The following is a 72,089-nucleotide window of genomic DNA, read 5'->3' on the forward strand; positions in this document are numbered from 1 at the left end:
CCTACTTCGTGGCACAGAGAGGTGATAAACAACAGAGGCAATACATTTATTGCAGTTCTTTGGGATGTTGGCAGGCCATGATGATGAGGTGAAGGAAGAGCCATTCTTTGTTTCTAATCACTCTTACCTAGGCCAACAAAAGATTTGTCAAGTTAACCTGCGGTACTTTAGGTTAGTACACACAGATAAGAGTTGTACATACCTGAACCTACATGTCTTTTTAAGGTTTGTGTAATAATAAATCTTTCTTCATTTTCATCATACACTATAACTCACAGAAAGAGAAAAATCCACAAACTACACAGGTTCCTATACACTTATAGAGGTCCTGAAAGAAAAGAAAAAGTATGAGAGATGCTTACACTTGCCAGCAGAATAAATTCTGGTCACTAGTACCGGGGATGGCAGAAAGAACATGCAGACAGAGAGCCAAATGAGTTGGCAGACTTTCTGCCAACATGTTGCCACTTACTGCAAGCTAATCTGAACCAGCCTGTGTTCAGTCCCAAATGGTGAAATGCTTTCTTCCCATCCTGCTGTCCCCCCATTTGCTGCTACTTAGCTACTATTTGTGCTTTGATCTTTTCTCCTTTACTAACAGTATTATGGATACAGCAAGAAAAAGCATGGAAGGAACAGGTCCATAAATAAGCAATTTGCTTCAGCTTCAGCTTTGCTGTCACATGTGCCTGTGTTCATTTGCCTTCTCTAAATGCTCATAGGCAAGAGAAGATTGACCAATATAGCTCCAATCAACCTTTATATTAATAAAATGGTCTGTGTTCATTCTCTTATCTGAGAATAAGACTGACTTAACTTTGATTCAGTTTAATCTGTGACTAAGTGATTTAAAGTCAATCCAAATAAATGTGGCTGGTCCTTTGAAATAAGGTGTGAAAAAGGATGCAGCTTACTGCATTGCTTTAATTTTGTTATGTAAATTCACACCTAAAGTTATACCAGTGTCACATTCTCAAGCAGCAAAGCCTTTTGTGACTTCCTGTCTCTCTTGCTTTGCCTTCTGTTTTCAAGGTTAATGACATGATTACCTAAACACAGTGATTTATTCATCTCTTATTATTCCAAGGAAGTTGTTAACAAGCCATGGATTGGGTGTTAGGTTATTTAAGGCTATTAACAAGACATGCAAATACTCAAGCATGTACTTGTGACTGACACAGAAACTGCACTAGTAAAATACATACATTTTAAAGCTTCCCCTGACTCGAACTGTGTGAGTAGCATGGCTTAGAGTAGTTGTCCTGATCCATTAAGGTCTTCATAGCATATAAACTCTGCTAACTCTTTCTGACTTTAATTACTCTTCAAAGGGTGCTGGCAGTGTGCTAGGCACATAAGGCAGACTCAGCACGAACCAGAGAAGGAGACCAGTTATCAAGCAAGTAACATTATTCCTCAGGAGAAAGCTAATGTCCTGACTGAAGAGGTCATGAAGGGAGGTTGTTTTGCTTGGAAACAGTGAACTCTTTGGCAAAAAGGAGAGAGAAGTCCAAAATAAATTCCCTGAGGCAGAAGCTGTGAAATTAAGAAAGAGGTGGCAGCATTTGCACAGGAGAGCTAAGAACGGGAGAACTTCAGAAACAGGATTTTCTTCACTCTCCTTTTTGCTCTAGGAAAGATACAGCAGAGCATCAGAAAGCCGTAGTATAGGAAATAGTAGAGAGAAAGAGAGGTCTAAAATCTTGTCATGGTGATCAAAAAGATTCATTTACCAAGGGAACTGAGGCTTGAGAAGGACCCACCATGAGTGAGGGGATTCGGAGACAGGAAGGGGATTCACAAAAGCCACTGCAACACCTCACACCTCACCCCCCACCTCCCCCGACCTTCTTGAATTACTAAGGTACACTGAGGTGTGTGCCTTGTACCCCCTTTCTGAGGGGAAGAGACACCAGTTGACTAACTTTGAGCTTACTAGTTCAGAAGACAGCAATCAGGCAGAGGCATTAGCTGAGACCTGAAGGAAGACTGCATTAAACTGGAGCAGCAGGAAGGGATCAGCACTTCTGGTAGCGGCTTGTGCAAGGCTTGCTTGGGGTATATCTCTTGCACTAGCCAGGCAGAGCTTGTACCTAGTGCTGGCAGCCTGGTACCCAACAGTACTGTCAGTGCAGTGCCCAGGTATGCATCTAGCAACATACAGATGGGCACCAGGAGACTTTTCTCAGGAGTATGTCTGTTTAATAGCCTCCGTCTTTCAAAAGCACCACTTCCTTCCAGGAAAAGACTTCAGGATAACCCTTGCCTCTGAGTCTCTAGCCAACGGCCAGATCATGAAACCAAACATATAAAACATGTAAATTCAGCCTGTCCGTACCTTGCTTTCAGATCCCAGCCAGACTGCTTTGTTCTGCTTTTCGCAGAAGGAAGCAAGCAGTGTTGCAACTGAAATACATGAGACCATATAATTTAACATAAGTTTATTCAGCCTTAGCTGAACATTGAGTACTAGTTCTAAGAGCACAAGACAAAGGTTTGTCTGCATCGAGTACGATGGCATATGTAAATCTTGTAACCGCCTGTTGATTTGGCCTAAACCTTGGAATTAATAATCCTCAAGTAGTGAGTTAAAAATGTATGATTCCGCTTTAGACTCCAACTTCCCTAACAGGGAAGTGGAGTACCTCATGGCATGCTTTGCCAGACCCAGGCCATATGCCTATAACAGAAGTCAGCATAAGGTCGCTAAGGGAACTCCATAGGACTGCACTGCTTGAGAACCTGGCCATAGCACATGTCATAATACATTTGTTTCCAAAATGGTAGCAGGGTGGTAGGCATCAAGCGGTCATTTATTTTACCTAGTGGTCCCAAGGCTGTATAAGACATACCTAAATTACTGACAGTTGTTTGCCTGAAAAAGTCTGCTCTTTTGCTGGGGTTAGGTACACTGCAGACTTCTTGTCTCAGAGGCAGCTGAACATGTAAAAATGAATTTTCAAACCAAAGCCATTACTAACATGTAAGAAATCAGAGCTGAGGGGGATAGCTATGCATAGAACCAATACCATAGCAGCACCAGAAATGCATGTAGATGTATAATGTAGTATATATGTTAGTTTTGTAATTCAAGAGGGAATGCCATGAAACCCAGAGCTCTGATCAAACAATACTTTCTGCATCGTATTCTTCTGCAAAAAAAGTTGCTGACACATTCAGCTAATCTAATCCATTGCTAACTGTATCCCCTTTTCCCAAGCAAACATCCTGCTGTGCATGAATAACAAGCACGCTGGTCTGAAGCCAGGGAGCTGAGCAGCCCCGCTCACCTCAGCGAGACTGCCCGGTTGCAGGTCCGACGGCAGTCATGGGGGACGTCTGCTTGTTACATCACCGTGGCAGCAAATGCACATTCAGCCATTCCATACATTACTGCAGATACAGATCAACTGCATTGCCTGCAAAGCAGCCTAATTCCTCTTCTCTGACTTCATAAGCTCTGTTTGGAAAAGACCTATTAGAGATCAATGTAAAACAGGCTAGTAGAGAAGCAGCACAGCGAGACAAGTTATTTTCTGAGATCAACTGTGACAAATATTTTGGAATACATTCAGCCCTGTGAAACTCTACAGATTTTGGCAAGATCCCTTGAAACTTGTGTCACAAATGCACTTCACACAACTATTTTGGTTTTCACAAGGGCTGCAAATACCCATGCACCACAACAACTTTTAGTCTCCTGCTCTTTATGACCAGTAAAGCACTTGTGTCCATGTTTAAAATTGAGCATAAATAGGAAAGGTCCTCAACCTTGGCCTTAAAGCTAGCACTGCTGCATATGTGCCCCTTTGAAGACTTGGCTTTAATCTTGGTGTTTGTTTCATTTGTAAGCTGAAAGGACAGTCCAAAGTCTGATCAATAGACTATGAATTATGAGAAAATAGATGTCAAGAATCTAGGGAAAGCAAAATAAAATTTTATTTATAAAAATATTCCAACGCTGCACACTAATTTTACAGGTAAATTTCATTCCTTATCACAGCTGGAAGAGTACCTGATTTAAAAATGTCAGATTGTCTTCATATTCTTTTATCATTACCTGCTGACGTACTGACTCATGAATTTCTGAATACATGATGTTCTGAATACTATTTAATAGAAAGTTTTGCAAATAACCTGCCTTATAATAATGAGCTATTTGAAAATGGCTGCTTTTTTATTATTTTTAATATTTGTGAATTTTGAAATCTGGAGAAAAATAAAATCACTTTAACATATCATACAAATTCTGATCTTATCTTTCAGTCATCTCCAGTAACTGGTCTAAGCAGCTCTACAAACAGACAATATGCACATTTCATTTTCCATAGTAATGAGGAAGCACATTTTCAAGTCTGAGTTTTTTGGGGAAAAAAAAAAAATTGGATTCCTACACAGTTTTCCATAGTATGAAGTTTACTAATTTACCAGCATACACTGAATCCAGAAATTAGTCATTCCAGTGTAGATGAAGACTGGCTTCTCACTCACTAAGGACATATCTTCATCAAGGTCAAGAGCACAAACCAGGACTCCTGCAGCAGAGGCACAGGCATTAGAAGAGCTAATGGTCAGCCACTGCATCTCAGCTAGACCTGTTATTCATGAAAGAATAAAAAGTCAGTGTTTGAACTACCTCTCAAATGATGGTGTGCATGCTCCTAATCCCTTTCAGGACAAAGTCACACAGGTGAGATAAAGTTACTTTTGATGTCAGTTTTAAGCTAAGCTGTTTGGCTTTATTCAGGAAGAAGAAATCACAGTGCTCATTCAGATCAGTTATAGCTAAGGAGCAATTTAAAAATTGCTCCTCAGCTCTTTGCTAATGCATCTTATCTGCAACACTATTGACAGCACCAATGTAGAAAGACTAATGCATCACGTGAGAATGAAATTTTGGTAAGTCAGCCTAACAGTGGGTCCAAATTTTACAGTAGTGTACCTCACATATGTTAACTAAACAGAGCTATGCCATTGGTAGATAAAGACATACTTTTCTACCTGTAGTAAACTACATGTTTCGCATGGTCATGTTGTCACAAAGGTCTGTATCATGTTACCTACCGGTATTTTTTCCAATTGTGAGACTTGTGATTCAGTAAGATCCTCCTGAGTAAACAGGTTGCATTCTCACATGGTGTGCTCTGAGTCAAAGGGCATTTTTGATGCATCAGACAGCAGAACTTTAAATTGCATTCACATTTGACTGTGATGCAAATCCTTTTCTGACAACAAATGACAAAGTAATATGGACTGAACTTCTAGCACTGCTTAAGTCACTGGGATTTTGTCACTGATGTTAATAAGCACAGAATTTAACCCAAATGCTGTATAAATCAGTAGCAGTCTCTCTTTGCAGTTCTTGGAGTTGTAAACCATCCTGTTTCATTTAACAGTGATATGTACATCTGTAACCGCTTTTATTGCAAGTCATATCTTGAAGTGCATAGTATAAGCCTAAAGGAAAGTTGTATTTCCCTCTAAGTAAATGATGCACATCTGGAGAATAAAAATTCAAAGCAAATGCCAGGTGAAGTCCAGTGAATTTTCCAGCCACCAAGATGAAATACACTGTTTTCTGTGTAAGCATTCTACACTTTTGAAAATAATCAAACAAACAATACAGAAAACTGGAAATGTTCCTGACTGGCCAGCTCCCACTATGCCCCTCCATTATATCAAGTCTTGCCCAGTGTTTGCTGTGCCTCATAAACATGGCTAAACACCAGAGCTGAGATTCTCAGCATGTTCCCTACTATATCTTTGACTGTTCTTGTGTGGAAAGCAGGGGAAAAAGGGACATTATGAAAGTCTGGTTTTCTGACCTTCCCCACTGTTACTTGCGGTTTGAATCTGTGGGAGACACAGTCCTTTTTTCTAGTAGTTATTTTGCTGAAATGTACTGGTCAGACTTAGAAAAAAAATCCTCAAGCAAATCCAACAACCTCAAACCTCAAAATGTAGAACTGCTGCTTTACTCCATAGCACAGTGGTTCTGTCCTTCAGAGAGGCTAATCACTCAGCTTTTGGTGGAGCCACTCCTCTAAACCAGGGGTGAGATTCATCTTCACCAACCTCAGAGTCTGAGACTTCATAAATAAAATTAATGTGATGAGGTGTGGATATTTATAATGTTGATGTCTACATATGAAAGTTAGTTGTCTAAATTTTCTTTACAGTCACTAGAGAAGCATTTCTAGGATATGAGTAATCTCATCCTACTGCAGATGTCCAAAATATGCCATAACAATTATGCCTGAGAGGTGCCTGTTTCTCACCAGTGTTTATAAAGGAAGTCTTGAGTGGCTAGCCTAGGTGTAGACATCTGCACGGTTGATGTTTAAATATACTGAGACAAATTTCACTCCATTTCGATTTATGACAAGGCATGTCCATAGTTGTGGAATGGGTGAAGGATCACACAAAAACCTGCAGGGCGCACATCTAGCAGGAGTCCTTGCTGCATTAGCCATGTTTGTCTCCAGCTGCAACACAGGGCCATGGCGTCAAGATCCCAAACAGCCAACACAACAGCAGACCTGTGGATTGTGGCTCAGGATGAGCACCACATGCAACAAGCACAAGGGGAAAGGTGCTGAGGCTTTGTCATGAATGCAAGAGCTATAGGCACAGTGCTGGGGAGTGGACATGTGAGTCAAAGAAAGGGTTATCATCATCAGTGCCTGAGACATGATTATCAGGGTACACAACAGATAGTAAAAGTAGTAAAAGATGGAAAATATGGTGTTGGCAAGATGACTAAATGGGGAAAAAACATAGACAGAAAAAGTGCTTTGTGAATCTCTACAGGTGGGTTCTGAGCAAAAGTAGCTATTATGAACAAGTGGACAAGAAGGATCTTAAACTGCAGGGGAAACAAAAAATGTCTAGATTGGTTAGAAAATGTAGAAACTGTAGAATGACAAAGCAATCCAAACTGTTTTGAGTGTAAGAAAGAAATAAATGTTGAAGATTACTTTTCAGCAGGACTAGGAAGAGCAAACAAATGCAAAGGAAGGTAAGAATCAGATTTGGTAAGTACGTATGTAGGTGATGCAAGGGTGAATTTCAGCACTGCTACTTAAAATGTTTTATTGAGGAATGGTGAGGAGCTTGCTTATCAATGAGGAGACTGAGAAGAGAGTGGTGATTTTTATACCACAGAGGCAGGAACACAAAAAAGGTATGGAGAGAAATTATGCCAAAGCATTCCAACAAATAGGGATTAAAAGAGGAGGATAATTCTATAAACAGAATGGAGTGAAGAGGTATTTAATGAATTAGACTCAAGTGAGAACATCACTGAAGACAAACATTGAAGTGAACCTCTTAGAGACAGGTACTGAGATCTTGTCTGGGTGAAGAATGCTGTGTTTGAAGGAAACACTACTGCCCTCCCTCCAGCATCTAAGATTTCTGATGTCAACAGAGAGAGGAGTTGTGAAGTGTGATGATGAAGTGGAAATATTCAGAATGTTTTTTAACATAAAATAAATTATTTGAAATTAAAACACCAGTGTCCTTAAAATGTCTTTTGTGCCTCTTGGCTCCTTGCCCTTGGAAATGTGTTCAGGAACAATTTCCTCATTGTATTGTTTTCTATAAACATAAAGCACAAACATTTAAGTAGTAAATTTCTTTGCCACTCACTGTACAAAGACAAAACAATAGGAGAGTTAGAAGCCACTACGTTTTGTGGGCGAAAGGTGAGTCACTGCCATGAGATAAAGTTAAATTAGCTCTTATATAAGTTCATAGTCTTCACTTCTTCAGTATCAAAGCTGATGACTCAGTACTTGTTTATATAATACTTGGCAGTCATCAAAGATGGCTTATATTATATCTAACTACATCTACTTTTTACATATCTTTGATAAGATTAGTGCATTTCCTTCAGGACCAGTTATATATAATGATACTGCCTGTGATTCTGTCTTTGAGCCATCACTTTTCACAGATTTGCAATAAGAATTTAAGTTTCTTCTAAATTCTTTAACAAATATCTCACAGTTTTTGAAGCAGAAATAAGGGGAACAATATGCAAACTGAGCTATCTAACAAGAATGTAGATCCTTATTTATCTTCCAAGAACAATAAATAATGGATCAGAAACATTTCTTTTCCATAGCTATGACTCAATGTGAAAAGTCGAACAATTAAGTGCAAATACTGAAGTCTTGATGAACAATTCCAGCAGGAGATAGTTTGATTTATTATGAATTGATTGTTCCCAATAAATTAATATATATGCAGCGTTACTTAGTCTCAAAGTAGTTTTATCATAAGGAAGTTACTTTGGAAGTCAGTAAATGCAGAGTTCAGCTCCCTCCTCCTGCTCAAAATGTAGCACTTCTGAAGTGTGTTGGATGGTGCCTTGAGTTTCCACTTCCACAAAAACTCTGGCCAAATCATCAGTACGGCAAAAACTTAGAGGCTGACCCCAACTGAAGCCTACAAAATTATTTCTCCAGAAATAAAGTACAACATCCAACAGAAGGTTTTTTTTTTTTGATTCCTAGGTCTGTACTCTTATCCTGCCTACCTGCTTGTGCATAATGGTTCTTGCTAGCAAGACGCTGACACCTGCCTACTCTTACCTCCTACCCTCCACACTGTGTCTCTGAGGTCTTCATTTCCACTTTGGATGTGCAATTGCATGTACTTGGACATTGCTCCACTGTTCTTTAAGCTCCCAAATTCTTCGTGATTTCAGTAGGACCACAAGTGCTGTCACTGGATCTGTGATAAAGCATCATCTTATGGAGAAAGGATGGACTGATACACACATAGGCATTTTGCTGAAGCAGCTGTGCAACCAGTCAGTGGCCAAGATCCCATCAAGCACCAGTTGGCACTACAGAAGACAGCCAGCCTGATGGCTGTTACGTAAGGGTTCCCTTAAAGTGTAGGCTTTTGCCATGTTTTCTTATTCGACTATTCACTGTTCGCAAGGCAGAAAGCCCATGGAGCATAAGATAAAAAACACAAACAAAGGACTGGTAAGAATACATTAAGAGACATCTTGAGGCTCTCCTGCTTAGTTTGATTGATCAGCATAACCAGAACTGATTAACTAACACTTGAGGAGGAAAAAAAGTATTAGTGATTCCCACCCCCACACACCCCCCACCCCCACCCCCACCCCCCACACCCGCCCTGTAATAGGATGTATGCACACTTAGCTCTTGAGGAGTACTAACAGTCCTCCTCAATGCATCTATGCTAAGTCAGCTTCTCTATGTAGGTTGGGCCCCCTGCATTTCTTCTGGCTTTTCTGGACTATGGTAAACTGACATTATTTTCTGAAAGCACCATGGAAGGAAAAGTGTATTCTGGAGGAATGTGACAATTGGTCCGAAGCCCACTAATGTCAGTGAAAGACTTTCCATTGATTTAAATGGGATTTGAATCAGACCCTAAATGAAGAAAGAAGGATCTTCGAGTTCAGGGGTAAGGAATTAATTCCATTGGGAGTATCATGGAAAAACACATGAAGGTAAGAGCACTTGAAGAAAACAAAGGGAGCTGAAAACTTGGTGTCGGCAGCTGCTTCAGTATTTTTGGAAGTCATAAAAATTGACAGCCTTTCTCTGATGGAAACACACCACCCTCAAAGCAGGATGGTTTATTCCTGTGTCAGAAACATATCAAGCACATATGAGACTAATCTCCTGAATTTCTTCCTTTATTTGTGCTTCACTTCAAAACTGACTATCACAATGGAAGTGACAAAATGTTGTCATCTCCTCCCAGAACGTAACCTAATTTATCACTGGCAATTTCAAATTAGTAGTTATCCAACTTTTCCATTTCTTTCAATTCCATAAGAAGTAAAAATTCCCCAGTGCCCCTAGTGTCCCCATATGGCCTCTCTGGACTGATCGTTATCCAAAACTGACTGTTTTATTAGCTGCTGAGTTTTCAGATCACATAATAAGTGCCTTAGAAATGCAAGTGGTACTTCTATGTAAGTGTGCAGGAGAAACAGCTGCCAGGTGAATTAAGAAATACATATTACAAGGAAACAATATTTTGGGGAAATGTAGGTATTTAAAATAACACTGATGCATTTTTGAAGCAGAAGGTAAATCAAAAACATCAGCTGAACATCATTAAAGCAGAGGGAAAAAAGTTTTTTATTTAGATTAATGCAGAACAGCTGCCGATTAAAAAAAAAAATGCAGCAGAAAAATGGAACCAAAAAGAGTTCAAAATTTAATTAGGCAAAGTCTGAATGCAAATGTGCAAACTTAAGCCAGATTAAGAAAAGACATCAAATCAGAAGTAAAGCTTTTGAAAGACAGATGTAGGTCATGTGCATTCTCGTCTTGGAGAAGCAATTACTAAAGAGCAGCCAATGTTATTGGCTCCTATGGGTACCCTGCAAAATTTTGCAATTGGTCTCTGAAGACAGTTCTGCTTTTCAAATAGCATTGCTGTAGCTGTACACTGTTGAAGAGATTTGGATACAGGAGCATTCACTGGTCTCCAGATTTTCTCTCCCAGTATAGATTAAGTGTGCTGCAAATACAGAGCGGACCTGCCAACTAGCAGTCCTTTAGAGTGTGCTTCATCTTCTAATTTAAGGAAGACTTGCTGCCTCAAAAGATTTAACTGTGAGGCAGGAGCAAGTGAAGAATTACTCCCTTCTGCCATCAGCATTGAGTAGTACAAAAACATCTTTTTTGCTTTTGCGGAATAGATTTATTTTATTTTTATATTTTGAAATATTCCCATTTAATATGTTAAATATTTTCAAAGGGAAGGGAACAGAAAGAAAATATTTACATTAGGTTCAAAATGCATAGTTTTGCTTCTGTTAATACAATGAAAGTAATATTGCTTTAAGCGCTTATTTTATCCAAAGGAACAGCACGTATCGGGCCACTGTGCTATTCTTCCCATGATGTCTCTCCAACATGCAGTACCTTTGAGTGCCATGGACTGCATAAAAAATGCAAGGAGAATCCTTGCCTATCCTGGGACCGAGCCGCTCCTTGATGGGCATTTTGAAGGAAAGGCAATGCATGTTTTTTCTTCCCCTATGTAATACAAACCTTATGTTTGTGCTCAACATGACAGGTGGGCTCCTATGCTAGTCTCCTTGTTTTACTGAGTACTGAGTTTTGGGATGACTCTTTTAAGGTGTCTCCCTTAAAAGCTGTTTCACTTCTGAAAGCTCCAAAATTAATCTGAAAATCTTTTCTGTTCCCCTGGCCTTCAAATTGTGAGTTTCTAAAATTCTTCAGTTACCCACCTCCACATGCAACTGAGAGAAAACTGAGCTTTTCAGCATCCACATGTCCTGTCACACATGTTGCTTTAGATGTGGAAGCTAAACTGGAGTAAGGAACTCCAGTTTAGAGCAATACAGTAAATTTTAAATAGTAAATAAAGTAAAAAAAAAAAAATACAGTAAAGAGTATTAGTGAAAGGACAGGATCACTGTATAAATAAATATCCTTGTGTGGTAAGTCCAGGCTTCAACCTTTCTCCCAGCTCAGTGGAGGAGTTGTAGGATAAAATTCTTCCTATTCCTTGTCCCTGACAATCTTCCAGGGCATGGGAAGACTGGTTACTTGTGCAGTGGTAAACCCCTATCTCTTGGACAGGTAAACTGTTCTGCTCCCAGATGAATTCTCCATGGACATTTCAATGCTCCATTGATTCCCCTTGAAATAGATTAACAATCATTATGACCAGTCAGTCTCCTGGGATCATTGCCTAAATTTAGGATTCTTCAGAGTGAAGCTTCCTTGTTTAGAGTTCCTGGAGAGGGGATACTACCTCCTGGAGTACAATTACCTCATCTTAAGGACACTGTTGAGACAGATCTGAACATGTTCTACTTCACTTCATGTGCCTATAAAAGAAGCCTAGATGGCTACACCACAGATGTTGCAAGATGGGTGAGAAGAGTTCTACCACAGGTGTTTACTGGGATGAAAATCATAGCTAGCACACAAGTCATTTAGGAAGTGGATCAGAAGTCATCATCTTGGCCATAATCTGCTGGATTTGTAAGTGCAACAGAAAGATGAAGGTCTGCAGGCTCCCTGAGATCTGTCTAGAAAATTTTCTTTCTTATCTTTATATTTCTTATTGAATTGTATCATAAGATAACAGTTCAATCTTCTTGTAGTATGACAAACATTCACAGCAAGCTTTCATTTAATAGATCATTGGTAATAACCATGCCTGAGAAGAAACTTTCAGTTTTTAAAAAAAACAGGAATTGAATTCCTTATGACTTAAATCTAGCTACCCAGCAATGAGTGCCATCCTAGATGATGTGTGTATGTGCATGCATATTTGTTTATTTATTTATTAGTCAGAGCCAAGCATTGACATTCTAAGATCTTGGCTGGTCAGATAAAAATCTCCTTCTTTGTAAAGACTGGCCGTTTCTCAAGCCACAGGAACTTTAAACAGTTTCCTGGCAGACACTGAGCAAGCAGGTTGAAGTGGGCAGTGTGATGAAAGGAGAGACCACCCGTTTAATCCTACAGGTTGCTGAAATCTACAGTAGTTTTTTGTTTTTCTCATTACTTGTTTGTTTATTTTATTTCGTTTTTCCAACCTGGTTAGATGTATTACAGAATCTGCAAAGAAAATGTCTCAAAAGCCCTATGTGCCACATATTAGGTTTTTGTTTGTTTTTTTTTTAAAAAAAAAAAAAAGAAAGCATTGCATATTCCTCATTCTGGTGGATACAATGTCTGCATTCACACCTGCTCCATGGTTACACCAGCTTCCAAGTGGAAACTGGTTCAGCCAGTAGCCTGTTACTGGACTTCCATGGAGACCTGCCTGTATAATGTTTGCAATCTTGGGCTAGGATCAGACCTGTAAAAACCTAGGCTTATGTGGAACGAGCCCTACAGAGACAGGCATCTGAAGGGAAGAAAACAGAAAGGTTTCTTGCACCTCCATAATGCGAGGACTCCTTAATGCTCATGCCAGCAATAGCAGTAGCTGCTGAGAAAGGACTTGGCGAGGACAGGGACAATGCTTCCTTTCAAAGGAAGGCCCAGTGCTCTGGCACAGCTTTTTCCTGCGTCTGTAGGTGCTGGGCATGCTTGCCTTTTTGCATAATGCATTAAAAGCACCACCATTAAGGTTCCATTACCAAAGGGCACATACTTCCCAGAACCTGATGTGAGATAGTATCTTTGAAATCTGGATGTATCTTCTAATCTGTACCCAGGCCATCAACACAATTTGCCTGTCAGATTAAAAGGTGCTTTTTTTGCCATGATCCTGAAGGGCCATGGTGGCATGGCTGGACAACAAAGGTAAACACACTCCTGTGCAGTGAGACACCGTGGTGGAAGTCACCAAGATGGAGCTGGACGAGAGGTTTGTCTACGCAACTTGAAGCAGATTGTGCAGAGGCCCAAGCTGGCTCAGAGCCCTGCAGAGCTGCAGTAGCAGAGCTGCCTCTAGGCTAATTAATACTGCTTTGTAGCATTTTCACTGGTAAAAATGAAAACTTGGAAAACATTTTGCTGAAAGTAACTAATTTCTACCTCATTAACTTCCACTTAGACTAAGTTTTTCTAAACAGGATCACTTTCCTATTAGTTTCACCTGGAAATCTGGGGACACCAAATCCATAGAAGATGACTTGGAGGAGTGGAGAAAACTGCAAGTAGTCAAAATTAATAGGCACTTTTTTCCTCTTCTTTTCCTAAGTTGTACTTTATTCACTATTTATTTGGCTTTCTTTTCCCCTAGGAATGTTCTTGTCTCTCTGTCATCAAGAATACAGTAGCAGGGTCACGTCATGGATCAAAGAAGCCCCAGAATTGCCTGGCACTAATTTTGTGATTATCAAAGGGACTGTCCTCAGGGCAAAATTTCCCCTTGCTTGTTCCCTTTGGGAACAGATCTGTTCAGATCCTTCAGGAGAGACCCTTGCCCAAAGACACAGTCCTCTAAATACACAACATATTGGAGGAAGCATAAGGACAGAAGGGTTTCACCAGTCACAAATACCCTAAAGAGCAAGTGAACGCGCTCTCAGGAATGACATGTCAGACTTCTGTTGTGCTTTGAGCTGGAAGGCTTGCAGAGCAGAAAGAAATCCACAAGTCAGTTTTAGGACACAGCACTGCCTGGTCTTACCTTCTACTCTAGGACAGCTTATGGCGCACGTTGGGCTGAGTCTCTGGTGCTGTACCTAATCCTGCAGATCACTTTCCCCCAGAGAAATGCACTGTGGCATGGGAGCTGTGGCTGCACTGCATGTGAGCTGCAATGATTTCACATGCCATAGGCCAGATACAACTACAAAAAAGACAACAGTTTGTGTACAGTGCCTAACTTATATACTTAGTATTTACTCCCACAGGAAGAGTAAAGAGGCAGTAAAAAACCACAGCCACGTTCAGCTTCTTGTTAGCTGACAGGATGCTAGTCAGCTTTTCATATTAAAATATGTTTTGCTAGAAGCATACTGAAATTCTGATTAAAGGAAGAAAAAAATGACACTAATCAGTGCAGCCCAGCACACTGAAAAGTGTGCTTTTTTGTTGGACTTGAAAACAATATTGGTGGTGAAAATTTGGTTGTTGATTTAAACCTTAAATCATTACACTCAATATTAATTATATTAATCACAGCCCTGTATTATGGGCAATGAGTACCAACTTTTTCTGAAGAACATGCTTCACATGTACAAGGCTTGTGCAAAGCTACTACCGCAGCAGCCAAATCCCTCTCCTGTGGCTCTGCATCAAAAATTATTTTCTGTTTCCATGACCCTGTGCTATTCAATGCCATGAAACCTAAACAAAGGCGATCCCAGATGAAAAGAAATGGAAGCTGAGGGTATTTCAGTTGCAGTACATATTGTGAGAATTAAGACTAATAAATGAGCTCTGAGGTGCATGACTGGTCAGTCTGTGCTCAGTGAGAACTTCAGGTGAAAACCTGGCTATGATGAAGTCAGTGAGAATTTTACCATTGAAAGAATGAGGTTTTCACCCAGTCTCCAATGTTCAGCTCGGAGGATGAAGCATGAGCACTTTTTGACTTACATGTGCCTCATCAGCTGTCACAGTGAAAATATTTTTCACAAACCTTCCTCCTAGAAACCAGTTTTGCTACAAAAGTAGTTGAGTACTGCTAAAACAGGAACTTCAGCAATGCAATTTCTATATTCTTTTTTATTTTCTTTCTTTTTCATTAATGTGTGATACTTATCTTCATTTCATGCAGGTGTTCCATATATTCTCCAAAGTTCTCACATCGATTTTACCAATTCCTGTATGTACACCAACATAATTTATCTCATGACTGATATAAGGCAGGAAGGATATACAACCTGGCATAGAAGGGTTAAACGTCTACTTCAGCTGTGACAATGTGAACTCTAGTTACCCTGAATAATCTTGCCAATAAAGTTACATCTAAAATATGCTAAATTCGGCTACTGGCAGGAAAATTCTGCAAACGATTTTTGTAGGTATACACATGACTTCTGTCTCGCATGAACCATCAGAAGTCAACAGAAATCCATGCTCCTAAATAGCTGAGATAGTTTAGAAAGATCCCATCCTTAATGAGCTTCACAGCTTGAGCTGGGTGATGGTTAGAAGGATCTGCCACCATCTGACAAATTTCTCCCCAGTCAACCTGCAGAAATAAAGGACAGGACAAATCAGTGCATGTCGTAATGGAAGAACAGGTAGTGGTCCTAACCTGACCACTCCCACAACAGCCAGGGAACAGGAAAGCTGCTAAGTGGATCCACAGTCCGGGTGAAATGTTTCACCACATTTCTAAGTTGAAAAAATAAACAAAACAAACCCAGGGACCCTCTTCCTTAACAGAGTTAAGATGTTCTTACAGTGGTATAGCCAACTATATTTCCCAAGGGAAATTCCACCTCTTTACTTCGTTGGCTCACAGATATACAGGGTTTGCTTATAAAACAGGAGCTGCAGGGAATTATGCTCTTTGCATGTGTCTGAAGTATTTGGGGTCATTAAGTTAAATGGTTTGCTTCTGCCAGATACCAGAATTCAAAGGAAGGAGAGAGAAGTATTTTCAATTTACCCTAGACAAAAAAAGGAAAATGCTAGAGGTAAAAAGTATTTGGTGCTTAGAGATAGCATCCCATAATTAGAACAAAAATTCTGTCTTCTCAAAGCAATAAACAGTTCTCAGCCTTCCTTAACTCCTATCTCTAACAGCCTTGAGAGAAGCCCATATACGGAGTGATGAATGAGCTATAGCAGCATGTAACATGCCGATGATATATAGGTATATACATTCTGCTCATACATCTCTGTGAATACTTATATTAAAATCTAATTGCAGGCTTCTTCAAGTATTACATTACAGATAATGACTTTGTGTAAACATCAATGTGTAACTATTTGAGATAAATTATATCTCAGTGTTCTGACAACTCTTTCTCAGGATTTTCAGAGTGAAGCATTCACTAATTTTTAAAAATTTTGAATGTTTTTGGTTTGTTTTGAGATTTATTGCAGTTGTTCTTGAAAATTAGAAATTGCAATTACCAGGCTAATACTACAACAGAATATTTCCTTTGACATTTTCTCCCTCATTCCGCACCGCCCCCCCCCCCCCCCCGAGGTTTAAGAAAATTTGGTTATTTGATTTAATTTCTAATAGAGCAGATTTCCTAAATCCGTTGTTACACGGACTTTCTGGTCTGTATATGGATTCTACGTTTCTGTATGTATATAAAAGCAAATGCAAAGACAAACCAATAAATACAACATTGATCATCCTCTTTATAGGAGTACAAAATTACTAAATGCTGGATTATACTACTGTTACCCTTGACTCTTCCTGCTATTCTACTCTGTTGTAGTAGTGCTCCTGTGAATTTTATTGCATGTCTGTTAGGCTTTCCAAACCAAGGAATAAATTCTCTATAACTGTCTCAAACTGTCTGACATTTTAAAGTGCTAACATATTTGAAATAGTTTCCTATATCCTGTGCCCCTCTGCATTTTATTTCATGTCTATGTCTGCTGTTAATTAGGACCATCTTTTTTCTTCTTTTTTTTTGTTTGCATTTGGAGATTTTACATTTAAACTTCACATATCACTTTTCTCCAAGGCCCTTCTTTTGTATATTGGTTTTATAGCTATTCATGTTAATTTGGCTACATATGTTTTTTTTCCCTCTAGCAGAGGTTTGGGGTTTTTCTGACTGAAACTATGAACGAAGGCTGGTTTAAATTTAGAGAGAGGTAACAGACATTCACTTTATTTGGTTGGCCCATAAATGCTGCTCAAAGATCTATTTCAATTATAGTTTCCCTTTTGGAGCATGTATTTTAATACTGCGCACAGATTTTTGTTTAAGAAACTGATCTCTTTCAAAGATTTTGTTATGATTGGCATTTTTAAAATAAAATCCTTGACATATTACGCCAGTGTTTCCCTGGTGTTATATGCTAGTGAAAATTCAGCTAAAAAGATTTTCATTGAAACAAGTTACTAATGGTGAAAAATGAAGAATGAATAAAACAGCCTATGCAAATACCTAAAAATTCAAAGAAAAAGAAATTTAAAAAAATAATTACTAGGTTCAACGATACATTTTATTCCAGAAAAAAAATAATTCTTCCTTCTTGAACTGGCAGATCTGTCTGAGTATTTATCTTGGTTCAATTGCCTCTTTACTCTCTAGTATAGATTGGCTGTCTCAGTGTCTATAGCTCTGCCCTTTACAAGAACTGCATTATTTAGCTGAAGCAGTGGAAAGATGCTTAAGAATATTTTCAGTTTGAAAGCATCATTCAGTCCTTCTCTCAATCTGCTTATGTAACTTAAATATTTTTAGTGCCTGGGAGTTCAAAGCTGCTAATGTGTTGTGTTTCTGAATGACAAATAGAACACACTAAAAACAGCATTACACTGTTTTTTTAAGAACGTTTCAGGGAAATTCATTCAGCTTTAAGTGAAACTCTGTCCTGCCTTTAGCCATCCAAGTATTTCCTTCCTTGTACAGAGGGATGAATGATTCATTGTACCCAGGTTCTCTGTTCGCTGGTAGGTATGAAGCTGACGTGACTACATAACACAGCCAGAGAACAGAAACTCTTCTCAGGCTGAGAATCTGAGACACCTAGCAGCAGTGGTGGAAAGGAAACTTTCCTCCTCAGTATTTACTCATGATACGAGGTCTTGGCAGCTGACAGAAATAGTGCCCATTTTTCTTAGCAAGATGTCTGAATTGCATTGTTCCCATCTGTGGCAACAGCCAAGGAATTTTTCACCAGGAGATATGCAGTGAAACTAAACCTGCAGACTGATTGAATAAGTAAATAATTTCATAAAATTGAAGTATTAAAATTACCTGTTTTACAAGAGATGTGTCTGCTGAAAATAAAGAGACAGAGAAGAAAAGATTGTATTTTCTCACTCTATAACTTTACCTAAGCCAATGAAAATCACATATTCAGCTCATTCCTCAGACCGAATTAATCCAAGGACAGTAATAAAGAAGTGACTGATACTTGTGAGTCATGACCCCATATCTCACCTAACTTCAGCAATCCAATTATTAAACCCCAATTGCAACTCACTCTCCTAGAATCTGTCCTTAGTTTACGAAGAGAAGTATGCACTTCCAAGGCCCCTCTCTTTGGGTGAGAAGGATCATGTGGAGATGATTCTCTTTCTTCCATGACTATAGAGGAAGACTAGATGATCAAGCAAGCCAGACTCTTTATTTTTGACAGTCACAGTTACGTGAAATGAATCCCCATCCAGTCTACCCATGTCTAGCATATGTTTTCTTTTTGAACTGTGACAGCTTTTGTTCATACCAATATCTTCTATTGTAATCATTTTTTCTTACTACTCCAGCTAAAACAGCACAGGTGTACAAACTGGAGTGAGGGTGGAGGGCTGAGGGAAGAAAAAAGGAAAATGTGGCTAGGTAAGGGGGCCACAGAACTAAGGAAGTATGTTTATAGAAATTAGAGTTGTGTCAAAATGAGGGAAAAAGAAAGAACCATAAACTCGAGCAGGCTATGGCACATCAGAATATAGCACATCAAAGAAGCATCTGAGGAAAAAACTTGCAGAAGGCACAAGAATTTATAATATATTCAAACATATAAGGAATAGGAAGTGAACAAGACAAACTGTTGAGCCAAAAGAATGATTCACAGAATATAAGACTGTAGCAGAAAACCCCTAAATTATGAAACTAAATTTTATATATATATATATATATATATATTAGTATAAGTTCACTGTAGTGGAGCTTGGCAGGTACTTCTTGGGAGGTACTTTATGGAGGACACCTCGGAAGCCCTGCCTGAAATGGAAATTCCAATAGAAGAAGTTATATAACTCAGAAAGTTTATAAGGGATGTTAATGTGCTTCTCTAATCATTGTTCATTGTTACATCCCATCTGACTAGTCCAAAACAGACCTATATTTTTTTCTAGCTATTTGAGATGTCTATGAACAAGTAATAAAACATAGGACATACGTATCAAAAAGGAAATTGACTTTGGACTTAACTGGAAAAGAAAATGCAAGGAAATAGACTGAGGTAACAAAGTGGTTGTTTTGCATGATAGACTGGCCATGGGACCTAGGGCTTATATGGCATCCATGCAATGTACACTAAAACACAAAAAAAGATTCTTTGTGTCATACCACCAGTTTACACGGCAAACAAACAAGGCCATCTGGTGACCAAATACTTTCACTATCCAGTTGACTTTCACAATAGTTCTGAGTAATTTGGAGTATGGTATTCTCAACTCTTTGAGCTCTATGGTGGTTCACCATTGCAGATGAGCCTTAGTTTCTAAAGATGTAATAAAATGCAATGAAATAATGATTTCCCGAAACTCTCGGTGTGGAGCTCAGAGTGAGAAACCTACCTTCAGTCAGTCATCAGGGTAAAGGATTCAATCCTTGAGTCTAAAAGAATACCTAGTTTACAACTAGTATCTCTGATGTAAAACTTTCATCCTTAGGAGATCCATTGCTAAACTGCCTAAACAATTTGCTTTTTTAAAGAAGTTATTCTTTGAGTAATTAACATTAAGTGCATTTACAGATATTTTACAAGAAATTACAATATGAGGCCTTAATCCCCTAATTATTGTCATAATTTACCATGGACTTACACTACAGAAAATATATTGGCTTGAAAGGTGTTACCCTAAGAGGCTGCAGTGCAAAACAAACAGACCTTGCTTTTGATTCAGTGGTATCTTTCTATCTTATTAATGATTTATGAAAAAAATATTAATATTAGAACCACATCCCTCTGGAAGAGACCAGCTGACTTTGTTGATAGATTCAGCTCCCTTTTCTATGCGTGTCTACTCTGATAAACTCATTTATAAATATGTTGCACATGGATATGTATTTAAAAGGCATCCTGTTTGTGTGAAAAAGGGGATTTAATTAAAATATGTTTCCATTGCTAACATTAAAGAGAAAATTGTTCCATGAAGAGCAGAACAGATAAAGCTGGGTATCCTATGTATTTGTTGACATCTGTACTGTCATGTACCACTACAGTAATCCACTGTCCATCTTGTCTGTTTTTTCCACCAAACTCCTTAAAAATCCATACACAAGTTATCACTTCCCTTTTGTATCTTTGACCAGAACATCCCAGTTTCCTCTTCTGACTTCCAACTGTCCGTCTAAGCAAGAGCAACATGCGCTTTCAGTATTCAGGCTGATGTTTTTTCTTTAAAATCACAGCATCTGAACATCTCTGAGACTTCCCCCTCATCTGATTTGGACAAAATTTACAAATGGACCAGAAAAGAGGCTGATAAATGGACAGACTAACAGTTCATTCTTGTCAACTCCATTTCCTTAGGAGAACAATTAAAATTTTTGATTGAGTCCAGAAGTAATTTTTAAAAGGATGTGGACAGCTTAAAGAAAAAAGGAGAAAGATTCCTCACATCCATGTCAAAGTTAGTTTAGACTTTGATACCAGGATCCTGGAAGGACAATGGGTAAGCATCCATCAAACCCAGAAATTTTTTTTGCACCTTGCATGGGAATTACTAAGTTTCTAGGGATCTAAAGCATTCACATGGTTTCAGACTACAGGAACAGTGAACTATGTGTAACATTTGATCTCTGCCTCTCACCCTAGTGAAAGCAAGCTTTATGCTTCAAACACAGGAGTGTCTTATCTCTTGAAAACTTGCCATTTCCTAGAAGCCTTGTACTGCCTCTGGCCTTCAGACACATGCAGGAACTCAGGTCAATGGGAGTTAAGGATATTTCTCCCAACTGTGAGAATATTCGCAGCCTGAGCCCACACAGACACCAGATCTCCACACGCATCCGTGTCTCCATGAGGGTACACACACTCTGGAAAAAGGAAAATGTCAGATACACCAGCAACCTAACTGGATGCCTGACAAAAAAAAAAAAAAAAAAAAAAAAGAGAAAAAAAAAAGGAATTTGAGGACAGCATCAAATACAATGCAGTTGAACTAGAAAAAGTACAGCCAAGGATCATATAAGAGGTTAAAATCTTTAGCTGTACCCAGACTATGCTGAGTATTACTGGTTTTGATAACAACAAAAACGGGAAAAATAACAATCCATTTAAATATAGCAACAAGCAATCAATCTTCATGTCTTTGAACAAGCACTACAAACTGTAGATGAAATCATACATCTTAGCTAACTTCGGCTGGCAATAGTCTAATATTAACAGCACACATTTGCTTAATGCATACGCTCCTCTTTCCACAATGAATAACTCACAAATGTTGGTACTCCTCTCATAGAAGTAAAAGAGCTTAAACATTGTTGAATAAATGAACAAACCAAAATAAACAGCCATTACAAAAAAAACAACCCCACAAAAAAAAAAAAACCCCACACCCCCAGCTGTAAAATGTAGATTATGTTGGGGGTCAAATAATGTAAGCAGCAGTTTTACTCACTGCCTGTGTGAGTTTTACAAGAAGTTGTGGGGAAACCAGAGGTATTTACATGTCCTGCATCAGTTTGCAACTGTTCTAGGGGGCAGGTGAAATACAAGGTGCTTAATTTACTGTGTTTGAAAAACAAAATGAGTAAATCTCTGCCTGATTCATCAATACATGAACAAATCCATATCAGGAGATGCCCTTGCTCATATCTGATCTGTGAGTACCGCTGAAGTCCCCTCAGTGCAGAGGCTCAATTCTGATTTTGAGTGTTTATCTGGCATTTCTGTAGAGCTACAGTTCAAGTAAGCTGAAAATTTCTATATGTGAAGACAAGTGCTTTAACACACTCTCTGGTGTTCAGCAGCTTTCTTTGTTAGCATAGAAAAACAAAATGGAAATAAAGGGACAGTAAAGGGTAGAGGGAAATTTAAAAAAAAAGAAAAAAAAAAGGCACCAGCCCCCCCAGCAAACCAACAGGGAAGGCAAAAGGACCTGAGAATTCACTGCCACATTTCACTTAAAAATTAGAAGAAAGTGGCAAATAGGAAGAGAAGCAACAAATTTAAGGCAATAAAAACAATAGACATGCAGTCACTTTTTTCACAGTTATACAGAGTTTCTGTTAATCCCATGCCAATATTACATACATATGGCCATTTCACTCTGCTCCTAGTTATGTGTAATTCAGTTTATATAAAATTTCCCAGCACATTGGGCTACCCTTGCCTGAAGGCCTACTGATTTTTTTTGTTGTTGTTGTTGGAAATGCATAAAACCTATGAAACTCATGATCTTTAGAAAAAAATAAAAAGCCAAAGAGGCAGTCCTAGAGCAAATGATGAGACAGTCTTAGTAAACTTCTGAAATATGCAAATGAGATTGTGTACCAATTGTGTAAAGGAACAGAAAAAGCCTATTTCTGCAACTGGAAACTAGACAGATCTCTATTCTCTTTGAGAGGTTTTGTGTGGTGTTTGGTATTTTGCTTTGCTTCAAAGATTTCCAGATATAACATTGCAGAGAAGCTAAATGACCATTTCTGTTTGTTAAGGTTACAGGTATCTATTTTGTTTTGCTTCTAGATGGAATTACATATAATATCTGTTCTATTAAAAATAGGACAATTGTTTTACCAAATGTCAAGAAACATCCTAATGTTTAAAAAGGCTGTTAACAGTTGCAAATAGGCATTTATTTTTGTCGTCAAGTTACACATCTTGTGAAGATTCATAGCTTTTAGGGCCAAAATGGGCCTTCTGAATGTATCATATGACATATACAGGCCAACAGTGACTAAAGCAGTGCCTGTGTTTTCGGGTTCATCTTGTCTCTTACAATTACATCTATCTGAGTCCAATTTTTATCCCTCTGAAGGAAGAAATCTTTGCTACAGGTGTTTTTGGTGGGAGAGGAGGGAAGTCCTTTCTGCTGTCTTCTTCCTCAGAATTTTTATTGATTTCTTTCTTTTATTTTCCCATTTGTGTCTGTTCCTTCCCACTTGCCTTGATTTTTCAACTTTGCTCAACAAATCCCCTCATGTCCTAGGACACACAGAGCTTCACCCATTTCTGTAGCATTTGGTACTTTCAGGCTGTTCTCAGCATCGTCTCCCATCCTTTCCTGAACTCTCTTTCCATTTCCTTAGAGAGCCATCTCCCACTTTTTTATTTTACTTTTCATCCCCTCTTGTTCTGTTTTTATTTTTCTATCTGCTGTAGAGCTTACGATGTGTGTAACCCCTTGCAGAAGTTTGTGTATATTTGTGTCCCTTGTCTTAACGTTTGTAGCTTCTTTGCCCCCCCCTCCCCCCTTTATATATGTAACCATTCTCTTCAAAATCTGTATTTATCACTCACACTTTTCATTTGGAAAGTCTTTCCTTAAATCTTTTTATCACTTTTGTCTTCTCTTTTCCGAGCTGTAAAAATCTTAACAGATCTTCACAGTTATTTGCTCATATACCGGGTGTCCACGGTGAGGCACTGGCAGGGGCTGCAGGGCGGCCCTGTGAGGCGCAGCCAGGGCTGCCCCGGGCTGGGCACAGCCGGTTCCAGCCGGTTCCAGCCGGTTCCAGCCCGCCCCCGCAGGGCACGGCGGGTCCTGCAGCTCAGGTGGTAGGGCCTTGGGGAAAGCGTATTTAAGAAAGGGCAAAATGCTGTGCAGCAGTGAGGAAAAAAAGTATGGGAAAGAGCCCTATGAGCACCAAGGTCAGAGGAAAAAGAGTGGAGTAGGTGCTCCAGGTGCTGGAGCAGAGATTCCCCTGCAGCCTGTGGAGACAACTCCATGCTGGAGCCGGTTTAACCTGAAGGACTGTAGCCTGTGGGAGGGAATCCATGCTGGAGCAGGGGACAAGTGTGAGGCGGAGAGAGTGGCAGGGAAGAGCTGTTATGGACTGACTGCAGCTGCCATTCCCCATCCCCATGCACCCCTCAGCTTGCCCCTGAAGGGCAGCTTCAGAGGAGCTGGGAGTAAAGGCGTGAAGTTGTGCCTGGGAAAAGGGAAAGCAGGGGAAAGGTGTTTAAATACTTGCCATTGCCTCTCACCGTCCAAATCTATTTTGTCAGTAATTTGAATTAATTTCCCCTGACACAAGTCTGTTTTGGCAGTGAAGGTAATCTTTAAGTGTCCAGAAACCCTGTCCTTGTCTTATCCACAAGACTTTCCCTCTTTTCCTTACATTTTCTTGCTCCCTGATCTACACAGAAATGACTGCAAATAAAAAAAGGAAACATCTGAATGTTGATAGTCCTGCCTTGTTTATCCTGAATATACTCTGGTTCTTCAAAAATTCACTTGAATTAGAGCTTCAGCTAACAGTTGAGGAGATACTTCCACTTCTGTCACCTGTGAAAGATATTTAGATATAAGTGACAAATTGTCTAATCAAACAATATGTTGGAGTTTCTCTTTCTCATGTTTCTGCTTATTGAAGTCTTACTGATTAGAGGGCTGCCTGCACCTAAAATGGAGGCTGAAACTACAAAAAGTAATACAAACTACTGTAGTGTGAAAGTAGAGTCCTCTGAGGACTACTGCCTAACTGAAAATAAATTCAACTAGCATTAAAATCTGAGCTGTGAAGTTGTCTGAACCACTGTTTGGATTGGATTTGGGGTTTAAGTAAAGTACGTATGACATGGCTTTGTAAAATGAACCTTCACTTGAAAAAAATCACATCTTATCAGGGAAAAAAATAGTTTAAAAGCAGAATTGTTATTTTAAAAACCTCAGTTATTTAGCAGTACAAGCTGGGAAAATAACTACATTAAGTTCGTCTAGTGTGAGAGGGAATTATGACGTATTCCCAAAGCTGAATGTTAGCCTTGTTAGATTTGAGGAATTCATTCATACCATTCAGTTTTGTCTTTTCACAACAAGCTGGTGCACCGTTTGAGGCAACATAAGCAGATTATTAGAAAAACAAGGTTTTTTTTCTGAAACATATAAAAGTTTGTGTTGTGGTTTATTGTGGGGTTTTTTCTAACTATATTCATACTAACCAAATAACTGGCCATGAGGTTACCAGCATAGTGCAACTGTTTCACCAGGATGCAGAACTTGGTTGAAAGGAACAAAAAATAATTGCCAAATTTAGGTTCAGCAAGGCCTAACTTCAGAGAGATAAATGACAAAGTAACTAGCTGGTTAGTCTGCAGATAGTCAGCTCGTATGTTGCCCTGATGAAAGTTTCAGTTTTATATGTTAAGTGCAGGACGATTGTAGGGCAATTTCAATAATATCTCATGAGAAAGATAGTATTTTGGGATGAAAAACATGCTCTTTGTAAAGATATTTGGGACTGATTCCCAAATGTTATGCTGCTTCTGAGTAACAAACAGGACTTCCGAGCACAGAAACTAAGATCTTCCCAAATCCTATATGACACTAGTACATAAGGAATAATGAGTAGCTGCAATGCACAAGAACAGGAACCAGCCCAGACATGCACAACACTTTTCTCCTGCAAGGACAAAAGATAGCCAGCCATTTGCAGCTCTTCTGCTTACTTCTCCTTCCCTTCAGGTGTCCACTGTGGACATGCTTAACATGAATATATGATGTTATCATGGAGGGCAAGCATCTGGGCAATCTACAAGAAAAATTCACTGGGATGTAGCAGTGCTGTGGGAGCTGTGACATTGGATTAGCTTCAGGCCTAGCAGAACAAGTGCCACATACTGTATCTTAAATGTGATTCTGAATCAGATCCCTGGATCACTATGCTCCTATAGTGGGATAGTTCTGTCTTAAGTTTCATAAGTTAAGAGAAGAATTTTATATGGAAAGTTACACCCATGCCTTTTATCTGTAAACAGATTTGGCTGCCAACAATAGTCAAACATTAGTTTCTCCCAAAACTTTCAGCTTTTCCAGATGTTTCTTCTTAATAGGAGGTTTAGACATAGTCAGTAAACACAGTCAATATTCATAAAGATACAGAAGGCAAAAGGAAACAAAGTCAACTTGATTCAAATTAGGGTGATTTCAGAACAAAGCTAATCTGCTGATTGGAAGATAAATATTGACAAAAACAGAAAAGGAACTAAAAAGAAGATTTAAAATACTTTAATCATGGAATGCCATGTAATCCTGGAGCAATGTAGAGCTTTATGATACCTTCCAAAGGCAATATTTTTTGGGTAAATTGTACAACATGGGAGATAAATGCAATACATTTTTCCCTTTGTTGAAGCAGTACAACATTTTTACAGCACAGATTAAAATAAGACATTAATTATTCTAGACTGTCATTCATTGTTAATTAGCTATTACAGTGCTGATGAGTTTTTTGCTAATTCTTCCCCTAGAAACTGGAGATTGGAGCTGCCAGGAGAGAACTTCACTGACAATAAATCATGTTCATAACAATGTACAGAGAGGAAAGGGAAAGCTGCAGAAGGGTTATGAGTCTCCCATTTTCCAAGTGCTTGACTCTTGTGGGATGGAGGGTTGTGTTCAGGCATAATTTATGGCAAATTTGGAAAAACATGAGGACCTTAAACCTTCAGACTGTGCCACAATTTAGCATTGACTAATGCATGCCCTGACCTGTGTGGCTGCAGAAGAGGCTCATCTTAGCCAATGTGAATGCACGTGATATACCCTATATGTCCTTGTGGTGACAGCACAGAGCCAATGCCAACCAGAGTAAGTTGGTTGGGAGCTCCGTTTTAGAAAAGCACCAATGCCTCCTTCTAATGAAGAAGCTGAGATTGTAGGCCTGGCCATATAAATTAGTGATATTTTAGAAATGTCTGTTGATTCAGTGTCCATGGGTGAAGGAGAAGGGAAAACTTTCACCTTTCTATTCCCTGCTCCTAATTTCAGTATAACGTTTACCTGTTACACTTTCCTACTCAGTTGTGAGATGTACCCAACTTCTGAGGTTACATGAAATCTTTCTGTTCTTTTTTACACTATAACCATGTACACACATTAGGGTGCATGGACTGTGTACCTCCTATTTCTATAAAATAGGGAGGAAAGATTGATTTATGGGATCAACAAGCTTCTGTTTTATGTTGGATTTTCATTAAAATCCACAGATTTCCCACAAAGGTCCTGGAAAAAATATATTCTCCATCTGCCCAGCCACAGCCCTAACATGGTGCTTCAAATTTGATCACTTCTGTAAGTGAGGTGTATTTCAGCAGTGATTCCTTCATCTTGTGTAGCTCAACACATAAAAGCCTCTATAGCAGGCAAAGCTGCCTGTGATCCTAAAGCAGAGGGAGAGAGGAATGTAAACTGACTGTTGAATGGTCGCATTTTTCAGTTTTCAGAGATGGACAAAGGACTGGTTAGAGATTTATTTTGGCAGAAGCTGCCTGCCCATGTCCAATGGCTCACTCTTATCAGCACAGAACAATTTAGAAATGCAAATTCTTTCAGCTGCAGCAGAAATGAGCCTGGTTTTGTGGTGGAGAACCTGGCAAAACAGAAAAACAGGTCTCTCACCAGCCGGTCCTTCAGTAAGCGACATTTTCCACCCATGGAGCAATCTAATTCCAGCTATAGCTTTCATCATCTATGTTAAAAATCCTTGGCAGTCAACTACAAGGGCAGACAAGAATTGCCACAGTTATGATGCTTGCTGAACATACTGATGAAGCAAACGTTTACCCATTCCCTTTCAAAGAAGGCATGCTTCGATGACACCAGCCTGTTCTGACATTCAGCACCTATGTTTTGGATAACCTTCTATTAAGCAGTAGCTTTAAGAAACATCTTGCCCCGAATTATGTTTTTTTCTAACATTTACTACACAGAAGAATGTGAGCTGTTCCTTTTCTGGTCTTTTAGTTGGCTCCAAGATCCTTCTCATATTTCTCTCAATGTAAATTTTGTTGATAAAAATGAATCCACAAAACTGTGGAGAGAAAATGGACTTTGAATGACTTTTCCTGGGGCTTTATGCGGGTCTGAAGACATGAATCAGAGAGATTCCTATCATCACAATTCATCATTACACTTGGCTTACCATTTTGTTGAAGCTTTTTTCTTTTATACCTTCAGGATGCAGACACATCACGTTGTGCTGCAGTGCATTCCAGGGTCAGAGCACTGTAGCATGACTTACGGCAAGCAAGACACTTTTTTCTTGCTCTTCTTGAATAATTGCTTTTGAGCATCTGCTGTGCAGGATAATGTTAATGGAAGTGATTTGAAAATGAAAAGAGATATCCAGATTCCATTAAAGGTTACAGCAATATCTGAAAATTGCACATATGGGGTACAATCTCAAAACACACATATATCTGCATAAACATATATATTTTTAAAGTTGATAAGGCTGGCATATTTTTCTGTACGCAGAAAATTAATGTGATGCATGTGAGAAAGGAACATAAACTAAATAATTCCAGCAAATCCTATCAGTAGGAAATGCATGATTAGATGCAGGAAGAATTGCTTCTATTTTGACTGTCAGGTACCATATTACATGTAAAATGTAATTCTTTTTACTTACGGATAAAGTTGACTGACAGTTTGGGTTTGTACTGTTAGCCCTGATCCATTTTGTTAATTTTATTTGCAATGTGAAAAGGTGAGAGAATCAATTAACAAAAGCATAGTAAGTAAACTACACAGATTTACTACACTTCTTGTGAAACTGCCATTCTTACCTTATTAACTGACACATTGTTTTTATGCTTATAGCATGCAGCCTCCAAATTAACTTGTCCAGCTCTGTTCTCTACTATAAGGAATATTTTGGTTATCACTAGAAAGCATGGATAATTTTCTAGAGTAGGCAGCACTGATTCCCAGAGGTGGCTCACGGGACGCCAGCCATAACAATGGAGTTTGCTGCTCTGTTCTGTAAAGCAACCCTGACTGCAGCAGCCAAGTATTTTTTTACTTCTGTTTCTAGGTATCCTTGCCATTTTTAGTTTAAGCTGTCTGAAGGATGAGGTACATTTAGCACAGCACCAGGATCCTCATCTACTGGAGCAGAGAGCTGCTGCACCGCCACCCCATTTCTGGACGCATCCCTGTCACCTATGTGAAATATGGCTCCTACCTAAGACTTCTCTATTATTTTCTGGGAAATCCCGATAAAAGCTAGGAGTGTGTGAGATACAAAAATAGTGAATTAGTGAGCAGTGCACCCAGTACATTCTAAACACAATAGATATGTTACACAGATCAACTTCATAGCACACCTCCAGTGGACACTTGTTTAATTGTTGATGTAGCAGGCAACCTAGCTGGAAATTGTGTTTTACAAGGGATACTGCACATGTGGTACAACCCTCCACAAATAAACATATTCGTGTTTTTCATCACCGTCAGGTTGAAAAGAGCTATGGAAGTCTTCTGCCTAGAGGAGCTAAAGCTACCTTTGATACTTTTTTCCCAGAATTCCTCTTCCTGACACCTTCCTCAGGCTTTACTCTGGGCTAAGGGATATGAACAATTTGCCAAAAAGAAGCCGTATAAATGACGCAGAGAAGTGCTAAGCTTTGACATTGAACTGTTTTGAGGGACACAATGGGCACAAACTGAAATGTAGAAGATTCTGTCTGAACATCAGGAGATATTTTTTTATTGTGAGGATGAGCAAACACTGGGACAGGTTGCTCAGGGAGGTTGTGGTGTCTCTGTCCTTGGAGATGTTCAAAAGCCATGCAGATGTGGTCCTGGGTAACTGGCTCTAGGTGGCCCTGCTTGTGCAGGAAGGGTTGGAGAAGATGACCTCTGGAGGTTCCTGCCAACCTTGACCAATCTGTGTGATTCTGTAACACTGCCTTTCTGCATGCCTCTGACCTGGGTCAGGCATGTACAGTGTTTATCAACATGGGAATTGCGATTAATTGACACTTTACATCATCAGTACATGTAAATAGTGTATTCTACCCTAATACCTGACTTTAGAGACAGTGGGCTGTGAAGAGAAAAATTTCCAAAGATAACAAAGAATCCTGGATTAGGTAAAACCAGTATGTGGCATCTGTCTGCATCCACAAGGACATCTGGGGCATTCTAGTAGCCCTGAGTATCAACTCGTATCAGCAGAGGAAGTTGCACCTTCGTCACAACACATTACACATCAAGAGAATTAAGCAGGCCAATTGTCTGAAACTTAGGAAAATTTATCTTGGACAAGTGGCACAAAACTCACAAATCAAGTAATAAGTTACGAACTGAAAGCATTAAGCCTTCTGCATAGCTCCTCAGGGGAGTGCTCTTGACAGGATTGAAGGTAATAGCAAGAAACCTATAGGCACACACACCCCACCCCCACCCCACCCCACCCCAAGATACACAGATAGCAATGTGTGAATGAAAAAAAAGATACAAAGAGCAACAAATTTACTGACAATGCTGAAGGAGATCAGAGACTATCCACACACACTCCCTGTTTATGATAAAGAAGTTTCTTTCTGCTGTCTTTATAAATAAGATCTTTCCCCAATATCTCATTTTGGAATCATTTCAGAGACTACTAACTTGTTTTGTCAGCTTTGTAATTATTTCCAAAATTGACATCACCTCCGGTTTTAACAAGCACTAACAAGGTAAGCTCTAATGTGCCCCAAACAACAGATACATTCCCAGAATCTTAAACACACCCACTCCTGCTTAAATTGACACAATGTCCTTTTTCCAGCATATTACATTTAAAGTATTTTTGAAAAGAAACAGCTCAAAACCTATTGCACTAATGATGTAGAAAGTGTTCCAGTGATCAGAGAAAAGAACTGATTCAAAGCTACTAAAAAATAACCAAACTTTCCCTTACCTTTCTTTTCCTAGACTTGATACTTTAATGCATTTCTGCTTTGTGTATTTCCATTCCAATAGAAGGTTATAAAGATTACAGCAGATGTGTAAGACTTTGTTTATAACTGGTCCAAAGGGGAGAAGCAACAAAGAGAAATGATGGGTTAACTGGGCCATATTCTTCTTACACTTCTACTGTAGTGCACAAGGAAAAACAGTCAGCAGCACTGCATTGCGGGTTTGTACGTACTAATGACAGAGGAATTAGACCCCATGCCTCTCAACTTCTAAATAGTTTTTTGTTTTTCACTATTTAGTAAAATAACTATTGTTCTTATCATATCTGACACAGATGGTGGTATAATGGCAACAGTGTGTGTATATTAAATGATATTTTGAATGGTGGTTCTAGTACTACCAGAGGAGATTTCATTAAATATATACCTTATCAATTCCCTCTATACTTCACAGAAAAGACACCACCACTGTTTTTCTCTCATAATATTTGCATTCAGAATATGCAGGTCCAGTGCTATTTAGTCTAAATTGAGTCCAAAGATTTCCTTTCTAGAGTATCTATGCAAACACTAAAGCAGTAGGAGACCTTATATACCTGGGAACTTTGTAACAGATGCCTAACAATGGGGGTGGGCACCTATTATTGTTTTTCAGAGCTGTTTGAGTTCAGGTCCCAGCAGGAAGGATGGGATGTGTTGCGTCTGGCTGGAGCTCTTGTAGGAATTAAGCAGTAACGGTTTTTAACCAGGCACAGGAGTCAACGGGGTGGGTATGTTCAGATCACTGCGAACCAGAGCATCACAACATCTTGTTCAGGGATTGAACTCCCACCTGCATTATGATTATGGAGAACAGTACCGGGAAGTTTATCAAGCCATCCAAAACAATCTGGCTTGACATCTTGATATTTTTTATGATAAACTGGGGAGAGGGGGAATAGAATTTGGCAAATATTAAAACTTTTCTGTTGTTGCTTTCCGGGTAACATTCTCCTGTTGTTTTAATTAAACTACAGTTCTGTGTTCATAGAATATTCTCATGAGTGTTTGGGTTTTCTATTGTCAAAGTGAAAATGCTAATTTTGATTCTCACAAAAAACTAGACTCTCAGATAGATATGGTATTTCTTCCCATCCACAAAACCACCAGAAAAACTTTGAAGTTGAATTCTGTTAGGATTGAAAATACAGCAAGTGTTTTCCTAGGTTTGTTCTTCACTTTTTTCATTAACTATTTTTCTCTATCACCTTAGGATGGTGTGGTGGGGTTTTTTGGTTTTGGTTTGTTGTTGTTTTTTTTTTTAACATCTAGTCTTTACTTTTTAGTCTGGAATCTTCAGTTCTGGTCTGTGTCTTCTAAAGGAATAGATAAAACTAGATGTGTGAGATATAACTTCAGATCTCATTGGTTTTATCGTAGGACTGTCTCTATGTATATATATTTATTATTATTATTATTATTTGTCAGAAAAGATAAAATGAGAATTCCATGTGTTAGGAAGCCTGCCACATCTTACAACATATGAAAGACTGCACTGAAAAAAGTGCAGAGCTTATTACATTGCAACTGATGTAGAATAGACTACAATGATGTTGTGGACTTCAGTGCTCAGCTGTCAAACTTACCAATTGGAGTAGTATTTTTTATGGCTTTCCATAAAGGATTTTCTGCAAAAGCTTTGCTACTTCCTGAATGTCACTATTCACTCCACATGGGATTAATAAAATAGAGCTGGGGAATATTGGAAACAAAAGAGAACATCAATAGTTTCAGTACAGTTTATAAGATGAATATTTAAAGAGAACACTCCTTTTCCTTAGAAAGGTGGAAACTAATTCCCAGGTCTACATTTGCATTTCCTCTGAGTAGATTTTATTTCAAGCTATAGGCAGAAATTCAACACAGGATTATGCAGTGGTGACAAGTATGCATCTTGTCAATAAAGCTGGGTAAGGGATTTGTAAAATCTGCCACCTGATGGCACTTGCAGTCAAGCCCCTTTGTTTTGGGGGGCTCTGGGAGAATTGGCATACCCTTTCAGTAACAAATTTCCTTTTCAGCAAAAGGGTGTTTACCCCAAATGAGAACAAAATTCATAAATTTGAGCTTTTCCATGGAATGGAAATTTTCAAAATATTTTGCTTTGGGAGAATGAAATGGAATATTTAAAAAATTCCAAGCCACAAAGCCAGCTGGCTAAATATCTTAGACAGAAATCACACCAGACCATGGATTCAGCTGCTCCTCGGAGTGGGGAGCCCCATAAACCAGCAGGGAGGTGCAGTTTGCCCAGCTGGCAGACTGGAGTCTGTCAGAGATTTCAGCAAAATTGATGTGTTCCTGCAAAATGATTTAATTTTACTGAATCAGAATTTTCCAGGGAAAATCAATCCATTAGAACTTTTGTCTAATTCTATTGTTCATGCCCTACATAGGAATAATGTATTTTTTGTTTGCCAATGGCTTCTGTACCCTTTTGCAGAATTTAGGGCCACACCACAATGAATGTTTGTGTTGCTGTTGGGTAACCCAAGAGATACAGTGTCCACAGTCCCTGAAATGCAACTCTTCCCATAGAAATACCTCTCACCAAAGGGAAGGAGGTAAATTCCATATGTCCCCTATATCCTGAGAGTTATTCTTGCCTTGCCTATGGCTGAGTATGAGTAACAAACATGTACCTCATTACAGGAGGAGATTATTCATCCCCATGTTTAGGGTAAGATAAAGAACATGTCTTTGAGTTGAACAAAGGAAAAGGAATTAAGAAAATGGCTCTGCCACTGCTATTACAGCTTCAGAAAAGCTCCAGTGTATTTTCTTTTTCTTCCCCTCCCTAAAATTATATTTCTATCACATTCCCTTAAAACAAAATACCCTGTAATTTGTATTAATGCCATTTAATTTATATCACATGCCTGTGGGCCTAAACATAAGTCCTGGGACTCAAAACCAAAATCATAAGGCAGATGAAGTTGCAGGAGCTGTTATGGAAGACTGGGAAAATAATAAAGTATTGCTTTAGTAACTAGTATTAGAAAGCCAAAGATGAACAAGATACATTTTTGTAGACTCTCACTATTAGCAATGAGTGGAAGATATCAAGTAGTGGTTTAAATGGTATCCTTAAAACTTCCCTGAAAAAATTCCAATGTCAAGCAATAAAGTTGCAGGAGAGGTCAAAAGGTGGAACGGTGATTCCCTGATCTCAGCAATTAAACTTTAGGGATATATTAACAGGACCCTGAAAAGTGAAATTTTGTGCCTTGATTTTGAAATACAGAACGCTGATAGAAGTTATCCGATGAGGAGTGTATGCAATCATTCCATATTATTTTGTTGGAAAACGTATTAGCAATTACAGTGGTCCAGTGATGTATTACATTTTTTAGCTTCTGTGCTGAAGAATTCTGATATGGCACAGTTTTTATCATGCATATATCAAAATAGAGTGGAAAATCTTTATCATTAAACCTATCCACTACTCTTTCTTGACCTCTTCTTTGAAAAGTGATGGGTGATAAACTAAATTCTTGAATATTGAGCCATCTGGTAAATATGACAGACTCATCAGTTTCTACAAAAATGTGAACTTTTCTTCTTGATTGGAAAAATGTCCAAAAAATTACTTAACCTCAACTGTGGAATCTGAATGTGTGTCATGCCATTATGGAGAAGGTGGCCCTCTTCAGACCATTTGGCTCTTTAAAAAGTGGTATACACTGAAGCTTTATCAGAATTAGATAAATATCTGAGAATGTGTTTTTAGCTGATGGAGAAATAAATAAAAATGATAAAATCTCCAGACTGCAGGTAACAAAAATGTTTATTCCCCCCCCGCCCGCCCCCCCCAAGTTCTTACACACTAAAGAAATATAGTCTGGGTTCATCTAATTAAAATAAACATATTCACAAGGAAGCCAAAACTTTAGATTTTACCTTAGTCCTTGCATGTCCTTTACTTTACTTGTAATATTTATAACTTGAAATGCCACAATTTGTGAAAAAAGATGTTAACAGAGTTTAAAACTTTCTAAAGAAATATAGCTTATGTTTCAGTGACCCTATCCCCATTTGCCGTGAACCATCATATTGTTCTAATTGTATGACAAGTAGAGATTCCCAGATGTTAAGTCTGTATTTCATTATGTATAGAGTTTGTGCAGCAGAAGTCATCACAAACAGCTAAATAGCTTGTAGGTACTTTGGAGCACTCACAAGAGTGATTGAAGAAATTCAATTTTGGGCAAGCTAGCTAGCATGGAGTGTACCCAAGGGGGCCAAAATACCATGGAAAAGCATATGAAGTCTCTAGAGCATGCACTTCAAATTAGCACTAGCAGGGATTCACTGCTAATGGTGTTTCAGACTTTCTCATGATTCGATGCTTTCAACAGATACTATGTGCTGCAATGCTCAAGGATGAAAGAATACACAAACCAGATTATTCTACACATTTTTCATGCTGCAAACCAGAAACCAAATACTGATTGTTCTGAGTGTTTAGCAGGTTGTATATGGTCAAGATTTTGTGCTATCTTTGTGCATTTCAAATGAAATCATCTCACGGAAATACTTAACAAAAAAAATTGAGAACTGGGAGGACTCCACTTTTTTCAGCCAAAGTAGAATATTGTCAGCAACACAGAAAACTGCAGTTGTTTAGTGGTCTGACCCCTCTGAATAATTTCAAACAAACTGAAGAAAGTGAGATTTTTATGTGAGAGTTCATGAAGGATTTACGTTTTATGTGTGGGATTTTAATGATCTAAACCAAATCAAAATTAATTAGTATAGAATAGGATATTATCATTAGATCCATGAAGTTTTCTTTGTATCTATGAAAACTAGTCAGTGTTTGTATAAACGAAAGCTAGTGGAGATGGCTTGTGTTGCAGTTTATGGGATATTTAGGGATATAGATTATCTCAACCTGTAAAACTAAAGTCAAGTTTAAGTATCTTTCTGTTTGCCATTATTTATGTTTACATCAGAAGTATTGACCTCTCAATATCTGACAAATCTCTTGTAAAACAACACCTTTTCAAAATGTACTGAATATATCTGTTAATTCCAAAGTTAGTTGAGTTCCCTAAAAAGATATTTGGAATATTTGTTTTCTTTTTAAAGTGAGAAGAACCCTAGGTACAGCCTATCCAGGTATATGTACAGTAATATTTTCATATATTACAATTTGTTAGTAAAAGTTAATCTAAGCATGTGCTTGAGAAGAAACAGATAGATGAAGATCCCAGAGTTCAGTCAGGTTTTTGGTTAGCAGTTTGAAAAGTGCAGGAACCCCCCTGCCTCTGTGGAGCCAGGGAGTCAAAGGACTTGCTGACTTCAGGGCAATCAGGATTTTAATATAACTGCTTTAAAGTCTTACTCCCCTTAGCTCACACTTCTCTGGGATTTAAAAAGCCAATGTTGGGAACTTCATAGGTAGATCAGGGGCCAGAGGAGGCTGATGTAGACAAGGTGATGTGGGTACCCATCTTCTGTGCAGGCAGCCTGCTCTGCACCCCACGTACCTGAGAGCAGCACCAGGGCTGACCTGCAGCCACCTGCTTAAGACCTTTATTTACTTTTGTTCTAAACTTACATCATCAGCTGAACAGCTTTTCAGTGGTACTCATTTCAGCTGGGTTCAACTAAAATAAATGGCTGATAAGTCAAGAAACAGGGCTGACTCCCCATTGCCAAAGTGCAGCTGGAACACAGTAACCCCAGAAAACCAGACTGCTTCTGGAGTTATCAGATCAAAATGTAAAAAAGTGGTGAAAAGTACAGACAGACTAGTTATGAAATATGCAGATAAAATGTTGTTTGACCACAGAAGAGTTTTCAGAGAGAGGTGAAAAGCAGTTCAGGACCAAACTCTAAGGTGTTCAGCTCCATTCTGTAAAACCATTAGTCCCATCAGACATTTTTTCCAAGTGATATTTCTTTTTTTAAAACCAAGGACCTGAATTAATTCCATTGCTTTCTTCCCATAAAAATACTTCTAACTTGTGCACAATTTGTTAATCAACTGTTGTTCCTTTACAGGAAACATAGGTCAAAATACAAGCAGAAGCAGATGGAAAAAGCACAGTATGGATGGCAAAAGTAAAATACTTAATACTCACCATAATGATGTCTCATTTTAATTGGTCTGTATTTCAAAGCTGACAATCAAGTATGATTTGACATTAAACTATACAATAGGGTGTTTTCAGAAACATTCATTTTTTTCTCATAGAAATATACCTTCATTGTCTCATACATTAAAAAAGTATATTCAAACATCCTGCAGGTTTTAATTTATGGGGTTTTTTAAATGAGGATATGTATTTTAGAGCATACTTGCATGCCATTCCTAGGCTCAGTGTCAACAAGTGGTACTCAAAATTGTAATTACCAAGAATTAAAGGAAGGTTTACCAATAGGCCTATACTTTAACCTTGTCTTGGACAGCTTCAGAAGAAAGAAACAGAGCCCAAAGCAGGGTTTGGAGATGGGAAACATGGGAAACATGGGAAACTCTGGTCTATATTTCCCTTCAGGCAGAAGTCAGAAAACTGTGAGAAGAGAGTCTTCATGCAATTAATCTCTGTGAATTCCCCACAAATTCCAAAATCTCCAGCACAGTTTATCCAAAGCAGAGGGCAACTTGGAGGTAAAGGTGATAAAAATATTTAATGAGAAGGACTGATCAAAATAAAGTTGACCAGACATTAATATATTTATGTTTAGCTTTTTATGAATTAAGGAAATATTATGTTTTTAACCACTCATAAGGGTGCAGTCTAGAGATCGGTAAAACACGCCTAGCAGTTTGGAGTCAGACTCCTTTCAATCCATTTCAAGTATCTGAATCACAAGAACAATGCTCATATAAGAAAGTGAGAGAGCTGGAAGAAAACATCTGGAAAGTCTAGGAAGCAGTATTGGGAATGGAAGTTTTCGTTTGTCATGAAGGAAGAAAAGTGAAGGCAAATAAAAGAAAGTTCATTTGTCCCATGATCAACAGAACAAGATCTTCCTCTGACTTTCCAATCTAATTTGTAAATTATTTTATAAAACTGCCGGTCCTCTGTACAATGTGGTGTATTCTTCTGCAAGGGACTGTCTTAATCTATAAAGATACATTGAGCATTTTTGTCGATAGCCTGAGGACACTAAGAGCAACAAGTTAGAAGCAAAATCAGAAGCACACTTTCTTCATCCAGGAATCTGATCTAGAAGCCAAAACCCATGGTGCCATTAACAGTGAGCAGGACTAAGATTTTGACCCTGTGCTTTGTGCATGGTTGAAGAACAGAGAACATCTGGACCACAGAAAGCAGGGACTTGTAAAGGCAATTGTAACTCCCACTCTGAAACCAATAGAAATCCAGTCAAAATTACAAAAATCTTCCCTCGGTGACCTCATCATCCCATTCCGTGTGTGATCAAGGAACATAGTGCAAGGAAATGCATAAAGGTAGACTCTGACTTTTAATCAATGTAAACAAAAAGCAAAAAACATTTTTCCTATATTTGTAAAAAGGAACTCAGTTACAAAGCACCGGCTGTAGCAAGAGTATGCCTTCTTATGGACTTCAAAAGCTACATTTGTCTGTTTACCTGTTTCCTACGTAAGATGATCCTAAATGCATACACTTAACTGCTCCCTCTTCCTCTAATGTCTTCCTAAGCTGTAAATTATACTGTGTCCATAGTCCTCTAAAGTGTAAGTCAGCTTCCGCACAATAAAATTAATGAGCAGTGTTCCTAAGAGCCAGGTGTGCCAGCCTAAATGAAAAGTCTCATGGAAGCTCGGACTTTGGACCATTAACTGTGGCTAATTGGCATGGCTATTTTATACACAGGAACAGATGTCCCGCCAGTACTGACTTCATTTTTTTAGTGTGCAGGTACCAGGGATTACTTTAAAACAAACTTTATACATTGCTCTGACGGCTGTCAGACAACAGGAGTGGTGATGTTGATTCATTCACTTTTTATTCTGATTTTATTCAATAATACTGCTACTCACTATGATGGCTGAAGACAAGAGAGAAGATCTATTCTTTTGTTGCAACAGGCTAAACATACAAGAGTCTCCCACACACGTGTGTGGCTAAATGCAGAGTATCTCTGAAAGTACACAAAATATGCCAATGTCTTTTTTCCCCACCCCCAAACAAAATGCAGCCTTTTTAAAGTGCTCTGGGGAAAGAAATTGAAAGATGACAGATGACAAATGCTAAGTGCTCCTTGCTTAGCAAACATGCTGAACAAATATCACAAACCTGCAAAGTCATTAAATACAGGAACTCATTTCACTGAAGCCCAGAGCAGGAAGACAAATAAAGATCTAGCACTATCATGATAATACAGTTAAAGGCAACAGTTATATCTAAACTGAATGGGAAGAGACATCTATTTTGGTGCAACTATATTGTTACACATTATATTACACTCAAGTATTTCATTTTAATATAACGAAAAGAGACATGACAGAAATGGCACCACACTATGAAAATTACCATGAAATACCAATATAAACTCTTCTTATATAGAACTTCCATCTGCTATTTTTACTTTCCTCTCTGCAAAAAAGGAATAGACCATGTATACAAGTAGAGTCAATTAATTATCATTCATTTGATTTACTAATATATAGCATCCTCAACCCCTGAACCATCAGACGCTTTACAGTATTACACTGCAAGCTGACTAACATGCACCATCACTTTAACACTTTACCATCACTTACATTCAATGGTACTGCATATAAGAGTAAATGAGAAGGTGAGAGAGTTGTCACAAAGACAGGTGGAAGGTTACAGCTAGGGAGAAGTCTGGCACTCTGCCAAAGGCAAACTACATAGACAATAAGGAGCCTGCCAAGTTAATTGAAACCACAGGGTCTGTCATAATGAAGAATTTAGACATAAGCTGAGGGCACTTGTCTGAAAGCAGAAATTATTTACTTCTCCACCAGCAAAATGGACTCAGGTTCTCAGCACAGAGCAATTTGCATAAAATAGCATACCTCACTCACAAGTTGTAGTGAATTAGTTTCAGCAGTTCCACCCACGTACAACCTCGATAAACAAATCTTATGTTTTGACAAAGTCAGTCTGTAGCTCTGTTATTAACCAACAGAGGATGATTTGTGAAAGGTAAACTGGCCACCTGACCAACCCAAAATTTGGATTTAAGTGTAAACCCTTTTGCACACATCCTATATCGGTACTTAAGGTGCCATTTAGGAAAATTCTCTGAGCTTTTAAGAGCTCGATAATGCAATATTCTGTCTCTGTAATTTTTAATGAAATAAAATGTTGGGGCTACAAACAGCAGAACCACACAGTTCTAAAGGGTATCAGCAGCAAGTCACTTGGATCATTTTCAGGGCCACAACCCAACCATATCAGGTTTATTTGAAGCAGGGGCTCTTGGACAGTGGCTTGTCACACTCTGATCCATTTCTCCCTTTGGACCTGTCTTCAGAAACCTGCACATCTGTTGCCCATGGACACGGAGCACTGTCTATCTGGAGGCAATTATACATAATTCTTCCCTCTGCATGCATGGTATTGCACTAGAGTAAAGCCTCCTTCAGGGGCTGCGGCTACTCCAATGAAAATTTATGATGTTTTAGCTGCCTTTGAGAGGTTTCGTTTGAATGTCTGAGTCCAGGCCAGAATAAGCTCTGGTTTACACTTCCATAGGTGAGAACCTAGTGCAATACATCCAGTTCTTGATACCTAGGTCACTGTGAGCTTTTTCCTTTCAAAATACCATAAGCAAAGGACATTCTGGGCCACCTGGACATCTGCAAGTCAGAGCTAGAATTGCAGCATGGTGCTATCTAAACCACATCACTCTTCTAAGACTGCTACTGCTGCCAGTGTACCCAAACATAAAGCACAAAGTGCAAGATTGGGATCCAGCAGCTAAAGAAGATTTTGGATACTGCTTGTGAAAAAAATAATAATAAAAAAAAAAAGAGATGAAAAAATGAGTATTTAATCTCTATAGCTCTCTGGCAGAGTTAAATACAAAACCATCTGTTGTGGTCAGTGGTCAAGTAAGGTTCAGAAAATCAGCACAGATTCCTCCCGCTCAGATAAATGACAAGATATGGATATGCTCCCCTCACACCCATGTCACTCTTGCCAAGAGCTCTGGAAAGTGGTGTACTCAAGCATTCAAATGAAGGCCAGTGTTTACTGGAATCTGCTGTGAATTGCAAGAGGATATGTATATTATTAGGCCTCAGAACATTCATTGGCTCCATCTGGGGAAATAGTTTCCATACTCTCAATGCAGGCTGTGGCCCCTGAAGGAAATGCTGCAAAGAAAACCATTTAAATGAAAAGGAGCAACCTATTACCACAAAGTGAGCCAATAAAGTCACAAATTTGACAATAAAATTTCAGAAACTGGGCTGCTAACCCAGAGAGGTTCCAACCCAGAGTTGCTGTCAGATAATTTCCTGAGGAAGATTTTGTCCCAAAGTCACTGTTAGTAGTAGTAGATTATACTTCCCCCAGCAAAAAAACAAAACAAAACAAACCCAAAACAACAACAAAAAAACAACAAAACAAATCAAAAGGAGAGCAGGGTTGTAAATACACATTTTTTCCTAGTGCTTCTGTTCTGGTCTACATAACGAGTTCTTCTGTCATAATAAGGTGGTAACACTGGCTAATGCACACATAGCTCCTTTCTGATCTTCAACCAAACACGGCTGTGGGTCAAGCAGGGGGGTCTCAAAAGCTTGTTTTGGTAAATGAAAATGGAACATCTGTCCACAACTAGCAGCCTTCTGAGCCCTAACTGGAAAAAGTAGCTTTTCCTCACTTTTGTATATCCTTGTCATCATGTGATAAATTGTTCTGACTGTTCTGACACTGGAAGTTTTCAGAATTAACTAGTCTTTATTCATCCTAAGAAATGGCAAACATGTTCATTCAAAGCTGTAAAAAATGGTGATAAAAATACAAGTTTTCCAAAATTTTGTAGTTTATGCTAGATCTTAACCCACAGCCTATGATAAACTGCTGCTGACCTTAACCATCAGATTTTGGCTGTTCACAGCAGGTCCATCTGATATTCAGTTCAGAAATTAGGCGTGTGAAAAGGATAAATTATATGGTCAAGTGTGAATCTGAGTGTGTGCTATCAGTGAGATCAGGTAGGACAAATGGATTTTCAATATTTAAAGAAAAAAGGCAATACAGAGCCTTAACTAAAATTTTTTTCAAATTACTTATCTATCTGGACAACAAAATCTTTTCCTGTTATGGACAGAAGCTATCCTTCCCTGTGTTCATTAAATATCAGAACTCAGATTTTATACAGTATCCTTGATGTTACTGAGGGAAAAGTATTTTGCATTCCTCATAAGTGGTTGTTGTAACCTTAGCTCTATAACAGAGAAGTGTCATTCTCTGTGTAATTCAAGTATCTTAGAAAGCACACACACAGCAAATATTAACAGTCTTTAGCTTGAATATGCAGGTGGTGACAGTGTCTGCAAAGCTTTGCTTGTTCATTTGAGTGTAGCGTGTTGGAAAAGAAATAAGCAAAATCTAATTGCAAAAAGGTCAGGTGAAATGTTTGGGTTTGATTTTTTTTTCCTGGTAGCTTGTGTCAGTTATGATACATTCTTAAATGAAGGGAGTTCCACACACACACAAGATCACTTTGAGACATTACATAAAATGAGAAGGCCAGAAAGTGACAAGCATTTTGGAACTGCAAATTGTTTTAATATGAGAATATGTTTTGAAGTACTACAACATTTTTCTCATATAGAAAGCAATTTCTGCAGTATTTTCATTAAGTTAGCACCCTTGATACACTCCATAGGCTTCGTGGATCAGAATTCTTTGAAACCAAGACAAATATCCATTAAGAGGCTAAATCATGCAGTTAACAATGCCATTCAATTATAGAATCCAAAGGCAGGAGGAATTTCCCCATGAATAATATCTTGCTGTTGAATTAACGTTAGGATGTTGAGGGGAAAGAGTCACGCCTACCATAGTTTACATTGGAAAAGTCAGGTACATTAACATTTCTAGCAAGCCACAGTATTATACTGAGCTGATCTGAATATAGAGGGAAAAGAGAAGTACATTTCATGGAAAAAAAAGTGTCAACATGGGCATATCAGCCAGGAAATACTTATATTCTTTCTTTCTCCCTTGTTATCTTTCCCCACCCCAGACTTTCTCTTGTCTTAGATTTTATTTGTTTATTTATTTTGTTCCTTAGGACACATAAGTTTTCTAAATAAATCCATCTGCTCCAGAATTTTTTCTTATTCTCACACACAAATGTATGTGGGCTATGTCCAGTCCTGATTCTCAATATTAGCACAGGATATGGAATAAGAAAATTGACTATAAAAAGAACAAGAAATGAGAAAGCTTAACTTTTCCCAGTCCATTACTTATTCTCCTCACTGAATGCGTTAGATAATGATTGGTAATGATATAATTTGGCCCAGGTTCTCAAGTGTGTGTGCCAAATATCAGTGGCCTGATTTTCAGAAGTGAGAAACTCTCTCCAAGACACACAGACATGTCCGAAGAATATGTAACATTTTTAGCAATGGGCAAAAGTTGCAATGTCTAGATCTGCATTTAGACCCCACCAAAACGAGAACTCAGTTTGGATCATACCCAGATTTTGGCAGCTATTTGGAAATGAGATCCCATCAGATAAGAAAATAACTTTGTCAGAAAAACCAAAACGCCCTGTTCTTACAAACTTAATGTGTTTGCCTTGCCAAAATTCTCCCTGAGTCGAGCAGCTCTTCATCATCTGTAATGTGTAGAATTACCTTTGTACAGTTTCTGAATTTCTAAAGGGGATCCCTGAATCTCAGATTGAAAACTTTGAATGAAGAACCTGTCTTCTTTCTCTGTCATCTCCTAAGTCCATATGGAAATAAAAGCAGTAGGAGATGACAGGACAGACTCTTCCAACTGTCAAGGAGTGACCAGGAAAAGTTACATAAATGCTGATGAAATTAAAAATATGGATGCTAAAATATGAAGTGGTTAACGTGTAAAACTCATCAGTGTTTTGGTATCATGAAACTCTCTCAACATTGACCTGTGTCAGTGGAAGCTAATCTACCCTAAATTCCCAGTGAGCTGCTTCACAGTCACTTGCCAAGCTCCCTTAAGCAGAACAACTGCCTTAACCAGACATGATTAGAGGAGGCTCACAGAAATGGAAAGTGCCTCAGGTTATCTCTGTTTCAGACAAAAAGATGTCGCATGATCCTTCACAAGCCTAGAAAACCATCCTGGTCCTACCAATGAAAAATGAGTAAACATAGTGTTGCAAGCATCTTTCAATTCACACACTATTTGAAAGGACTACATGTATTTATACAAATACCCCTGATTTGACTGTCTACACACGCTTGTGTACATTACGGATACAGGAAGAGAGCATGAGGTGCTCTCAAAGAACAATACTTTCTTAAACCCCTGCTTGACCATACAGAATACATGACCATGGAGAATAAGGTTGACATTATTTGAATTATAACCTTTTTTAAGGTAGAAGATGTCATTTTCTGTATATTTAGGTAGTTACTAGGAAAATAGGAACAGTTTTCATTGCCATTAACAGCCATTATAATTATAGGTATAATTATATGTATCATAATTATAAACCACTTGCTCGTAATATTTTTCCCCAAGTATTTCCAAGCCATTTTCAAAAGTATATTATTAAAATTAAGATTTTTAAAAAGAATGCCTTAATATTTCTAATTGTTCATACCAAAGCTAAATGCATATTTGGAGAAATATATTTATGACTAATTAATAACCCCTCCATTCTCTATAACTGAACAGTCATGCACATATCCTATACTTTGCACAATTTAGTCATGTCCAGAAATAGCCGAGCAATATCTTGCATAAAAATATTCCTTAAAGTGTATCTTGAGGTATTTGTTAATAGAATTAGAAGGTCGTTTCCATCAAAGTGTTGGATACAGCGTTTGTAGACCCATCCAGTCTATATCAACCAGAACAAGTGTGAGAAACAGGGTATCTGGCAGTTGCATGGTTTTTCATAGGCTATGGCAAAGCTATCTCTACATACATGTTTTTTTAAGATTAACATGAGCAGAGGTCTGCACTGCCACAACTATACAGTGATTATTCCCCAGGCTAGAGAGTTTAAACTCTATAAACTCTGTGGTTAAACATTTGGCTGCAGTGTAAACATATCCTTAAGGGAAAGTTATCACCATACGGATGCACAAAAGTCAACAGTAATGTATCAGTAACACTAAAATATGGATCAGATTTGTCCATAAGATTTTGGCCAGATTGTAGTCTGTAACAGAATGAAGAAGAAAAGTACATATTTAAGTCTAATTATTTCATTGTGTTTATATTTTGTTTTGAAAACACCAAATGGATTAGACCATATGGACTTAATAAATATGATTTCAAATTGGACTCATTTTTAGTTATTTCAGAGTCATAAAGTGTCTAAAATGATAAACTTTGAATTCAGTATCTTGTATGTAAAGGCTATGCCAGTTCCAGAAAACTTTTCCATTGGGAAATCCACTCCTAAAAATCCGTTTTTAATTCTAAAATTTAGAAAGATTTTAATTTACTATTATTATTTAGAAACACTCTAATCTACTCAAGAATGAATTTTTGTGGCAAAGTACATACAAGAGAAATACACTTCATGATGGAAACACTGACTCAACCTTAACCACAAAGCCAGGGGCACCATTAAAATCATGAAAACCTCACTTGAGATGTCCTGTCTGCATACACACATTGATTTTTAAATACCAGTTCACAGTTAACAAAATGACAGGTTCAAACTTCTTATACCACAAATTCTTAGCAACCTACAAAATTAATTCATTTATCAAGAAGACTTTAATCTCCTTCCAGTGCCTATGAATCATCATAAAATCCATGATTTATGAGATAAATTGTATAATTTGCAGTATAGCATCCGTACTATGAAAATGAAACTGTAGGGTTGGACACAATATGGTTTGACTCAGTTTGATCAAGCTGTAAATCCCTGGGACTCTATAGAGCCAGCTGCAGCTCAGATCTCTTAGAGGACCTCTTAGCTTTAAGACTCAAGGTGGAGACCATATTTATTTCCAATCTAGATTTATTTCTTTTTACGCCATGTGTTTTCAAAATGGAAGAACATTCCTTTGCCAAACTGAGATATGTCCATGATTAACCCTGCATCCTTTATTTATGTTGGCTTTAGGAAAAAGCTGTAGGGTGCACTTTGCTCAGAGTTCTGCTCCTCCATGTTTTGGTTCCTCTCTAGAACACTCCTTAAAGCTTTTCTGTAGGGTCAGGTTTTGTAAGATAAGAGAAAAAATAACTGAAGTCCTGGATCTCTGTGGTTAAAAAGTGTTTTGTTGCAATGGCAATTCAAAAGGCAGAAAAAAAAAAAATGCACCTACTTTTACTTAAATAAAAAATGACCAGAATTTAAGGAAATGGTACCAAAAAAAAAAAAAAAAAAGGCTGACTTCCCTGTCTTCAGTAACATGGCTTTGATTAGAGCGTTGAAGAAATCTGGTGTGGAACTGAAACACGTAAAGCATGCACCCCTTCTTTTTTTCTGAAGTGGGACTATATTACTGACAAGCAGACACTGAAAAGTGGATGTTTATAGCATGTTTTTGAAAAACATGCCTTCAGCAGACAGATTTGCCAGAGGAGCAAGATGGAATTCCCCATTACCGCAGCCTGCTGCGATCAGTGTCATGTAGCAGGGAGAAGTCTGACCCACAACATGCTAACCTGCACCAGATCATGGACACAGCTACCCACGCTGTAGATCCTTTCCCTCTGGTCATTGTGAAAGGAAACGTACTGTTTGGCTATAGCCTGCTCACTGCTGGCAAGCTAATCCCCTGTGGCAGGCTGCTTCTCCCCCTAACAGATACACTCAGGCTATGTTTGCTGTCAGCTGAACCTGCAGAGCTCACATGTACTGTACTTTGAACTCTGGTATTAAAATGGTCTAATGATTTTCTTCACTTAGGCACTGGTGGAGTTGAGGTGATGTCAATGTCTTTTTATTATTATGCTGCTAATAATGTCCACCAACTCCAGAGCCTTTTCTTTTATTAAAAACTGGATGCAGAAAAACAGATTTATTTAATCCTCACAACTTTATATAAGGAAATCGAATTGCCACAATACCCTGCATTATGATGGAAAAATCTAATCTTAAGGGCAGTCCAAGACAATTCCTGGCTTGCCCGCAAGTGCATGAAATGAATAACATCGCTTCTAATGCTCTGCTTTCCCCTGCAGAGTCTGGGTGTAGGCTTCTCCTGCCACAGTTCAAAGCCCCCTCGGGAAGCAGCAAGCTGTCAGGCTCCTTTCTGGTTGCACTAATCACGTCTGACTCATATCAGATGAAAACAGAGGAGCCCTGCACAGAGCCGCTGTGGCAACAGCACCCATAGTACAATGGGTAGATATTCATGTTCCCTGACAATGACAGACTACGGGAGGGTTGCTGGCAAAGAAGTGTTGATTAGAAGAATAAATAAATTAATAAAAATAATAATTAAAAAAATAGATCTAGTAGCTGACAATGTTTAGTACAATTATCCCTCACCAGGATTTTTGGCTCAAGTCCTCATCAAATGCAGATTGCTTCTCGGTCCTGTCAGACCATTTAAGTGAGGGGAAGAGCTTTATCTCTTTGCTGAAGTTTGCTTTCTACGCAAAGACCCTAAGAAATTTGCAGGTCAGGTTATAAAAATTACTACCTCGAAAAGCAGTCAGCCTGGGCAACAATAAGAACTGGTACCTCATCATTATTCATTGAATCCAGATTTTGTCACAGAAGTTTTTGCCTCTAATAGGCAACCTGTCACTTTGAGAGAGGGAAAGTTGAGGATGCAGGAAAAAATTGGTGGCTCTTTATCAGTAATTACATTTTTCACAGGTCCAAAGTTTGAGCTGTCAGACTAAGACATGAAGTAGTCTACCTCCTACACACTTGGGATGTTAGCTGTTTATTATGGCTCAGTATTTCCTCCAACTGAAAAACCTAACATTTAATGGGGTGATTTAGTTGACAGTGAATGACAGGTCCTTGTCAGGGTCCCTATCATGTTCCCCTGGCAGGGCTGGAATTTATCTCTCTTATACTGATTTATAAATATTAGGTGTGGATGAACCAGTACAGTAGATTGTTTTTTTTCTTGTAGAATGTTCATGTAAAAAAAAATATCTTAAATGTACTGATCTAAACTATTTGCTAAGTTTGAGTTAGATATGAAAAAAATCTCTTCATGACAAATGTGAAGGCAGATATTTACAATCTGAGAGGATAGTAATACACATACCTTATACAATGTTTTCAAATGTATTCAAATAATCTTCAAGTATTATACTCTTGGAAAAAAGGAAACAACAGCCTTGGCTAAGACAGCATTTGATTTTCACCTCTCTCCATAACCTTCAGCTGTTTTAACGTGAAGACAGTAAAATTCACTTGCTAATAATTGCAGCTTGTCATGTTTGAGCATACATTATACCTATCTGGGGAAAAGCGTTTCTTAGGTACAGGATTTGTAGGGGAGGGATAATAACAGCTTACAAAATGCAGTGAACCACTGATGTAAAATCCTCTTATTGTGTAATAAATGGTGAAAAGGCTTAGACAACTACTTTCACAATCAGCTTTAGTCATTTGTCAGCTTTATTTATGGTTTTCTCACTGTGCAGACTAGGAATAATCTCCTGCCTGATGAATGCGAATGGTCTGGATTAAGGGTTTTGGGGCAGGAAGGACAAGAGGAAATAATGAATTACTGGCATATGCAGAGGTTTGGGCTGGTGCCAAGTGCTGTGCAGGTTTGGTATTACAGTGCAGTTCCCTGTTTTTCAGCAAGTCCTTCTGCCCATGGTTGTATTTGAGCTTGCTGTGCAGGTTACCTCCTTCAGGGGCTCAGCTACATCCCTGAGTGAAACACATCTCTGTCAGACTTCAAATGCACTATGGGAAATAAAGGAATTTTACATAAAACTTCTTCTCCTGCTTAACAAAACAGTAGATTCCCAATGTTTTCACAGGACTGGATGCTTTGTATGTGGTACTCATTTCACTGGGTCTGTAAGTGAAGTGCTCTGGCATCACCGGCATATAAACCCACATACTCTTAAGGCAATGCATTTGGAGGTAATTAAAAAACCTGGGGATATTTCTGTTAACACTATACTTTATATCCCAGACTAAACATTACTTGAACAGGGATTTTCTATGTGTTTCATTCCATTTTATAATGTTATGACCACCATCGCAACAACCTTATATCCAAAAGTTTGTGAATTTCACCTGAGAATACAGTATCTACAATTATATTGGTCAAGGAGAGGTGTAAAAGAGATGTGGGAACTTCAAAAGTCTACCCCATGTCAATGGAAGATACATAAACACTTTTACTATATAATCCACAAATCAACAATACGAAAATACATCAGCAAAACTGATAAAGTTACAACATAAATTTTGCCACTGATTTTATAATGCATGTTCCATAGTTCATATTATCCAAATGTTTTACCTGTTGTCAAAAAAGTTATGAATAATTTTATTACTGCAAAAACTTCAAAAGCTTTGTTACAGACTGAAGCATGGTTGAACAAACATGTAATATTCTCATGCTAAGCATGATCACCATTTTGGATTTCCTCTTCCAGCAACACAAAGTGTACGTTTAGCAGTGATAAAACACACTGGCTGAACTGGCGAGAGCTTTTGAGGACTGGGAAGCGTGGTATGATAAATCCCATCTTTCACACATTCAGCGCATTGTTTTTGAGAACAAGTTTTAAAATTGATGTTGCAAGACCAGCTTATGGGTTCATTTGTCTTTCATAAGTAAGAAGGGCCTGATCCAGTGTCTTATCCATGATTTAAACCACAGCACAAAAACTCAGTAATTTCAGTAAATGGACACATTGCAGACTCAGGCTTCTCTATTGCAACAGCTTTGCCACTATGTCTGTAACTACAATTGCAAGCACAAAGTTGTGCAAGTACAAATGTCTTAGTTCAAAATTCAGCTTAAAATCAAGCTTTTTTAGATATTAAAAACTCTTGGAGTAAAGATAATACATTCAGACAAGTAACTTGACTCCTATTTTTAAAAATTACTCAGAGCTAGGTCTGAAATGGGCTTAGGCATTGAAATGTTCAGGTTCACAAGTGCAAAAAGTTAGCTAATTGCCAGTCGTTACCTGTTCTGAAAGAGGCATGAAAATTTCCTGTACAGTGGTTGAAGAGAGTTGAATACCTAACACCTACGAAAGAAATGCACAATATTCACTTCATTGGAAGGAGTAATACAGAAACTACCGTTGAAGAAAAGGGAGTACTGAAATGCAGATTCCCCATGATTTCTTTTTTGGAGGGTTGGGGTTTTATTTTGGTTTGTTGGTGGCAAACCAGGAGTCTTCTGACACATTTTGTTGATGAAAATCTAGTCACAGTACCCGACAATTTGAGCATAATGTACAGATATACACTGGGTGGCTTAAATTCTGTGATGTTCTTTTAAGAAATTCCACAAACATCACATTATTTGCAGCAAATATTATGATGATGATACATGGGCAACTTGTATCTTGGCATTAATGTGAATATGCATGGTAAAGAGAGAACGGGACCTTGGAAAGCAAAGGGATCGCTCACATAAAACAGTGAGATTCAAAGAGCAGAGCTCTCAGAAAATCATTTGAGTCCAAACTGCATATAAAATATAGATCTAGCATGAGACAAATGGTTGATTTACCTAAAGGCTTAAATACGTGCCTGATTTCAAACAAGTAACTTTCAAATGTTAGGGTTGCCCTTAAATGTCTTACTGATCTTCTGTACTTGGGCAAGATTGTTTGGTATGGAAGAAACAGTGCTATTTCCACCCTGAGATTTGAGGGGAAAAACTAATTAATGCCTTCATCAGGCAAGTTGACGGGACCAAAGAGTTTATTGATTACTGTCACATATATCTCAGTAAAGACCTGGTATGAGTTGATCAGCACCAAACACTGGTCCCCTTCTGCCTTATCAACAGTTTCTAGGGGTCATAATGGGGGCTTTTACAGGAATAACATCTCTTTTCCCAGTTAGACATGAACTGGAAAAGTCCATAGAAACATGAAATGGAAATTCAAACACTTAAAATCAATCAGTACAAACTAGTTAGTAATGTTCAGAGTCTCAAGAGCAGTTACTCCTAAGGTATGAATACCTTGGGCAAACAAAACTAGTGGCTTTGGTCATGTCATGCTCAGGGCTCAGCCAGCTCAGCGTTGTCTTTTTGTGGCCTGCCAAAAAAGATTTAGACAAAATCACCAATTCAACACTTATTTCTGCTTTTTCCTGCCCATCACACTCCCTTTCTCCCTTACTATGTAGATTTTGTAGAAGGTACCATATGCACTTCCTCAGTTTCCCTTGCTGGGAAGGGAAGTCACCATTTGATGATGACTTTGTATACCAAGTCATATGCTTTTTCTTTTGTACAAGTCAAATTTTTGTTTTGCTTTACACATATCCCTATTTATAAAGATCCATCAACACTGAAATGAGCTTCTAAATAGAGAAGACTCTGGTTTTTGTTTTCCATTGAACAAGATTTCATCAAGCAATATTTAATTTACCTTGTGCTAAATACAGATCAGTCTGAACCTGCATTCTTTCTGGTTAATGCTTTACTATTTTTGTGGCATTTTGCAACAACTCATTGCATCAAGGATAGTAACTGTTTGGAGGGGCACCTCAAAATCTTGACTGCATGCTCATGCTCATTAAGCTCCTTGGAGATATGCAGGATTGCCTTTTTTGTGTGGTACTCTCCAATAACACTAATTTGGGGAAGTTAGAAAAACAGCCTAGACAAGTACACAGGTTTTTTGGAGTTTCTTCAGCCAGCATAAACAAATCTATTCCTGTGTTGCTTAAGATGTGGTCAACTTCTCCTGCACCATCAAAACAGACACCTTCTTCTTTTGACATACTTTCTTTTTGATAAATACGATAATCCTGTGAATTTCCTTATTGTTATAAACATTTGCATGTCTGACCCTCTGTTACATTTTTCAGTCCAAGAGAGGTCTTCTTATATGCTGTATAATTATCCAGAATACATCAGAACTCTGGGCAGGCTTTTAAAATCATATTGGAATGTACATAGTCTGCTTCTATGTCTGAGGCCACCTAAATTTATTTTGTGTTCATATTTTTAAACATTTCTATTTGTCAGATCTTTCCAATTCTGGCAACACGAATGCTGATTTTACCTTCCCATAAAGATACGAAACTGCAACTGTTCAATAACAACAGCAAGGTATTCTAGAAAATATTCTGATACTCATTTTTGAATGCAGAAAAACCTAGATTCAATTTCTAATTTAGCATTCAAGGAACTGTCTTTGGAAACACCCATGGACAATTCAGCTTTTGCAGAAATTGTCATAACACCTTAGGACTGTAACTTTGTTCTGGAGAGTGTTGAAAATCTGTGTGTTTTGGTTGGTTGTTGTTTTTTTTAAATCTGCATCCTAAAATGGTTGGATCTTATTTGCATAGCAAGAGTCTCAGATTTTTTAGGGAAGAGATATGTTTGCTTGTTTGTTTGTTTCTTTCGATTTTCTTTTTTTTTTTAGCAAGACATTCACTTTCCTATGTAAACTGCCATTCCCAAGAACTTTTTCTGTGTTTCTCATGGGAGAGATTTTGCCTCAAAAAATGAAGGAATATACAAGCTTGTAGCTGAGTTTTAGTTCTGATTAATATGGAGATAAACTCTGGGAAGATAAAGGTAGAAGGTAATTAAGACAAAAAGTCAAGGGAAAGAAAGACCAAATAGGAAACGGTGCCTTACAAGGATTGAGGGGACTGGCCTTCTTTAGTCTGGGGAAGGAGAAGGCTAAGGAAGAACAAGTTTTCTGAAATGCCACAGGCTGCCTAGAGGTGTGAAATATCCTGACAGGAGAAGTGATTAGGTGACAGTAAGTCAGGGATGGTCTGGGTATGCCGCGTTGCCTCTGGGTGCGGAAGGTGGGGCTGGATCTCTAGCCAGCAGCAGTGCCCAAGCAGTGGCTCTCGTCCCCGTCCCCGACGGGCAGCAGCTGCCCAGGCTCCGCAGGATCAGGATTTGCTGCCTCGCGTAGGGCCATGATGCATCTGACAGCGGCTGTCTGGGTGGGAGCAGGAGACCCCAGATTGCACTCAGCTTGAAATTTTTTTGCCTCCCCCAAATGCCTCCCCAGCTGCCATGTGCTTCATACCTGCTGGTATGGCATTTTTGGCCCCAAACTATAGCCTGTGTGATCTTTTATGATCCCTTTCTGTTCAACAGACTTATGACATAACAGTTTCAGAATCACTGTTGATCTAGCTGCCCTGCCTTGTGACCTAACTATACCAAATTTTCTTCTAAACACTAGATCTGAAGCTCAGCTTTTACATTTGATTAAAGGGTTTTTCAACAGTTCTGACTCTTTTAAAAACTAACTGGAAAATTTCTGGCCATGCTCTTCAGAAGGTTTTCTTTTTCTCCCAAATCTAAACATGCTAGAAGGTCTTTCCCTCCTTTTTGCACTGAATATATGCTATGCGTTTTTGTGAGGCCCCTTCATTATGAAACAAGCATGCTAATTTGAGTAACATTTTCCACAATAAGTGTAAGATGCAAACACCTGTCAGGACTCTCCTGATGTTATGCTACACATAAACCAGGAAGAATACTTATAATTAGCTAATCCACTCCCAGTTCACCCGTTTTCTTAATGATTTATTTAATTTCTTCTGACTGTACATAATTAAAGGGTCCAGATTATTCTTTTTATAACAAGACTGGCAAAAGCACCCTTTATATATGTGCTAACTGTACAATAATTACATTCTTACCTTCTCTCCTTGAAATACACTGTGTGTTTTCACAAAAAGCCAGAACTGTCCCTAGGTGGCAATGGAGCATCCCTTCCTGTAGCCTTCTGTGGGACCTGGGAATAAACTAGACCACCCAAAACCAGAATTTTAAAGAAAAAGATCTCTTCACTTGAAGAGAAGCTTATTACAGGCTCCTTTCCAAGTAGGAAGTGACCTTTAAAAATAATCTTTAGCAAACTACTCACGCATCGCTAACTTTAACAAACACTATAGCTTTAGCTAAACCAGAGAGTACATTTCCTTCTTGCTGATTTGTTCCCAATTGTGTTATAACAGAGATGGAGTGGAAGATCCTCAAAGGAAGTAAGCAACAGATGGAAGATGTTTGTAAAATTATTATAATTTGTGTAACCATTATCCCAGATTAAACTAAGCATTAGTCAAATTGGGACATCAATCATATTCATAACCAACCTTTTTGTTCAGAAAAACTGATCCATGTCACAATATGGATGTTTTTTCAGAACAAAAGAGAGGATCCTATGAAGTCCTGAAGTACACTTACTCTCACTGAGTTCACTACAAATTGAGAAGTACCCTGAGAAGGTGGCAATTCAGCATGTAGACAGTGGCCTCTCCAACTGGCCCAGAGTGAGGGATTCATACTTACAAACAACCTTTCATTTATGTGGAAGACAGCAGGTCTTTTTCTGGTCAGTATTATGCCATCATTTAAAAAATAATGGCCAATTAAAAGAACTAAGCAAAAATTATTAAACTTTTCCAAAGACTTAAAACTGGTTGGAAATTTGCAGAAGCAAGTATAAACATGCCAATACATTACTTTTCCTTTTCTGTACCTAGGAAACATTTCTAAGAGATGCGTGAAAAGTGACTAGGGAAGGTTCTTTGTCAGCAGACTTAAGCTCACTATGAGTCCTTCAGACCGCCCCTGGGCTGGTTTTTTCCAGAGCTTTACGTGTCAGCAAAGGTGGACATGGTGCTTGCTCCAAGGGCATAGATAAGTCCATACTGCACATGGAATGGCAGCTCAGCCTACTTCAAATGAGCAAGTCTGTCTACTAAAAGCCACCTGGCTGCAACAACTTGAAGACAGACTGGTTCGTGCTTGTACGTGAAGAAGGTAGCTTGGGACCTTGACAGCACCTTGTAAGGCAGTTCAAGGGAAGCAGAAGGCCTGGCATTCTGTCTCTGCCAGCTCATCCTTCATCACATTTGCAGAGTGGCTCCCAGGTGCCTCCCCAGGGTGCTGGGAAGGGCACTAGCAATGCACTGAACTCAAGTGCACGGGATTGATTGTGCTTTAAAACGCAGGTTCTGGCAGTGCCTGCAGCTACATTGCGGTCTGGTAGTCTTTATAGCAGACAAGCTTGGGGTTTTGAGCCTTCCAGGGTATATAGAACACAGCTCTGATAATTAAGGTGTGCAAATCTTACTCTTGGGAAAAAACTTACTCTTTTTTCCAGAGCAGTGCAAACCCCTGTGGAGTGAAATAAAACAAAATTTAAAATGTCCTTATTTCTCCTACAGTATTACCTACCATGGTATCTCCAAATTCACTCATGGATTTCTCTGAGGATCTAGACCGTCTGTGGAAAATTGAAGATTGACATACTAGATTCTGATTACCTCTTTAGCACCAGTGCAACAAATACCTTGTATTTACTTCAAAGTTAAATCAGGTCTTAGACCAAGCTTTTTCCATGCACGAAAAATTTTAATGCATGTATATAAAGGAATATATAGCTATAATAGTAAATCAAACAGGTCCAAAACCATTTTCTAATCAGAGGGCAGAGAACAGTACACTTAAAACCTGTTAAATTCTCTTCCTCTGCAAAAGCAGGATAAATACAAAAGACCTATAAGGTTGGACCTCACAGCTGCTTGGGAAGAGGCTGGCAGTATGCCAAGCATGGGCAGACCTTGCAGCCAAGCAGAAGGCAACAATCGGGTTCCAGTGCCCAAGTATATTCCAGGATACTGTTTAATTTACCAGGCTAAAGTTTATATTTATTTTCCATCTGCATACGTGTATTTATTTTAAAACCAATCTGCATTTCATGTAATGTCAGTTTTAAATTTTAAGTCTATCCATCAAATATTACGTAATTAATAAATATACAGGGCCCATTTCTTTTGTTGAGTACAGTGGCAGAGTTGTTGCTCTGAGTGTAGCACCAAACCAGATTTCTTCCTCGTCGTTCCCTGTCTGTTTCTCATTTGATTGATTTGATTGGGTTGGATTTTTAAAGCTAGTCAGGATCTCTACATCTTGTTGGCGTCTTTTCCAACGGAAAAAACAATTACAAAGCATGTGTGTGTGCCTGTATATGAGAGTACACTCATACGTTTTTGACAAACATTAAGTTCTTAAAAATGTAATGGAAACAGGCAGCTGGGGAAAACAAGGCAATCCTGTGAGTCTGCATGGTTCTGCCTAAGAAAAGGCTGCCTCAGGCACTTGTATGTTATTAGTCACCAATGAACATAAAAAGGGAATTTGCCCTCCTCATTCCCAAATGAACAAAAAGCCTGGAGCTCCAATACAGAGGAAATAATAGGAAACTGAAAACTGTTAGTTTGGGTACTAGTGGGGTACTTGGTTTGGCTATCAACTCCTGGTTTACAGATCTGCTATCTTGTAGGATGGTCCAATGTGATACCATGGCATTACATATCTATGCTGACCACTGCTCATCAGGACACTGCAATTTCCCTCTTGACAGACAATGTGTCCATCATAGTCAAAGAGATTAATATCCATTCTCTATAGGTCACTGGCTTAAAGGATTCTGGATCATGAGTAACTGAAGTAACCACAAAGCCACAAAACCATGACAATTTGCAGCAGCTTGGAGCACTTGTGAAACAGCTGAGAGGTCCCAGTCTGGTGAGCCAGATTTTCGCATCAAGATACCTGCCACCACAATTAGCACCTTTGTGTAAATTGTTTAGAAAACAAATGGTTGGAAACTTCACAAACTTTCTAACCTGTCGGCATTAGAGAACAAGTAGTATGTAAAAAACAGAGAACTATGGGAGGGTAAAGGGTAGCAAAAACTCCTTCTTGTTTACCAACTATATAGGACCTCAGGTTTTTGCACTCCAGGTCTGAAACTATCTCCAGATGCAAATTATTATCTACTTTGTAAAGTCATTAGAATTTAAATAAGATCATAATTATATATAGTTTATTTTCTTTTTATCAGTCTGAAAACATTTGCATATGACACAAACATTTATTCTTCCCTGTGAATTAATACCCCTGAAGTAAAATGTGAACACAGATTTTTCTGAAGCTGTTGCTGCTGCCAATTCTCCAGTTGCCCGGGTGAGGTGAATTACTTCCCTTTACAGCTATCCAAACCAGAGACGGCCGCAGGTCATTTGACAAAACATAACTATCATGACATTTCGAATTTCTACACATATAAATGAAAAGGCAAAAAGCAAATACCTTCATAGATGGCCCTTCCTTTGGGAAGAGTCCATGACTTACCTCTCCAAACCACCCAGTCGTTACACCTGTACTAAAAAAGCCAGCTGCTGAGTTTCCACACAGGATCTGAGCAACCTAGTTAGCAAACTGTCAGCAACTGGCTTCTAGGGTAGTTTTCATTTGTTGGGATTCCTCTGTTTTTGTAGGTGACTATCCCATCCACAGCTTATAAAATCGGGGTGGAGGTCCCCATGGAAACTTCTGCAACTTTTGGCACTGCTGCCTCCCATCTCCATCACTTCTTGATGGGAGATGTCATGAACTGCGTTGTTCTACAAACTCCAGTCTTCTCATCCCTGTCATTCACTGTATTTGCAAAACTCTTGATTAAACTACTAAGGTGACAGAAAGTCTCTAGTTTTGATTCTAAGAACACCTTGGCAGCGGCACAAAAAGTACTCTGAACACCTGCCTCTCCTTCATTTAAAATGTAAGCAGCACCAATACTTCCCAGTTATTGTCACCAGGTGAAAGGTGTGTGGTTGTTGTGACTATCCCTAGGAAACCCTGACACAAGGCAAGGAGAAACAGAGAAGTCAGCTAAAGACTTTCTCCTCCTTTATAATATCTGTAACTATAGGAGTAGCTCAAATCAGATAATTAAGTAGGTCCACAGCTTTGGGGCTTCTTTAACTATCCATTGTTAGTATATATTTACACATCAGCTACAGAAGCACCTAATAGCTTCTAGGTTATGTCTTTTCTTACCAAATTCCTTCTCTGTGCAAGGAAATATGGACTTGTGATTTAAATATCCTAGATGTTAATTTTGCAAAGAGACCAGATATCCTGAAAGACCTTCAGTTGGTAATGGAGAAAATAGCCTATCTAGTTGACTATAACTGGAATGGAATTGTGAACAAATTTCTGCACAGGGTCTTCATTGTTTAACATGCGTAAAAAAACATTTGTCCTTGTAGAGGAATTGTAGACACTAAACTGATGTACATTCATATGTACCTTCTATTTCGTATCCATTACCCTTACTAAAAACAAAACCATTTTTTTGAGAATCATTACAAAAAGAGTATCACTCCATTACCAGGGATTATAGGAGGAAATACGAAATGCTAGCATTAAGCTGTCGTCTTCATTCTTTAAGAGCCGTACTCCTGATGCCTAAAAGGTAAAAGCTGAACATGGAGGTTCCACCTAATGTGAAGAAGAGGGAAGGATGTTCTGGAGAGCAGCTCCTTCCCCACAGCTCAGACACAGGTTTCTGTGGATGAGCCATTCTGTGGAGCTGACTATTTCTCTATGTTGGCTCCAGGAGGAAGCTACACGGCTACCTGGGATGAAATGCCTCACTTTGAGGTTGCTGCTAAGAAGGATCCCACTCTAAGAAGCTTTCAAGGACAAGAAGTATCTAATCAAATACATTTTACAAACACATTCACCATTAATATCTACTTTACAGATACTCTGCTGAAAAATAATAGCTTCATTTTTTAACCTTCTTGTATAGGTTTTTAAATACTGATTTGGCAGAAATAGCAGAAACTTATGTCCACACTAACACAAGTTAATTTATTTTTCCTTTTTTGATTTAATTAATTTCATCCATATGTATTTTTTTTCATACTAGTTTACATATTAAACACATTGCATATAGTTTTTGGAGAAGTATGAGGCCAACATCATTTAAAAAGTATGCAACATCAAACTAACTGCAATGTGTGCTGTATTAGTATTCAGAAAGCACACAACTTCTCATGCAGAGAGATCAAAACTGAGAGCTGCTCCCTTTTTTTTTCTCCAGTTCTTAGTGAAAATTTCAATCAATAAGTTTTCTGAAATACTACTGAATTACGCAACCTCCTTAGAGCTTTCATAAGTTCACCTCACCCTTACTTTTGCTGTCTAATTTATAGTTTAAATATCTGAGGCAAGTAAGGTTAATTAATCTCCTCTCTGAAAACAGAGTTTGTACCCACTTGCAACACAACAGACTCTTCATCGAAAGAAAACAAAAAACCTCATCCTTTTCTTATTCTGCTTAAAGTAACATTTGTGACTTTAAAGCTTTCCCTTTATAGTGCATTTCTTTATGTTTCCCAGAATTTTGCTGTCAGCTTCTCTTGCATAGAGCTGGTGCTCACTGGCAATGCTTTCACCTCTTCTCTCTGTGCAGACTAAACTTATGAAACATCATTCTACCTGTTATTGTGGGGTTTCTGTGCTCTATTAATTTACTCCATCCTTTTGGCCTCAAGAGGGGGACAGTATAACAGTGTGAGATATGTCATAGTCTTGAAGAATAAAAGTATGAGAGTGAAAACAGGAATGCCATTGTTTCCTAGTCTGGACTGAAATACTCACTTGTCCTGAGCAACCCTCTCTTAAGATTACTTTTCTGCCTTCATTTTCCCATCTGTCAGCTGAGGATAATGTATTTTGTCTCAGTGAGGATTTGGATAATTAAGGCTTTTAATGCAATCCTTATGTAATAATTCTGCTTACTTTAATGAAAACACTGTAAGGATATTTGTACAAGTAGAGAATCAATAGCCTCAGGTCCTAAATATCCCAGTCCTTTTCTGAACTCTAGCAAAATAGCAGCTTCATCAGAACAGTTGAATGAGTTGACTTTGGGTTCTCCAGATGAATCAAAATAAAATGTAGCAGTTAAATAAAATATTTTGATCTGGATTTTTTTTTTGCTTTCAAATCTTCTCATCTGTAAAGATGTTCTCAGATAAAATTGGCAAAGCCACCTTGAAAATAAAAGCTAAGATTTTTTTTGTATGCTGAAATCCAGCTGTCAGTGTGTGTCTCCTTCCCATTTGATATATAGCCGCTGATATCCCAAAACTGAAGTTTTCAACAAACACAGTATTTAATAAAAAAATTGTAACCAGCCGTGTTTGTCCAAAAGGGGGATTAGGATTATATTAATTCCTGGAACAATAAAGACTTGGGAAGGGTTTTCTTCTTATTTGTCTGACTGAGTCACTTTTTGCGTGATTATTATAATGCTGCTGGGGTAATCACTGTTGCATGATAGGACAACTAATGTCTTTCTATAGTTTAAGTCCAAATAAATATCATGTTAATAAATAACATATACATGCTAACAAATCAAAGCAGCTGTGTCACACTTCACCAGGAACATCAATATATTACCAGCCTGGACATTTTCTCCCCACCCTTTTAATTTTGATGGAAGATACTCTTTGAGTTCCTAAGTGAAATGATGTCAAAGCCTCCTTCAGATGCCCAGGAGTGCCTTTTATACAGCATTGTGATGGCAACACTCACAATCACATTTTGGTGGGGTTGGGAGGAGCAGTTCTGGGGGCTTGCTGCCAAGGCTGGGGCAGGTCCCATGCCGTAACCCCATCTCCTGTGCCCCCAGTACAGTAGCTCCTGCTGGGATGCTAAGGGTACTCTGCTTTCCCCAGCAGCATCTGCCTTTACAGCACCTCACACCAAAGAGGCCCCCGTGCCTTGCAGGCAACCCGGTATCCCTGCAGACAAACAGATTCAGCTTGCAGGAAGGCAGCTGCTGAAAAGATCCTATGTCAGTATGGCAGTGAATGAGCTCATCACTATTGGATCAAGTGTATTTATTTTTGCCAGCATTTGTATGATTCATGAATTGCTTACTTTTTTACTGTTGGAAAAAAGTGTTCAATAAGCAAAGACTGTCTCTGTCCCTTGACTCCAGCTCAGCATCTAGAACATTCCCATTTTAGAAACACTCCTGTATTTCCCGAGCTCAGGGGACAGAGCTTTTACTGGTGTGAGGTAGACTGTAGAGGAAATAAAATAGGAGGAAGATGCAAACCAATACATGACTCTCCACAAGTTAATACTCTAATTTGGTAAAGGCTTCATGGGGATTGAGATATGAACAGGGCTTTACTGACAGACCTTTCTGAATGAGAAGCCACAGACTGGCTCAGTTTGCAATATGCAAAGATTTTAACTTTTTTAAGTTTTGGGTTATTTCTAAATTCACTGCTTTTATAAATTAGTTCCAAACAGGTTTTATTTCAAAATTTCCTTTATATCCCTTGCTACTGAATTGTTGATGGCAAGGGTCAGAGATAGCACAGGACCTGGGCACCTAAACAGATCATCACAGGAAAATCAATAGCTCTGGAAAACCCCTAAGCAGCCTTCATACTACACCTGCAAAGTCAGGCAGCTCAGTGGGGGGCTTGGAAAGGACCTCACGGTGCAGTGCGTGTGGATAAACTGGTCGTGTCTGGGAATCATGGGGCTGCAGGGTAACGACTCCCTTCCAAAACACCTCCCTCCGAGCTGTAGAAGTGCAGCCCCGTGCATTAGCTATGTGAGGCAGGGGTGCTCGCTCTTTCCTCCAGCACCACCGTGAACAGCCTTCTGGCTACAACGTTTTGACCACTTGCTCATGAGTGCTCAAGAGACTTGGAGCCACAAGGCTGACTCTGCAGTGACAGGGTGCGATTGCAACCCCACACCCAGGACTCCTCACACAGTTCACATAGCATAGCAAGAGTGTGTGTCATATACGGAGACCTGATGGCAGGAACATGGGTCAACTCTGCCACTCTCCTGGTGAGCCAGCCACTCAGAAGTATGCCCTTGCTTTTGTTCATTTGAGGATCAAACAGATTTTGTATTTTCATGCACCTTTTCAACAGGAGGGGCAGACAGTAGTTTCTGTCTAAGCTAGCTTGTACTCCAGCTCCCCAGTGGCTGAAGCTCTTGTTTTTGGAGATTGGAACATGAAGTGCTTCCTGAAGGGGAAATTAATGGAAACCTAGGTTTGTATATGTTGTGGGTCCTCTCCCCTGCATGGTAAAAAGAAGCAGGCCTACTGCTATGCTAAAGAGCCTGCTTTTATTCTCTAGTAATAGGATTAGGCATTATCTTGGAGCCCAGCTGTCCAACTCTGTGAAAACCAAGGCACTTCTGCACAGAATAAGCTTTCTAGCATCTCTGTATTTCTTAGTCATCAAACTTAGACTCCATGGGAGCATAGAAATGGCCAGGTTTAGACATTCACTGGTTTTCTTGGTATTGCACCTCCAGAGCTGTGGGCTCAGACCCCCCGTGTGTGTCACTCACAGTGTGATACCTTCCCCAGCAGCACTGGCAGTGCAGGGATGCTGAGAAGCTGCCCAGCCCCCCGCAGGGCATTCACCGCTGAGCTACTGGGATGAGTAACTAGAGGCATGAGGTTGTACACCGCTGAAGTACTGAGCTTGCAGCTGTGATACACAAGCTGCTGGCTTTGTGTGCAGCATGCTGAAGCTTGTAGATGCAGCAGTTGCTGTTGGTGTGGTATTGGAGCATCTCTGCACCATGATCCTGCTGTGCAGTATAGAGGACGTCATTGTTTCAATAACCCTATGTTGCTAATCAGATTTTACTTCTCAAACATTGCCCTCACTGAGTGGTCTCCCATTTTGAAATATAAGGCCAGAAAATGCCAAAGGCCATTACAACCTTCCAGTAATGAGCTAAAAAAGCCTCCAACCACCCTTGGCAAGTGGAACAAGTGGTAAATGCCCTAGACTTCAATTTTATTAACACTTGTTACCACGCCTTAAGTGATTGCAATGACTAGTCCCAGCTGACTTCAGTAGGACTATTTACCATTGCAAGCACTGAAGCTGCTTGATTTTTGAAGGAGAAGCAATGTAATTGGCCAGAAGAAACTAAGAGAACTGCCAGGGAGGAACTGCAATACAGCACAGTTTCATTCACTTATGGATTAATTGTGCCAAGGTGCAATTTAAAAGGCTAGTTTCTGTCCCTGTTCAAGCCAGCGTGGTTATCTGTTGACAGCAAAGTTATGTTCACAGTGACCTTTATGAAATTGTTGGGATTTCCTGTCATTCTGTCCATGATAATAAGGAGCGATTAAAGCTCTCATGTACAAATATACAAACATATTTTAACTGTAGTGTCTTGCAACCCTCTTGGAAGAGAGGATGATTTGATCTGCAAAAGTAGGAAGCTTCTTCATCTGCTTATCTTAATCAGGAAACAATTTGGCCAGGTAACCCGTGCCAAGAACACTGGAGAAAGCAACTCCGTATCATTTCCCTGAGCTCACTTCCCAGCCCTCATACTTTTGTGAAGGTGCCGAATTTTTAGCAAGACCTTAGTACATAGTGACTTTAACAGATACACATTTATGCTTTCATAGGAGTGCATATTGTAACCAACCTAAAAATACATGAAGAACTGTGCTGAGTTTTCTCAAACAAAATCATTAAAATGTCATATCTTATCATACAAGACAGCCTGCAGATACTGAAATAAATGTGCCCTCTGCAATGTCCTAATTTCTTTTTTTTTTTTTCCCTTTTTAAAAGAAAAGGTACAATGACGCACAATCCTTGTATCTACCTTCAGTAGTTTGATTAATTTCACGTACAGGCACAGTCTGAAAAAAATAATTAAACTGCTTTTCTGACTTATTGACCCTTCTTTTCTACTCACCTCTTGCAGTATCAATACCCTTCCTATCTCAAAGGGATGCATAGGGTAAGACAGGGCGGAGCAAAGGGCTCTGAAAGTGAGACACAGGGTGTGACATGGGGGAAGCTGTGAACAGAGACAAAAGATGCAGGGCTCCAGATGGCTCGGGACTTGGGCTTTTTTGTGAGGATTAGCACAGATTTTGAGAGATCAGCAAAGCGTGTGGGGCAAACACATGGAGTTCAGAGGTCTGATGACATTTCTTTCCTCCTCTTTCAGAATACGACCAGTCATAAATACCAGTAACCAAAACTGAGAAGATAATCACTCTGAAAGGACGGCCAAAAGAAAGGGAAAGGAAGAACAGTATATTTAAAAGCAATAAATACGAAAGCAACAAAAAGCTCAGAGAAGCAGAGCAGCTGAATTGTTAGAGCAGGGACATGAGGGCACATCAGAACTACTGCATTCGAAAATGAAAATTGCACACACCCACAAAGAGTCACTGAGACAAGAGATATATATATATTAAAAAAAGTCAACGGCTCTAGCATAAAACAGATGATGATATGAGCAGCTTTCCCTCTTCTGGAAAAAGAAAGCTTTGACTTGAAAAGACCCATGAAGCAAGTAAATAGAATAAATATGCCAATACATTTTTATAAAAATTGAAAGCATATGTGTTGTGTTAAAACATACATCTTAAACAAAACTTAACTTATAGGGATCTTTTCATTGAAGGACAAAATTTGGGCCAGTTGGAGACTTAAGTGGTAGCAAGGACTGAAAGAGATCTGTACAACACCACTGTGCTCTGAATTAGGGAGGCCCCTTCCCTGCAACTCTAAAAACCCATTGCAGCATTGCTGTGCTCTGCAAGCCTGCACAGGCAGCAGAGCTGCAGTCCTTCTGCCAGCCCTTGAAGGAGCCCACAGGAAGCGAACACGTCAGTATGTGTGATTTTTAATTAAAAGTATTGCAGTTCTTCCCTGGCCCGTATTGCACTGACATGACATAGGTGTTCAGCTACCCAGCTGTGTTTGTGCTGTGGCAGAGCAAGCTCAGATCCAAACTCACCAGCTGGCCACTGTCTGCGTAGGTACAGGATTGAAGAGAGCTATGCTGGGGTGCGGGGAAAGCCACCGTCCTTGTTGCACGACCCCCTCTCACCCTCTGTGAAGAGACCTGGAACACCGGGCTGATACTGCCTGCACCCAGATCCTCCCTCTGCCCTGGAAGTAAAGTCACATCACTGTTACCAGACAGAAAAACACCTCTGGGTCCAACTCAGAAGGGTCCTGATGTTGCCTGCTATGAGACAGATGGGAACTGTAGCCCCTGGACACCAGTGTACCTCCAGTAAGCAATATGAATGTATGGAGTCAAATTACCCTTCGTGCTTTGCAGCTCTGTAGGGCTCAGCAAATTCATTTAGTCATATTCAATTGCTTTCAGGAGTCAGCAGACACAGCAGCACATCTCAAGACAAGAGACTTTAATGCATTTTCCATAGAGCCAGGAGACAGGAGGGAGAAGGGGATGTTTTGTCTGAAAATCCTTGACTCAGGTGATACGTTTAAGATGTGCCTGCCGACATACTCTGAGATTGCTGCTAGCACTGCTGTGGGACTGCGGGGAAGTGATTTGTACTGGGAAGTCCAGATCTAAATGCACTTCTTTAGGAGCAAATGAAACTTACTGAAAGTGCCAATTAAGAAATTTATAGCCTTATAAAAGCCTAGCCAACACCAAACTCAAATCTTATGCAGATACTGTAGGGTGTATACATTAAAACACTAACATGCCACTCTTCAGCTTCTCTTGCTCCTTGCTCCATTTAAATCTGCCTCCCGAACCAATCTTAATGTGTCCTCACTCGGCCTAAGATAAAATATTCTTCAGGCTCAGCATTGGCCCACATTACGTCTAGTCTTTAAGTTTCCACTGGTTTCAGACCCAAGGCATTATGTGTCTCCATCTCACTGTTACTTCAATATTTATGGCATCCAAAGCTGGATGTCTCAAAGTTGCTTAATGTTCAATTCCACTCCCATAAAAATTGGAGCCCCTCCTTTGGCAAACGGGACAGCTTGTCCACCGCTCCTCCCACCTTTCCACTCAAATGGTGAGCGCTGCTTTGCTGCCCAAGAAGTCGCGCATTTTAAAGCTCAATGAAACTTTTGATTCAGCACTGCATGGGGCGCTTGAAACCCTTTCATACTTCTTTACCGTTTGAGAAAGAGCAGCAGCATAAAACGGGTTTTCCTCCCTGCCAACTCTCACTGGTGTTGCCAATTTATCACTTCACCAGCTGACTCTCAGGCTGATTAGTAGATGCTATCATTTGGCTCCTCGGAGAGGAGGCAGGAGGCTCCAGCCAGCTCAGCATTCAGGGGCAAGTTAATCACTTGCTTGGGAAAATGTTTCTGCCTCATGCCCTTTGTGGGCTTTCTTTTCGTTTAGGAATTTGGCTCGTCTATAACACCACATCTCTGTCCTTATATTGGTTTCTATTCCCCATTCCCAAGCGGAAAACTAACAGAGACCTATTCCAGGTTGGCTGCAGATAGCACAGGCCTGATAGGCATCAACCACGTCCACGTCCTTTATGTCCTTCAAAGCAATTTAAACATCTTGACTGTGGCTCATGGGTCTTACTGCTCCAATTATACCTCTTCCTTTTGCACAGAAATTTGAGATGCTAACTAGTATAAACACTACAGAAAGTGCTGTGTATGAGCAGTACCTTGCTGCTATGGTATTCTAGCATCTGACTGTTAATTACTATTATAAAAATGGTATGATATCTAGATTTGAATTGCACTTTCAAGTTCTTCAGTATGCTGCCCATTTTTCCCTGCTTTTTGCTCCTTGGGCAAAACTACTATCATAATAATGGATTTATTAATGAAGTACTAAAGAGCTGTTTATTCACAATATATGTTGCCTTGGGATCTCTCCGGCCTGTGCCCTAAAGAGCTGAAAGTTTTTTGTACCCCACTGGAGCTGGCTGCCAAGGTGATCAGCTGTCAGTCTGTAGCAGCGTGGCAGTCAGTATGTCTCAGAACAGATCCTGTCCTCCAGCCAGCTCTGGGCTCCAGAGCAAATCCAGGTGGTGGCCAGAACAAAAATTTCTTCTTCTGGAGGGTACATAAAAAATTTGAGAGAGGTAAAAATTATGAGTGGAATTAAGCACGGGGCCATCTTTAAAACCTAGACTTGGAAAGTCACAGAGAATAAGCCTATTTATAAAAGCATATCATTTGATAGTTGTATCCTGAGTCACTGAGAAATGAAAGAGCTGAAAATACATGATTCACCTGAGCATGAAAGGCAAGAAAAGGACTGGCTTACAAAAAATCAGTACAGCCTGCTCTTTAAAGGAAAATATTTGGTGATTTGCTGAATAAGAGTCCATAATTATATGAGGAAAAAGGAAAGTGCTCCAAAGGCATATTTACAACAGATTGAAAAGTAGTGTTACTTTCCTTACTGCGTATTACCAGTCACAAAGATTGAAATTTGGGATATCTGCATCTGAATGTTTTATTCCTACAAAGAGCTTTTGAAAGAGTAACTTCTTTGGGAAAAAAACAAGCAGTGTCTAGACCCGTGGACAGCTTGACACTGATTTCTGTTAGCACCAACGCGTGCACTCGTGCTCTGGCATGGGCAGGGTCCCATGTCACTTCCCATGGTCACCTACATAGGGGTGTTGCCCAAAACCCTCAACCACTTCCCATCTTTGCTCTTTGCCATTATCAAAAGTAGCAAAAGGCAGTTTTAAGTCATAGAAGACCAGACTTAGTCCCTTTTGTTCACCTTCTCATTTTCAGAAAAGTGTATTTTATATCCATGAGCTTTAGCTCATCCTGGCAGCCAAATAACGGCAGTAGCTAAATATCTCTACAGAGTGCTAAAATTTTTATATTGTCTCATCTGCAGCTGTGTAAGGAGCCCTTGGGGTCTCACTGACCTACTGGAGCAACAGCCAGCTCCCCCTGGATTCGCTGGGAGTTTGCTTACCTAAGACCCGGCCTCCAGTTCATTTCCACGAAACCTAATGTCATTGCTAACCAGGTGGAGAGGTTTCATTATTTTCCTCCTCAGCCTTTTTCTCTGGCTTCATGTAAATGATCTTTTCCAAAACAGATATGGAAGGTTTAGATCATATGTACAAAATACTACTGTCCTTTTGCCATGGTGAAATGGCAGAAAATTAACGCACTATTAAAAAACAAAAAAACAAAAAACAAAAAAACAAAACAAAACAAAAAAAAAAAAACAAAACAAAAACCACCAAACCCAAAAAAGCAAGAAGCCTGTATTTCCACAATAGCAGCTCTGCAAAGCAAATTCTGGGAAATTTATACAGCTGCTTTTTTCTTGGTATTTTAACTTTTATGTTCAAATTTCATCCAGGTAGTGGGAGAAAAAAAAAAAAAAAAAAAAAGTAGAACTTTTGGAACACAAACTGAACTAAAATAGTAGCAGCAGGCTCAGAAGCTCAGACTGAATTTTATAATAAATGCAAGAAATAAATAGATCAATCTCATTGTATTGTTCCTTTTTGTTGTTGTTGTAGGTTGTTTTGAGAGTGGGGTTTTTAGTTCTATGAACAGGTCTTCATATAAAATGCACAGCAAGGGCTTTGCACAGCATTCCCAGCATTTTTTGAGCACCAACCACAGCTTTTTCATTTCACAGATCATTACAAATTTGATAGAGTGATTATACAGAGACAAATGGTCATATCTTGCCACACTCTTCGCTTGTAGGTTGGTGAAAATAATTTATTTTTCTTGCCTGAGCTGAGCAGTCCATAGTTCAGAGGGACCTGTGAGTGGTGATAATAGATGTGTTCTTTAGGTAAGATTAAATCTTACATTGTTTTCTGTCATTTAACTGACAATCGGTGTTGATTTCTTTGTAAGTTATACAGTAGCAGTATCTTTTCTTCATTATTACACATTAAAAAACTTAGTTAAATCTTGTTATAATTACAGCTAATTTATGCCTTCCTGCTTTGTATTATTTTCAGTAGATTCTAGCTATGGTCCTTGTCTTTTTTTTACTGGAAATTAACATTTTCTCTAATAGAGAGCTAAATCTCAAAAGTGAATTAGGCAAGTTTAAAACTGTGGTATGAACAGAGTGAATTGTTTAAAGGAACTATTCTATGAATATGGAGAGAGGCTTGAAAAATCAGCATGCTGAACTCAAAACTTAACCATTTATTACCAGATGATTGAAAACTCTCCTCAATGCTCTGCTGCCTAAAGTAAAAAAGAAAAAGAAAAAATATTTTCTTAATTTCTCAAAGTTGTTAAAATTTTCACATCTCTGAGAGGTCATGGGATCCTCTCTATACAAAATACCTTGCAAAAATATTACTGAAAGCACTTGTGAGTGTATGGCAACAGCTTGCAAAGTATGTATGTAATATTGCTTATTATTGACACACAAATTTAGAGTGAGCTGGAAGCATTTTTGTCAGATGGTGAACTTGATAATTATCGGTGTTCTTAAGATGACAACACCACTTTATTTAAAAATAACAGCCAGAAAATCCTTAGTTATCGCTTTAGCTTTTCTAGATATTTGTAAACTGACACTACAGGTACCACCTACAACACCATTACTTTTCCTAGATGAAAATATTTAGGTGCTACTGGAATGCACTGAGTCTATCCTGTTACAGAAGGCATGAAGATTACACCACGTACACTGGAGGGGAAATTGGGGGTTCATATTAACACTGAAACAGTATATAAACCTGGTGTCTTTCATGTTCTATGAATACAAACTCTTGAATTTAAAGTTGATGCTATTTGCTTCTTAAAGGACAATGTATTTCTGTGTCATCAAAGGCATACGAGAGCAGTAAAACAAACTCTGTGAAACCCAAGGCAAAGGTCGTGGTATTTATTGACTGTATTAATAGCCATCCACACAATGTTGGGTTTTTTAATGTGTAATGGTTAGGGTTTATCGCTTGTTTATATAACACTCTGCTACAGAGATGCACCATCCGCCTTGATATAGGGATCCTGCAGATCATTTTTACAGCAACTAAACAGTATTTCAGATCCTTACCTAAATTAAATCAGATAGATGAGCACCATCAGAAGCAGTGAAGACATAGTGATTTGTGTCAGATGAGAACTGACTTTTAATCAACCTCTTTTTTTTTTTTTAGAAAAAAAAGACCCAAACCAACCTCCAGCTGTGCATCATAGGAGATCCTACAGACCAAGTCACCTCCAATTATCCAGGCTGAGGCCAAGCTGGGTGCTTAATAAGGCTCCTGTCTGTCGCAGGGCTTTAATTTCTGAGGAAACCAGGGCACCTGGGACTGGTGTGTACTCAAGTCTCATGCCAGCATGGACTTAGGAGACAGCCAAGGTGTATACTCGATAGCTCATTTGGGAGCCCAGACGTAGCGACTGCTGGCAGCACAGTGGTTTAACACACTTACTTATGTCATTATGTGCTCTTCTCTCCTTTCTCCAGCAGCTTGACAGTATGTGGGATCTCATGGATTGTTTCCATTGAGAGGCAGGAAGCAGGATTTTCCTTGATGCAACCCTGCTCATCAATAACGTTAAACCCCATTTGCCAATATAAACATTGAGAAGAGTGGCTATGAAGAGAAATAAATTTATGGTATTTTTTCCATAAAAATGTGTATGCTGTGAGATGACTAGGTGGTTGGAAGCCACCACTGCCCTCACAAAGGCCTCCTGTGGGTCAAATGGGGCAAGATCTGCAGCGTGCTGTGTGGCTGGGCCAGGGTCCCAATGTGGGCTTAGGGGAGGGAGACTGGATTAGTAACTCAGAAACCTGCAGCATGAAGGAGTACCGAGGGCTGGCTGTGTGCTTGTGCTGAGCCTTCCTTCCAGGGAGATTTTTGCCTGTGGCTTAACAGTTGCTTTGGTGAGAGGGCTGTGGGGTCTGTATTTGGGAGGCTGGGTCTTTTAGAAGACTCTGTGTGACTAGTAGGAGAGCAACCTTGCAAGTGATGGCATGAAAGTTACTTCTTGTCCTGGATCTTAAGCCTGAATAAGGTTTTTTTAATCTGGAAACAAGGCTCAAGAAGAGAGTAACTAGCAAGCCAGGTGCCAAAGGCTAGCCTTTAGAAGACAGAAGGTGAAGATGGCTATGGAGGTAGCAAGGGAGAAGGTCTTCTGTTTTGTAAACAGGTTAAAAATTATGCCAAAGGCATTTCATACACCTTGAATGGGCAAATGAGTTACAGACTGTATACTTTCATGAGCTTGTCCATAAAGAAAGCTTTCTGTACTTGATGCTAATGTGTGGAAGAGAGCTTGCACTGCAGATTTCTGGCAATAAGGCTGGCATAGTATACCTCTGAACAGCACCTCTTCTAAAATGACGACCACCACCACAGCATGACTGGAGACTGGGACAAGCTCTCATAGTTGGTGGACCCAAATTTACTAGTGTAGGAAGAAGACAAAGAGGGCGTATAGTATCAGATAAAAGAATAACAGGTAGAAGAATTCAAAACTAAGATATATATGGCAGTTGAATTTGAGTTTTATTTTTCTGTTGTGACTCCTGTGTCATCATACATATGCACAGAAACCTCACTATATGCAGAAAAAAAAGATTTAAAGTATTTATCCACCCAGTTAAAAAATATTTTCTTTCAATAACATTATCGTAATTTTAGATGAATTAATATAATTTTCTTTTAAGAAAACAAATATCAGTCTTCTCTAAAATAAAAAAAAGGTCTCTTTTGACCTGTTATATCATTCAAAGTCTTAAATGGATGAATTCTTCTGCATTTGTGACTGCAATGTCTATGTCATGAAAATCTTGTTGAATTCAGGAATTAAAATACAACAGTACGACTGACTAATTAAATATGCAAATTAACAAATAAAAGAAGTAATTACAAGCTTTTTTCACAACTGCAGTACACAAACATGTAATTTACTATGACATTCTAACTGTAAACATCAGTACATTAGTACTTTTTATTTTTAATGAATGGTTTTGAAAAGGGCAAACTG

Source organism: Falco rusticolus, chromosome 6 (assembly GCF_015220075.1).
Source record: "Falco rusticolus isolate bFalRus1 chromosome 6, bFalRus1.pri, whole genome shotgun sequence".
Taxonomy (NCBI): Eukaryota; Metazoa; Chordata; class Aves; order Falconiformes; family Falconidae; genus Falco; species Falco rusticolus.